Source organism: Panulirus ornatus, chromosome 73 (assembly GCF_036320965.1).
Source record: "Panulirus ornatus isolate Po-2019 chromosome 73, ASM3632096v1, whole genome shotgun sequence".
NCBI classification, from domain to species: domain Eukaryota; kingdom Metazoa; phylum Arthropoda; class Malacostraca; order Decapoda; family Palinuridae; genus Panulirus; species Panulirus ornatus.
In genome coordinates, this window is record NC_092296.1 from 3617671 (window position 1) to 3678618 (window position 60948).

The 60948-nt window shown below is 42.8% G+C and overlaps 2 protein-coding genes across 9 annotated transcripts; one reads left to right on the forward strand and one right to left on the reverse strand.

Moving 5' to 3' along the window:
* The first annotated feature begins 4087 nt into the window (after positions 1 to 4087).
* On the forward strand, positions 4088 to 55318 carry Pex19 (peroxin 19). Of its 8 annotated transcripts, none has more exons than XM_071661378.1 (9): positions 4104 to 4211; positions 23898 to 24033; positions 44742 to 44895; positions 45353 to 45565; positions 46505 to 46707; positions 47737 to 47904; positions 50333 to 50419; positions 50893 to 50982; positions 51376 to 55318. In XM_071661378.1, the coding sequence occupies exons 3-9, from the start codon at positions 44820 to 44822 to the stop codon at positions 51619 to 51621; spliced, it is 1083 nt and encodes a 360-aa protein (XP_071517479.1). In that variant the 5' UTR covers positions 4104 to 4211; positions 23898 to 24033; positions 44742 to 44819; the 3' UTR covers positions 51622 to 55318. The 8 variants fall into 8 exon arrangements, with proteins under 8 accessions (XP_071517482.1, XP_071517479.1, XP_071517481.1 ...); XM_071661383.1 differs by lacking the exons at positions 4104 to 4211; positions 23898 to 24033 and adding exons at positions 40555 to 40683; positions 40922 to 41103; XM_071661381.1 differs by lacking the exon at positions 23898 to 24033 and having other exon boundaries at positions 4088 to 4211.
* A 55-nt stretch (positions 55319 to 55373) lies between these two features.
* ND-MWFE (NADH dehydrogenase (ubiquinone) MWFE subunit) lies at positions 55374 to 57804 on the reverse strand. Its single transcript, XM_071661392.1, has 3 exons — positions 57623 to 57804; positions 56795 to 56881; positions 55374 to 55501 (listed from the first exon to the last, which is right to left on the reverse strand). The coding sequence occupies exons 1-3, from the start codon at positions 57719 to 57721 to the stop codon at positions 55463 to 55465; spliced, it is 225 nt and encodes a 74-aa protein (XP_071517493.1). The 5' UTR covers positions 57722 to 57804; the 3' UTR covers positions 55374 to 55462.
* Between the last annotated feature and the right edge of the window lie 3144 nt (positions 57805 to 60948).

Consider the following 60948-nt stretch of genomic DNA (forward strand, 5'->3'; position numbering starts at 1 on the left):
TGAAGGATTCGGGGAAGAGAGGCATTGATCCCATGTGTCGCGTGGGAATCCAAGTGAGGTTTTAACCATTATACAGCTTCATAACTTGGCGACAAATGATTGACTTAAGAACGAGATGTTGCCCGCAAGATAAGTCGTTTAGATGCCAAAAGCCTTCTGTAGTTTCAGTATTTTGCTTTACAATACTTCGTGCGAAGTAGCCGAGGTTGCATAATTTTGTAAAGTACAAGCTGTACAAGTTGAATTTTTACGAATTTGGGGGTCTGTCTGGTCAGCGCTGCCATAAACTAGACAAGATTGCAATTTTCGTCATTGTAACGTTATGTATAGAAATGTTTATGTAGTGGTTATTCTTGACTTTCGTAAAGTTGTTGAAGTGTGAAATGAATGCACTGGAACCTTGCAAAAACAGCTTGTAAAGCAAAAGGTTAGAATCGGAAAACAATGTTCTTTTTGTGAAACTTTAGGCAGAATTGACAGACAGTTTCACCCAACATTGTGGCACATGATGGTTATATGGAGATACATCACAAGTTTTTGATCTCCATATGTGTGTGTGTGTGTGTGTGTGTGTTCTAGACAGTTTGTCAAATGTTACGCGCATGGAAACCGTGCTTAACGAAAGGGTGTCAAGCGGCCAGCTTGATCCGGCTGGGTGTGTTTACGATATGAGGGATGGTCGATACGTATGTCTGTCCTTGCTAAGGTAGGTAGTCGAGAACTTTGCCTGTGTTAACGACAGTAAAATCTGGGATGCTTCAGTCCTTATGTAACTCGTCATCTAGTTCAGTGAGTGTGGCCCACACACAGTTCCTGTGGACCTTTCGTGCACTTTGTATCCACTCTTGCACGACCGTTCGCAGGATGGGTAAGAATGCGCAGTAAACTAGTCACTTTTTGCGGCAATATTTAAATTGGCCATGTCCCACAGTACAAGAGGAAGCTAGTGGGGAGCGCCGAGTCTCCGTTTTCTTCAGAGCGGGCTAGGCTCCTGGGAGAGTACAACAGGTTAATGCATCATCTGGAAGAGGTTCTTGTATTTTTTTTTTTCCTTAAGTAATACACTGTAGTAACGAATATTTTCACATATATTGATAAGGCTGAAGATTACCAGACAGGTTCTGTGAACCTTGTTAAGTACAAATAACTTTGTGTCTTCATTTCCAGGGGCGTTTTAGTAATTTATTTACAGGATCATTGGTTTATTCAGTGGCTCTCAGGTAGGTACCATAACGTGTAATGGACGTCATAGAACAGATGATCCGCACGAATATATAAGGTCATGATGATAGAGAAAGTAAAATAAAGATATTAAACCACTACCCACCTCTACAAGACCGGCTTTCCCCGAAGCCAACCTAGTCTCCGTACCTCGAAGTGGAGGAGGAGGAGAAGGGGTGTAGGGGGGGCACCACCACCAATTGCGGTACACGCGTGAGGAGTTGAAAGTACGTGGTGTGATCATTCAACTACCAAGCTACCAGCGCTTGCCTGGTAAACCATGGTTGGGTAAGGCATCTCTTTTGAGGCGTGGGACCACACCAAAACATATAGCGAATTAGTTGTATTATGTGCTAAGCAGTAGTACTGATAGGAATTTTTGCAAGCAAACGGGTAATTTCTACTTCAAACGTACCTTAATGATATATAAGGTTAGAGTGCTTGAGTGGGCAAGCTAGTGGCAAAACGAAAGCAAAAAAAGCACTGCTTGTTAAACATCTCAGCCCAGTCCTGTAGTGCAAATAGCACTACAGGACTGGATATGATACCATGATAAAGTGCACTGCATAGAAGAATTTGAATACATGTTTGGTTGCTTTTTTTTTTTTTCTCCCACTTGGTTATACTTGAATGCTGAACTCTGCGATAACCATCGCCATTTTCTGACTTTACCAAACGTCGTTAAATGTGATTTTGGCCAGCTTTCTCTTGGACTGAACAAACTAGACGTGAACTTAAGCGAACTAAGGCACTGGGGGCTGTTCTCTAATGATTGTTACGTTCATTTTAAGTGTACAAAGACAAATATCAGGACGGGTGCCTTAGTGATTTTATTTGGGTAAACGGTGTGAAAGGCTGAACCGAAATAACATCACCACCTTTGTTGTGCTTAACGCTAGATAATATCGCCGTTTCACTATTTTCAGAAGCTAGTGTTAGCGCCACTGGTTTGCTAGTTTACAGAATTATTATTTCGAGCCCGGTATGTTATATTCCGGAAGGTATGAAAGACATAGAATTTAAGCCTGTCTTTTATTTTGGAAGTTCTTGGGCACAACGATAGGTGTGTGTGTTGCAGGTGGCAGTGGCGAGCTTGGACAACCGGATCTTATATTCTTAGTTGGCCAAACAAGTTTCATGCAATTGAGTTGCTGGTTCGCAGATGGACAATTCCACTGATTTTCAGTGGCGTGTTGTTCAAGTATACGTGGATGATATTTTTGGATCCTTTCCATCATTCCCCCATCCTTAATAAAAGACCTAGAACTCGGGTGATTACATTTCAAGCTGGATTTTTTCCAAATTCGGACCCTAGCTTAGGCTAGGCTTTACATTCGCTTGCATTATGCGATACCTTTCGAGGGTTCTTCTTCTGCCTTTAAGTGTCGTCTCTGTGTATAAATACATGTGACTCCAAAATAGATTCGTAAGTAATTTTCAAACCGACACTTATGGACTGGCAGTTGTGTGCTCTGCATTGTAAGAAAAGCTTTGCATAATGGTAAGCAGGCATGGCGACCTAAACGTGCCAAGTGTTGCTATATGCTGTTGTTGCCTCTGATCATAGTGGTATAATTACCTTCCCGAACTTACTACCACAGTGAACACAGTTACCATGCAATCACTGGTTAATAAGACTCTCGAAGCTGGTACCACTGAAATGGTAGATTGGACTCTTTAAACGCGTTAGGTACAGTATTCTTTTTAGATTTTTTTTATTAGTACTCTAGTTTTATTTGTATATATAGTAGGTTTTTTGATGTACTAATATCGTAGTTAGATTTTTAAGATGTAGTATCAGATTTTTTAAGATATAGTAGTATCGTAGTTAGATTTTTGATATAGTAGTATCGTAGTTAGATTTTTAAGATATAGTAGTATCGTAGTTAGATTTTTAAGATATAGTGGTATCGTAGATTTTAATGATGTGGTGGTACCGTAGTTAGATTTTTAAGATATAGTATCTTAAGAGTGCAAAGTATCTTAGTACTTTAAAGTATCCTTGTGCGTTGAACCTAGGCTCTCAACCCCTTTCAGCAGTTTTGATTTTTATCTGCAGGAGTGCGCACTTAATCCCAACCTTTGCCCCAGTGATGTTGATGGCATTGTGAAGATTCGTTTGATGTAGGTCAGTTCACTTCGGTTTGATCGAGGGTGAAGTGAGTCCAGATGTATCGAGAATTTTGAGAACATGCGTTTGTCGACAGCGGTGTTAGGATGCGTTTGTGGAAGACATGAACACTCGATTGCGAATAATAGCGTTTCCATTTTATATAGTCGAGAACAAGATATAAACGAGAGCTTTTGTTAACCTCAAATAGCTTCCATATATTGCCATGGCGATCGCTAGCGCCATTTTCGCCATGTATACAAGAACAGGGGACACGAGCTACGTTGTTCGTTGCCTTCACTTCGGTGGAACCCTCACCAAAATCTTGTTTGACCTTGCCAAAACACGCATTTGGCTTGTGCTGTTTTTATGACTGCAAAAACCCTTTGGCAGCAGAGATCCTGCGTAGTTGTTGGTCTGCATAGTGACCACGGATGAGCGGGTACAAAAGGACTTTCGAGAGTCATTAGAAATTACTGGCGAAACGGATTGCATTCGCACATGAAATTGCGTTAAGTTTCCCCAGCTCGCTACATCACTGCAGAAACGTTTTTTTTTTATTTTTTAGTATGTGGTTGACAATTGTTACATATGTTGTATAATGTCAGTCTTACTGGTTTGGATAAGTTTAATGCAATCACTTTACGAAATTCTGGTCCTGGTTGGTCCAAAATATATCGATGGTGCTTCCCTCTTGTCTTTCTTTTCTTCTAGGATTGTAATTTGACTTTTCCTGTTTCGAGCGAAGGATATTTGTTCTCATAAATTCATTATTTATATTTCTTGCTGGTCCATAATGGACAGACATTGAAGTTAATGATTCGAGAGACATCGAATGTGGAGGGAGGAGCTCCGCCTCTGTATGATCTCAAAGCTCCAAGTAAGTGTCAGATTTTCCTTGCTGTTCTAAATAAGCATCCCCCCCCCCCCACCTCCCTCAAGCTAAGCTGCTGCTAACGAGTCAGAGCACAGAGATTGACCAGGGTTTTAAGCAGGTAAGTAAAGGAGAGGGTGGGGCTGGGGGGAAGGAGGTTGTAGCGATCGGAGCAAGCCATATCTTCCTCCGATAATTGTGCTGGTTTCCACCGTAAACGCGACCGTCTTTCTCCACCCTAGGCAGGTTTTTTTTTTTTTTTTTTCCCCTTTTAGAAGTTTGTTGGATCTCTCTCTCTCTCTCTCTCTCTCTCTCTCTCTCTCTCTCTCTCTCTCTCTCTCTCTCTCTCTCTCTCTCTCTCTCGTCCAGGGAAAACTTAATTGGATTTTCGTTATGATACTTGGACGTTTTCCCTCCATGAATAATAATCTATTTTTTTTTTGTATGAATTCATCCAGAACTTTATTGCATTCTAGGAGAACTGCAGCATTCCTTGTGCCACTTTTGTTGTCTCAACTAAGTTAACTTTGATATATATATATATATATATATATATATATATATATATATATATATATATATATATATATATTATTGCCTGTTTGTATACAATATTAGGAGGAAATGTACAATCTTGTGGCCCCACTCTCGTTACAGGTTTTCGTATTCAGTTAGGTTTCATAGTTTCATCACAAAGGTAATTTGTTCAATCACAACTTGTAGACACTTCCTTACGTCTTATTTGTAACAAGGTTTGTTTTGATTTCCCGTTATGGCTTCGGGTTTTTCTGCCTTTGTAAAATCTGAAGGACGTTTTACTGTCAGCGTGGCTTAGGAGTTTGAAGGTGATGTTCAAACATCCCTTTCTGCTTAAACGTCTGATTGTAACTGCTCATAATTTTGATACCATCTCTGATGTCCTCCTCTTGACTTATATCAGTCCTTTGTGCTTCTCTGATTAAGTGCAGTGGCCAAACTTCATGATAAGCTTAGCTTCTGCATTATGTAGGATGATGAGCAGTTTGCTGAATATTTCAGTATCCATACATGCATTACGACCAGTGACAACTAGGCAGCAAATATGGAAATACCAGCAAGAGAGAAAACGTATCTTTCAAGTACCACTTACCCACTTAGGAATAAAAGTAACTCCAAATATTAATCCCATTCAGGACGCTATAACAGTGTTGCCTTATAGGGTGGCTGCGATATTATTACGGCGTCACGTATCAATATTATGTCACGTAATAGAAACTCTGTTTTAACTTGTTCTCGCACAGACCGTATCAAATATCCGTTACTACGACCTTGATGGTGGCGGTAGGATGAGTTTTCGTGGCTGCGAGTCGCTGCTTTGATTCTAATTGGTGGTTGTAATTGCTAAAACGGTTGTAGTTCAGTCCTTCATTTGCCAGCAGTCGTTACACAAAGGTTACAACTCAGGCTTGTTTGAGTTGGCTAATAAGGTCAGTCTATACAAGAGGTGATTGGTTTGTTTCGGTTTTTATTTTGGCTGATGGCGTATTTTTGGGCCGATCGTGTTCGCCGGGAAACTGTTATGGAGCGGATGAACAGCTCACGCAGCTTGTGATGTCACAAGCAAGGACGCTATAGGTTTGTTAGTGTGGATGACTACGCAGTGCACAATATATATTAGAATATGTATTGGCTTGATTTACCCATTCAGCCAAATGCGGACGTGTTAAGGAAAACGCCGCATGTAGTCTCTGTCTTAACACGTTAACAACGGATGTGGCATACAAATGTGAAGTGTTAGTTGATTGGGGATGCAAGTTGTTTTCGTATCCGGGAAGTTTATTTGTTGTTGATATATGCTACTCATGGATGGTAGTACCATTTTGTAGGCACAATGGAAAGTATGTTATACCATTTCGTAGGCACAATGGAAAGTATCTGTTATACCATTTCGTAGGCACAATGGAAAGTGTCTGTTGTACCATTTCGTAAGAACAATGGAAAGAATCTGTTATACCATTTCGTAGGCACAATGGAAAGTATCTGTTATACCATTTCGTAGGCACAATGGAAAGTGTCTGTTAAGTTTTAAAAAGCTGATACGGTCATTATATGTCTAATGTGCTCCCTGTACACAGACGCTTTCTTAATGCTTCCCATTACCACCTGACAGCAGCCTCCGTTTCGCCTTGTGTGTACGTAACCCAGGGTAGATAATGCCTTTTCCAGAATATAAATGTAAGTGTGGCAGCTGCTGCCTTCTGGCAGGTGATCAGTATGGGAGGGAGTTGAGGGGAAGAGTTCGTTTTGCGTTATAACCGCAGAATTTCATTGCCAGTTTACCTGGATCGAGCGGAGAATTTTTCGTGGTCATTTCGGAGTTAAGTCCATAACATTTTCTTCGCGGACATTATTAACCCACATTTTGCATTAGCAGCATATTTAGGGATACGTAATCACACCTAATTGTAAATATAATTTATATACATAAAAATCCCTTTTGGGCCGAGAACAAGTGAGTCTTGTGGAGGAGAGAGTGTGAATGCAAAGTCCTTTTGATACAATGAGTCGACTGTTACGGGAACTGCTGCACTGCCGACTTAAGTAACTTAATTCTTTGCCTCGGTAGCCTTAAGAACACTTAAGACACTTAGCCTCAGTAAGCAGTTAGACTGGAGCGTAAATAAGCACATCAGAGAGCCGGGGGATGTGGGGGTATAGATGGATATAACCCTTCTGCTTATCGCCTGAGTCGATCTTTTTTTCTTATCACTCGACAAACAGATAAGTTGTGTTTAACCCCCTCCCCCCGCGAGCGACGTTGGTGCCGGGTCGCTTGTAGAGGTTATCGTCACGCACGACCTGGCGGCTGCCCCTCTTCATCACCCCACCACGATAATACTGAGACGTGTGTATATATATATATATATATATATATATATATATATATATATATATATATATATATATATATAACACATAATGCCCTTCAACAGCAAGGTTTCGATCCTCGTACCATTTCGAATCCATGCTGTTTGAAAGGGCATTGAGTTTTATGAAAGTTAGCGTTCATCTGCATTGTTATTTGTGAATCCATATACATTATGTGATGTGTGATATCTAACATGATGTTTGTATGTAGATCAGATGGTTGGATTTTTAACTGATGTTCATCACGAAACTGTTATACATCTGACCAGTCCAGTCAAAGTTTAAATGTCAGTGTGTGTACCAACAAGATATTCCAGCATTGGCGAGATTCGACACTGACACATTCCCTCTCTACTTCATACGTTAATTATCAACACCATTATTACTTTTAATCTTCTCAGCTACATTTCCACGAATTTTCTAGACCGCCATTTCTTTCATCTGTTTTACCTCAGTCTGTATCCTCCCTAGAGTGGTCGGCCTATCAGTCGTTTTGAAATTTGAAGGATATAATCGTACTTTAACCCCGCCAGCCTGCGGACCATGCAGAGCATGATGAGTGTGTCATGCAAGCTAACGGATGTCTTTGCTCCTAGTTATTATTGAAGCTCGGGGACACACACACACACACCAAGGTCGGGCTTGGCTTTGCTTTTTTCCCCAAGCTTACAAACGTCCCATATTTTTTTTTTTTTACCCTCATGGCAACATGTTTCCCCGTCCTCATGGTTAATACACAGTTCTCAGTCTCCTCTCGGCTACCCATCACTTTGCGCACGGTTCACCCCACATATTATATACATAGGAAGAACTGTTAAACGCGTGAAATTGAGGATCTTGTACAGAAGCGCCCAGTTGCTATGGAGGCCTCATATATCTGTTGTGTATTTTAATTATCAATTTTCCTTGTGGTATCTCATTAACTCCATATATTCATTTTCATGAGGGGGTTTTAACCCCGGCTTTTGTGAATCTGCCAACATACCTATAACAAAATTAGAGTTAAGTAAGCGTGATGAAAATATGAATAAACGTAATATATAGATGAATAAAATAAGGTCGTTTACCTTGAGTTTCATGTTGTGGAAATCGTTCGTCATCGTTCTGCGTTAACCTTTAAAGCCAAAATATCAACTTAGAGGTGTAGGAACTAAGTGAATAGTGACGTGGCTTGAAGGAGTAGATGAACTGACTTCATTGTGCTTTCTGGGTTCATGATAGAGGATTTATGGGAGTCCGTTGATTATATATATATATATATATATATATATATATATATATATATATATATATATATATATATATGAGTTAAATTTGTAAGCATGCTATGTTACTTGGGTATGATTCAACTTGCTTTCTTGGTTAAATCTGTGAGTTAAGAAGCTCCTAAATCAGGTTAAATGCACTTGACGTGTTTCGTTGAACTAGGTTAGATTTAACATGCTTTGTTAACTAGATTGAATATATCTTCCGTGAACATGCTGTATTGTATTGGCTTAAGGAACACGGTTCAAAGCCCGATGCATGGAGTACGTTTTTACTCTTTAGGTCAATGGTCAGATACGTTAGAAAGTGCCCAAGACCTATTAAACTAAATTTATACGATGTCAAACGACCACTTGAGATGCTGATGTCTCTCTTACGTATATACATACGCACGCACACGCACAGCCGTACGAAAAATAGATTTTCTCCGTTTTTAGCATTTAAGCTCGTTTAAAAAGAATATATATATAGTAATTTAGCATTATTACGCAATCGTCCGAACACAATTTATGAAAAACAACGTGGACAACACTTACATAGGCACACACGTAAGCGCTTAAACGTACATACAACTACATAGAGTTCAGTGGATGGATTCCACGAGTGTAGAAATTCTCTCCCTGCACTACAAAGAGGTTGTGGTCAGCTCGTCTAGCCCACGTCTGGGATATATGATGTAGGACTTCGCTACAATAGGGGGATGGTCTGGGCGGCCGCAAAGTGGACGTCGTAGTTTGGGAATCAATAAGGGCAATATCCCGCGCCCGCTATTTAAATGTCACCCGCGAGATCCTCCAGCCAGCTCCAGCTCCCAACCCTCACACTCCCCGTTGGCCTGGTCTGTCGCGCGGGATAAGCCTCTTCGAGTACATTACGACACTTAGGGGTTGGGGGAGGGGGTCATGGTAGTTAAGTTGCGACACTTGGGGGTCGTCGTGGTCGTTACGTTACGACACTTGGGGGTCGTCGTGGTAGTTACGTTACGACACTTGGGGGTCGTCGTGGTAGTTACGTTACGACACTTGGAGGTCGTCGTGGTAGTTACGACACTTGGAGGTCGTCGTGGTAGTTACTTTACGACACGTGGAGGTCGTCGTGGTAGTTGTTACGACACTTGGGGGTCGTTATGGTAGTTACGTTATGACTCTTGGTTTGGCCTAAGCCCTGGCCCATCCCTACTCCATACATTGACTCTACTCCTACGCCAGGCGAAAGCCACACACTGATAACTTATGCACTATGTCAGGGGTTCCCAACCTTGGATACAATGTACACCCAGGAGTACATTCGCGTTTCTCAAGGGGTACATAAGGGGTCTGAGAGTATAACCTTGGTGTACACCGCTGTACAGTGTTCACCATGAGGATTGTAGAACATAAGCAGTATAGAACACCCTCGTTAAAAATCAGTTGATAAAGTTTAGAATCCTTATATAGTCTCTTATAGAGTTCATGATAAAATATAAATGAAATTTTATCCATTTTTTATTATTAATGTGTAGGGGTACATGGGAACCTGTCAGAAGGCCGAAGGGGTACAGAGGAACAAAAAGAGTTGGACACGCGATTGGCTAATCATCCTCGCTAAGGCAACCATTGTTTGGCCCTTAACGACTCGTTTTACGTGCGAACGAGAAAACAAGCCTAGGCCAGCTCAGCGGGTAGGGTACCAGGTTAGTCCGACTCCATGTGTGTGTGTGTGTGTGTGTGAATTTTCAAATTAAGAACTGTGGATCGAGTAATTGGATACATAAAACCTTTTTCACAATTCGCAAGGAGTACATCTTCGGTTTAAGAAAGTATAGCCTTCGGGACTTGGTAGAAGGGTTGACATGGAACGGTTCACAAGGGGCTAAAGGTAAATTTCAGTGTAATCACACACTCAAGGACGCCTTGACCTCTGTATTACGTAAACGTGAAGCGTAGTTATCGCTAGAAACGTAAAGAGGTCTAGATGCTATGTAAGCATGCTTATGAAACGCCCAGGATCGTGTACCAGATGGTAATCACCCCAGTGGAACTCAGGAGGGGATGTATACAACAATACGCCACCACTCGCCTTCTTCAAGGAACCTGTGTGTGCCCAGGTTATATGGAGGAGAACAGTTTGTTCCGTTTTAAGGGGAAGCGATAGAGAAAGCGCGCTAAACCATAAGGCCCTGTTACCGTAAAGTATATGTAAAAAAAATTACAGGAAAAGTTATTCATCGAGCGTTTGTAATAGACTCGTGGAAGTTAGATATATCGTCGGGCGATGAAGGAAAATTAGAAATATCGTTGGGTGATGAGGAAAGTTAGAAATATCGTGAGGTGTTGAGGGAAGTTAGAAATATCGTGGGGTGTTGAGGGAGTTAGAAATATCGTGGGGTTGTTGAAGGAAAGTTAGAAATATCGTGGGTTGTTGAGGGAAAGTTAGAAATATCGTGAGGTGTTGAGGGAAAGTTAGAAATAACGTTGGGTGTTGAGGGAAGAGATGTATTATTACAGATGTGGTTGTTAGGTTGAACTCTAGCCCAGAAAAGAAAATGCTATGGTTGTGTGTGTGTGTGTGGGGCTTCTTGACTTCCACAATGTATTTGATAACATCAGCAAAAGGCAGTTTAAAGATATCCGACTACCAGGCAAAAGTAAGAAAAGCTCCTTCGATGCGTCAATGGTCACTGAAGTTCGACCCAACGCTAAGGCGAAGCGATGACGGGACACACTGGCCTCAGCCGTTGGTGATAGCTAAGCTAATCTTTCTCTTAATTTATCGGTTAGCTTCGCCGTGGTTGATGATAGCTAGGCTAATCTTCCTCTTAATTTATTGGTTAACCTAGTCGTGGTTGATGGCTAGGCTAATCTTTCTCATTTTATCGATTAGCGTAGCCATGATTGGCTAGGCTAATCCTCATCGTAATTTATCGGTTAGCATATGGTTGATGGCTAGGCTAAACTTCCTTAGTTTATTGGTTAGCGTAACACTCCATTTTGGTATTCGAATAACCATTAGAATATTGGTTGATTTAACTCTTCCCTTGGGTGTTGGTTATCCTAGTCCTCCCTTAGGTTTTTGGTTGACAAGGAAGTCATTTTAGGTTGTCTCTCAGCCTAGCCCCTTCCCAGTGGTTGACAGCCAACTTCCAAGTCATTATCATTTGTAGTCGTCATTACCCAGTCTTCCCCTCCCCTCCTTTTTAGTTGGTGGTTAACCTGACCAGTAACCCTTAGCTATTCGTACAAAACCCTAGGGTAAGAGCGAATGCATAATAGCCGTGGGCACTGGCAGGAAAAAGGCGTTTTTGTACGTGCTGTGCTCAGGTAACCAGAAATGAAAGCCGAATCTTTTCCCTGAATGAACCAGTTTTATTAAAGATTGTTGGAAGCCAAGATGGCGACGGACGCTACAAAAATAATGAGAGTGGCTTCCTCTCCAAAAGGTTAAGCCACACCAGCCGGTGCATCTGAAGAGACGAGACTTGACCGCACAGGTACGAGAGAGACGCCAGATCATCAGTATAAAAAGTTGCTTCGGGTGGCAGGCGGGAGAACAGCTGCCGCCGGGTGAAGCCGCTGTTGATCGTTTCTTTGTTCGGCGCGAGCAACAGCAGGAGCAGCATAGGATGTTGCCACACGGGTCTTGAGCGGGAGACCTCGTCATATCCTCTGCCTCACACAGACACCTGGCCTCGTCACATCCTCTTTACCTCACACGAACTAAATGACACCCCAGGTTTACAGAATGGAAGGTAGCGCATGCATTAAACCTCACCCGTGATGGTGAACTTTGGTTTAAAGGTTAGTTTGCACTAGGATGTGACTTTTTGACGGATGGTGGAATGAGTCGTATCGATTACAGACTCCAGCTTATCAGCTCGTGCGGGAGGTCTTTATAACATCTTTCAGTTCCTCAGGGCGTTTGAAGAGTACTCCGTCAGGTGGCTTGTGTACGTATCAAGAGAGGTGACTGGATGCGCTCTTTGGGTGGCAGTGCCTGACCTACTGGAAGCATCATGCTTGGTGACGCAAACACCCCGCTCTCCCTTTGCGTCTGCTTGCCTTATCACCAGGAACGTCGCCTATACAACTAATACTACAACACCTGCGCTACAGCAACACAAGATACTCACTACGCCTGTGACATTATACCCAAGAGCAACGCTAGGGGATCGCAGACCCGCACTTCCACCGTCGTCACCAGAAAGGTCATCCAGTCAGCTTCCCCATGCACCGCCCGCCTGCATCATGCTCAGGGGAACACGCCAGGAGCCCACCACACATTCTCTCCATTACCAAGCAACTTACACCTACACACCTCACCTAAACGGAAGACACGACACGACGCGGCCGCCCACCTCTCTAAAACGCAAGGATGGGTGCAAGGTACATTCGCTGCCGGACGTACGGTGCGGTACGACATGAACGCCAGATCAATCTTGTCTCTTTGCCATGAGCCCATGGCAGCAGCAGCAGCAGGTCATGAGAGATGGTATTAAATCGTGTTTCACTGTGAAACTCGTGAAAGCTTCTTTTTTTTTCGCAGTCTTACTTATCAAACCGGGCAAAAAATAAACAGGTATTGCTATATTCAGGATCCCTTGTTGCCAAACATGAGAAGATGATTTGAACAGGAATTTCGTAGGTATGAGAATATTAGTTTACACTGCCTGCCATCAGTGTAAAGAGGCTAATTGTGAGTTGTCATGGTTACTGTCGATGACTGGAGCAGCTGTCTGTCTTTCCAACTTTACGTCTTATCTTTAATTGTATCTTAAAGTTACTTTTCCCACTGACATATTACTAGTTCAAGACAGCTTAAACGATGTCATTTTTTCTCTCCTTTTGTCGATACTGTACTTAAAAGAGGACTAATATGACCTGATCATCGCTCGATTCCCTTGTTAAGAAGTAATATAGTGCACAAGAGTCTAGAAAATTGTGTCGTACGCGAGTATTAACCTTTTTACTTAATAGTTTTGTAGCTATATTTTCATATTGATTTGTACAGTCAGGGGATGGAGCTCTACACCCTCGGGCCACATCTCTAGAATAGAATTTAAAGTTTATGAAGAGAAATATCGATTCAGGATCATGAAGTATTCGGATCTTGTATATTTGATGTATTGGAATGCGCTTCGAGTGGAATATATTTAAACCGTTGATTATAATGATTCTTTTTAATCATTAAGGAGCATGTTGTTAAAGTGTCGTTATTAACGGTGGGACTACTGTGTTCAGCGGTGTCCATTGTTGGCAGAAAGTGATTAAAGATGACGGGTTGAGTGTTTATGATTGCTGGGAACTTTTATATATCATTGTCGCTGAGAGTTGGCATGTGATGTGTGTGTGTGTGTGTGTCGGAGATAATGGAAGGGTGTGTGCCGGCGGGGCTGATAGTGGAAGACTGTGGGGAGGGTGGTTGAAGATGCATGAGACAGGAGGTGGAGGGATGTATGGAACAGATGGTGGGATGGGAAACTAAAAAGTTGATATCCGAATAACCGCCTAGATATAGCAGATTTTGCTTTACCTGGCGCCTATGCCATGATGATTCTCAGCCTAGCGAAGCGGTTAACTCGTCCATACACTTGGCTGCCTCAGAATCTCCCTGGGGGCCCGCGGGAGTAGATATCTTGTTATGATATAATACCCCACTACCTGCTTACGATAAACTAAGAGAGATATCGCGTAGGAGGTAAGCTATCAGTGCCCAGGGGTTCAGATCATGGATAAATAAAGAATGACAGCGGTCACTGATAAGATATTCAACATACACTTGGCCTTCTCTGTCCAATGGACGCGCTTCGAAGAATTACGTAGTTTGAGGTTTCCAAGGCTTTTGAATGCTGTACTTATTTTCTCTTCCATCCATTTTTTTTATTGTGTAACTGCCAGGCCAGAGGATCAGGAAATAATTCAATATTCTTTTATGATATTTGATTTTGAGTGGAGTTTTGTTAATGCGTCGTGCAAGGTTTGTTTCTTGACTCATATTTATTCCGGGATAATTGCACCCGTAGGCCAACAGGCGAGTTAGGAGGTCTTAAATGGTCATACAAATACCATCCCAAATGTAGTACACAGAGTGACTCTCTCTCGTTTATATTTGTTGGTAGTCGGTGGAGCTCACTATTAAGTTTATGAGCAACTGAGTGTTGTGGGTACAATATATTCAGTAACCTTCACGTGAGATTATCTGATTTTAGATTGTGCGTTTTGTCGTGGTTGTGAATTTCTTTTTAGTCTAGTGCACGATTCATTGCATAGTTAAATGATGGTGTATAGGCTAGTAAGCTGACGGTCATATGGGGAGGAACACCATATAACTCCTAAGTTTGCCTAACTCCTCCTTCAGTACTGGCGTTACGACCACTGGGTATATTAACCCTTAAGGGTCAAGTGAAGGGCCAGGCCAGTATGCTCCCAAGGTCGCACCCTCATACTAGTCGAGTCTCAAGTATTGGACACTAATGTAGGTTTGTGTCAGGAACGAGGCAGTTCAAACTAGTGGAGTTTTTTCTTTTTGTGTGTGTGTCAGAATTAGGACCACAGGGTTATCGATCGCTAGGGAGGTGGTAGCTGGACTGTGATTGGCTCGCTCTCCCTCTGACCTTTGCAAGCAGCGCCACGCAAGGAACTTCGGGCACTTGACTTGAAGACTGGTTTGCAAGCCAGGTTTACAACTTCGAGTTCCCTCTCCTTTACGAGTAATGGATACGTGTTTTGAAGTGAGATCCTGTTGTGTGTAGAATTGTTAACGTTGGCGTATGTAAGTCATTACAAGACTGGAACTCTTGTGTTCGTTGAAGTAAATTAATCTGCTAGGGACACATACCACGTACGCTGGGTGAACAGCAGCAGGCGGGCCGCAGCCTAGCGAGCCGTTGCAACCTGCTAAGCTTTACCTCATGGAGAGCAGCATAAGCTGCGCGACATTCACAGTTTACATGCGCAATACAGAGAACATTTTTTTTTCTCTCTCTGTATCTCTCCATCTTGGGACGGTTTTGGTGAAGGGTTTTAACAATTCAACACCACACAGTTGCCTGTGCTTTAAGTCTGTCTGTGGAGAATCGTTATTATTTTTACACGTTGCGTATATTTAGGTTTAGCTAGGCTGTTCGGGCTTAGCTAGAGGCATATATGTTAGATTGCTTTGTTTACGTTGGGAAAGGCCAGAGTCTGAAATATAGGATTGAGTGGATTAAACGTGACACAGTGATGATATCCACAAAACACGGTATTGAATGATAGAATTCACCACAATGCCCTGGATGATTTCTCCTGGATGATTTAGAATTAATATAAATTTGTTGTTTAACCCATATAAATTCATGTACAGCCTCATAAAGTCTTCGCTTATCGTGACTTTGAAAATATTACATCCAGATCAAAGAGAAGCTGTTCGTTAAGGAAAAAAAAAATCTATCTCTTTGCCTAAAGTATCTTGTGTGAGAGCATTAAGACTTTTTAACATCGAGGACTGACCGATTGATAAACAAATTAAATCAATTTACAGATTCTGTACTGCAGAATGTACTACCCTAATGCCATGGATAAATTACTTGCGTCCGTTTTACCTCTCACGACGGGACGAAATGACGACGTCTTCGTGAAATTATTTGAAACCATGCAAGCTAAGGAAAGAGGAAGGGTTAGGGAGATGTAACCAAAGATGGAAGACTTGTAGTATAGGTGCTGCGTGGGAAGGATTGGATAGGACGAGAAATCTCAATAGACCTGTGAGATTGACGTGTTGGAATGGCTGTCTGCATTAATGACAGTAGAATATGCTTCTCAGTTTGTTGCTTCTGTTATAGAAGTACATGAAAACTCGCAAGGAAGTTCCAGAAGAAGGCAACAAAGGTACAACCAAAATTAAAGAATAATCAACCCCAGTGAGAGGTTGTACAATGGCTGCATAAAGTGGAAGAAAGCGAACTGCGGTGACGCTGGACCACAACCTTCGAGTTTCCATTTAAGTTTGTTGTACTCGGCTAATAATAGGTGGCAAATGAATTGCAATATCGGTAATTGCAGGATTTTACATAAAGGTTGTAAAAAATAGAAAAAAAGGGGCAAGCTATAATATGAATTCTGTTAAATTGCGAAAAGGTTAGTGAGGGAGAAGGATTTGGGTGTGTTAACGATCTCTACTTGAAAGCAGACAAGGAATGCACCAGAAGTATTAAAGATGGCGAACAGAATTCTTGGATTCATAGGAAGGACCTTCGAAATTAACTCTTGGGAGATTAACCTCTCTCTTCACGACTCGCTCATGCGTTCCCACATCTTCAGGAACAACACGGACAGAATAATTGAGAAGAGAGTACAGAGGCGAGCTAACAATATCTACGATTCCTGGCCTGAAAAACAAAATCCTACGAGAGTCGACTGAACAGAGGAATGAAATTTATTTACCGTAGCAGAGAGAAGGTTGAGAAGTGGTCTCATGCACAGGTATTCAAAATCATCAAAGGCTTCGGTAATTTCGACCAAACGAGCTGCTTAAGAATGCGTAAACTATTAAGTTTTACCTCGAATGAAGCAAAGTACTTGATTATCTTCAGCAGGATTGTTCACATTGGATGATATACCAATCAGAGGAGTTGAATGAGAGCAGAACCATAGATACGTTTGAGCATATACACTTCATAAATATTTCGCAGCATCAAATCCACGACTGACCACGTACATCTCCTTGGCTACACGATAAGTTCACTTAGGTCTTCCACCTTTAGGGAAAAAAAAACTTTTTCTCCTCCAACCACAGTAATTCAGAAGTTCCACTTCTCTTCCACTATCACAAACAGGTTCATTGAGACCCTTTCGTTTCTTGCTGTTCGAATTCATTTTGTTATGTCCACAGTCAACTGTCCCAGACGTCACAACAGGACACTCAACCAGAATTTTTTTTGGAATAGATTCGAAACATATGTTTTCAAAGTACCAGCGTTGTGGGTGTATGTGATAAATTCTTGATAGTGTCGTGAACTTTCCCCTCCCATGATTATTATATTATATATATATATATATATATATATATATATATATATATATATATATATATAATCATAGGAAATAAACACTTCCGTTCTTGTTTGGTGATGCGTCAGTGTGTATATAAACATTATTTTTGTTATTTGATGTACATAAATATGTAAAAGGACTTTTGCAGATGTAGCTGCAATGTCGGGGGCTTTTTTTTTAGAAATGGCATTATTATCGCAGTGTCGAATTTGAATAACCGTAGAACCTCATGGTGATGATGCTTGGAAAAGGGCTGTTAAATAGTAGTAGGTGTCTGTAGAAGGCGGCTAAAAGGGAAAGGAAGGGGGAGGCTAGAAATCCTCCCCAGTCGTTTCTGATTTTCCAAAAGAAGGAACAGAAAAGGGGGGGCCAAGTGAGGGTATTCCCTCAAAGGCTCAGTGCTGTTCTTAACGCTACCTCGCTAACGCGGCAAATGGCGAATAACATGGGGAAAAAAAAGATATATATATATATATATATATATATATATATATATATATATATATATATAGTGATAGTCACCACGTTGTTAGCCCATAGGTTAGTTGTTGCTAGCCGACGGTTAGATGAGGATCTTGCTCCCCCACCCCCCAAACACACACACCCCCCACACTCACCTAACACCCCCCCTCCTCCCTGCCTGCCTGTAGGGGGGGGGGGGTAGTGGCCGGACAGTATACCCAGAGCCCGGGCGGGTCAGTCATTGCCTGTTGCTGGGCTAGCCAAGCCAAGCCAGCCCGCCAGCCACCCACCCACCCACCGCTCGACTGAAGTGCATCGTCGTCAAATGTCATCTTTCTCCACTCTGCCACTTACAGTTTCCTCCTCCTCCTCTTCTTCTTCTTCCTCTTCCTCTTTCTTCCTCCTGTTCTTCTTCCTCCTCTTCCTCTTCTTCTTCCTCCGTCGATTGGTTCTTCAGTTCTCATAGTCGCTGTTGAAATACTAAGATGGTTTTGGCCATTTTTTTTTTTGCATGATATGGATATTGTTTGTCTCTTTATCCCCCCACCCCCTTCACCCAGTTCGCGAAGGTGCGGCCTTTTGAAGAGCATCTGATGGGTTTAGCCTTTTTGACCAGACATGACCCTGAAGGATCAGGGTTAAGAAAAAAAGAAACAAAAGACCTGATCCCTCGAACGTATCCCATATGAGTGTGTGTCACCATCGTGTTCATGGATTCCTTCTTCCATATGAGTGTGTCACCATCGTGTTCATGGATCCCTTCTTCCTTATGAAAAGAAACAAAAGACCTGATCCCTCGAACGGATCCCATATGAGTGTGTGTCACCATCGTGTTCATGGATTCCTTCTTCCATATGAGTGTGTCACCATCGTGTTCATGGATTCCTTCTTCCTTATGAAAAGAAACAAAAGACCTGATCCCTCGAACGGATCCCATATGAGTGTGTGTCACCGTCGTGTTCATGGATCCCTTCTTCCATATGAGTGTGTGTCACCATCGCGTTCATGGATTCCTTCTTATGACAGAATTGTTGTTCAGAACTCGGGTGTTAAAAGACCAGCAGTGCATGTGAACTTGGAGTAGATTATCAGCTAATTATAACTGTGGATCTTATCAACGTTATGTATCTCTCTCTCTCTCTCTCTCTCTCTCTCTCTCTCTCTCTCTCTGATACGATGCTGAATAATCGTTTTGAAGTCGCTGTGAAGAAAGCTTGAAGTTTGAAAGTGTCTGGAGAGATATGGAAAAGTCAGATACACGAACAGAATCGTATAATGTATGTAGTTGTGTAAGTGTAGCTTCGTGGAGGAATTTATGAACAGAATCAGTCGTGTATTTAGGTGAATAACTGGCGCTTCATGGAAGAATGTATGAACAGAATCAGTCATGTATTTAGGTGTATAACTGGCGCTTCATGGAAGAATTTATGAACAGAATCAGTCGTGTATTTAGGTGTATAACTGGCGCTTCATGGAAGAATGTATGAACAGAATCAGTCATGTATTTAGGTGTATAACTGGCGCTTCATGGAAGAATGTATGAAGAGTATATAATTTTTTTACATCTACCTGGGCCGGCCATGAATGCGTCGTGGTCAGCAACGCTAACCGCCACATCATCATGTTAGCGGCGGCGTCTCCTTCTTCATTAGGACCCAAGTCTTCGTCTGTGGGTCCCCCCCCCCCATCCTTCATTTTTGGAGGGGGGGTCCTGAGGTTGTGGCTTTTGCTAACTACGTGTTGTAACCACGTCTTTAGAATTGGCCTCTACAGTGTTCAGGATAATAGTGGGGACGAAGAAGGCCAAGGATTGAGAGAGAGAGAGAGAGAGAGAGAGAGAGAGAGAGAGAGAGAGAGAGAGAGAGAGGTGGGCCATGTGAAGGCATTAGAATCCATCAGGTTTACGTATGTTCGTGGATCCTTGTGTCATGTGCTGGAGAGAGGGGAACCGACCGACTACCCACCCACCCCTCCCCCCGGCGCCCTATTTGTGAGGGAGGGCTGAGGCAGACGGAGGTGGGCGGGTGGAAAGTTTTCTCCACGGGGGTGTGCTGGCAAGGCCTATACCTACACCCAGGTCACACATGATCAGAGAGAGAGAGAGAGAGAGAGAGAGAGAGAGAGAGAGAGAGAGAGAGGAGACTTTGACCCCGAGATGTCCCTCCCCTCCATTCATGCCTTCCTGTCAGCTGACTTGTGGAATAGAGTGGCGATGGGTGTTGAAGGTTCCCAGTGTTTGTGTGCCCGCCCCCCTCCAGGGTTGTGTGACACACCCAGTGTTGCCCCCAGGGTTGTGTGACACAGCCAGTGTGGCCCCCAGGGTTGTGTGACACAGCCAGTGTGGCTCCCCAGGGTTGTGTGACACAGCCAGTGTGGCCCCCAGGGTTGTGTGACACAGCCAGTGTGGCCCCCCAGGGTTGTGTGACACAGCCAGTGTGGCCCTCCAGGGTTGTGCGTGTGTGGCACAGTCGTGTGGTTACTTTCCATCAGGCTTATGGGTGTCTGGAGCGACCATTTAACAGCCCAGTACACCTGAGATAACACACACACACACACACACACACACACACGGGGGGGGATGACATCTCCCTGTTACCCCCCACTATACTGTGGCTCTCTATCTCCCGTCTTACATCATGTGGATACGTAATGTTGGTCTCTGTATCGACCCGTGTGGTCTTGTTGGTCTCTGTATCGACCCGTGTGGTCTTGTTGGTCTCTGTATCCACCCGTGTGGTCTTGTTGGTCTCTGTATCCACCCGTGTGGTTCTGCTGGTCAGTGTAATCCACCCTTGTGCTCCTAGTGGTCTCTGCATCCACTCGTATGGTTTCTTGTGGTTTCTGTGTATCCGCTCGAGTAGTTTCTGCTCCTCTTTGCAGACCACTTGTAAGGTTTCTGCTCCCCTCTGGCCTGAGTCATCTAAGTGACCAGATTGGTCAAAGGGGAAACTTTATCTTCTTCGTCTTCTTTTTTCCTCTCCCCCTTCGTGGGTCACGACTTTGAACGAAACGACCCGATTCTTGGGCGTTTCAGAAGAGACCCTTTCAGAGACGAGTCAGTTTTCCCTTTTACCAGTGGCAACCTCGAAGTCGTATGGCACTGGTCCAACACGACGGTACGATGGTTGGGCTGTCTCACCCAAGGGTCGTACCTCCTACGTGCTCAAGGGTCGTACTGCGTGGTCAGAGGTAGTAACCTTCGTGTTCAGAGGTAGTAACCTTCGTGTTCAGAAGCCGTGTCTACGTGTTCAGGGGGGTCGTACCGTCGTACCTACATGCTCAGGGGGTCGTACCGTCGTACCTGCGTGCTCAGGGGGTCGTACCATCGTACCTACGTGCTCAGGGGGTCGTACCGTCGTACCTGCTTGTTCACGGGGCCGTACCGTCGTACTCAGTGTTCAAAGGGTCGTTCCTACGTAGTCATTGGTTGTAATTAGGTGCTTATTGGTAGTACCTGCGTGCTCAGGGTGTCGTACTCACGTGTTCAAAGGGTCGTTCCCACGTGTTCAAAGGGTCGTTCTCACGTGTTCAAGGTTGAAGTAAAGGGAGGAGTAAGTGAGGTCGGCCCACGGAAATTCACGAAACGTTAAGGCTAGCTAGCCCAAGGAAAGTCCCATAGGATCTAGGAAAGTCCCATAGAATCAGAGAGAGAGAGTCCCATGGGATCAAGGAAAGTTCAATGGTATTAAGGAAAGCCCTACTGGGTCAAGGAAAGTCCCATGGGACCAAGGAGAGTCCCAGTCCCGCGGGAAGAGTCTGAGAGAGAGAGAGAGAGAGAGAGAGAGAGAGAGAGAGAGAGAGAGAGAGAGAGAGAGAGAGAGAGCATCTAGCCACCTCCTCCTCAGCTCGAGTCTGAGCTGTAACTCGAGATGGGGAGGGAGTAAGTAGCTAGCTAGGTAGGTCAAGGGTCAGCAGCACCCCCTTCCGTACTCTGCAGGCTTAGCTCTCTCTCTCTCTCTCTCTCTCTCTCTCTCTCTCTCTCTCTCTCTCTCTCTCTCTCCATGTTGGAGGGTCGCCACAGGTCCTCCTCCAAGTACACAATAATCCTCCAAAAATGTTGCTGACGGGTGTGGGGTCCAGTCACGTGGGTGGGTGGGGGATCGCCGCCGCCAGCTTATCACTGGTCTTGTGGGGGGTGTGGGGTGTGGGGGGGGCTGCTGCTGCTGAGGGTGGCGTTTGTCGGGTGGATGGGGGGGGGTCTGGTCTGGGGGCGGAGGGGGGGAGGGGGTGTCTGTAGAGGCGATGAGACGGGGGTTTGGGGTGAGGAGCGAGGAGGGGGGGTGGTCGTTATCATCACCGTGTGGTCGTAGAGGGAGACGAGCGAGCTTACTGGTACTCCCATGCTGGGCTCAGGAAGGGGGGGGGGGGTTGAGCCTAGGCCCCACAGAACCGAAGCTAGGAGTTATCCTAGACCGACCCCCACAGAACCTTGCCTAGGTGCTAGCCTAGCGCTATAGAACCAGGAATCACCCTACCTTGCATTTGTGTCCTATTATTTCCTTCTCTTAGTTTTCTGCCACCTGCTTACAGTGTTGTTTGCAGAGTGGCGTTTTCCCGCGTCTTTCCTCACTCTTGCCTTGTCTTCCTTTTTCTATTGGCCTTCAACGTAGGAAAGGTGTCCCCCTATTGGCCTTCAACGTAGGAAAGGTGTCCCCCTATTGGCCCTCAACGTAGGAAAGGTGTTCCCCTATTGGCCTTCAACGTTGGAAAGGTGTCCCCCTATTGGCCCTCAACGTAGGAAAGGTGTTCCCCTATTGGCCTTCAACGTTGGAAAGGTGTTCCCCTATTGGCCGTCAACGAAGGAAAGGTGTCCCCCTATTGGCCCTCAGCGTAGGAAAGGTATTCTCCTATTGGCCCTCAGCGTAGGAAAGGTGTTCCCCTATTGGCCTTCAACGTTGGAAAGGTGTCCCCCTATTGGCCCTCAGCGTAGGAAAGGTGTCCCCCTATTGGCCCTCAGCGTAGGAAAGGTATCCTATTGGCCCTCAGCGTAGGAAAGGTGTTCCCCTATTGGGAGACTTGGTGTTACGTTCGCGCCGTGGTCGAGGCGCGCCCTTAAGAGTTGTTCCAGAGGTGGTGTGATCGCCTCTCCTTGCTAATCCTCCTACGTCTGGCGTCTGCGCAGTTCAAGGGCTTCTTTCCCCTTGCGCTACAGTTGTCGTAGTTACACTCTCTACGGCAGGTGTGTGTGTGTGTGTGTGTGTGTGTGTGTGTGTGTGTTGATGGACGTGTGGGAAGATAGAATGCTGATATGGTCAACTTTAGATTGAACACACGTCACAGATATCTTTGTCAGTATGTCATTCGTCCAGGTTCACTATATCCTTTCTGTGTCATTGTAGATTAAGTAGGTAGGGTACCTGGTACTGTCCTCCAGCAGATAACCTGGTCATAGACCATCAGGTCTTGTGTTATCTGTCCTTCCCCATGTACTGTCCTTCAGCAGATAACCTCGTCAGAGGCCATCAGGTCTTGTGTCACTAAGGTTCCAAGATCTCGTAAGCTCGTAAATCACACACCTCCAACATCTTTTGAGTTCTAAAAGCTTTAGATAATTATCAAAGAGCTTTTTTTATATATATTTCTAGTCACGTAACTGAAAGGCGTTTGAGTTCTCACTTCACAGAACTCGAAGACATACGAGATCTTTTTATTGGTAACTTTAGAATCCTTCCCCCTTCCTGATTGGCCAGAGTAAGATGCAGTACAGTGTTATTTTCAGATGAGCAGAACGAGGCTGTTGGGGGACTTCAGACCGTCTTTATAATCAAGGTTTCTCTGACCTCAGTCATATTGTAGCCCAGCCAGTTGCTTGTCTTGCACCTTTGCCTCCGCTTTGGCAGAGGCAGACGTTTGCAATAAGCTGTAACGCAAATGCTGCGGGTTACGACTGTACACGCCAGTGGTTTGTCGCACAAGGCGAGGGATGTTAGAACCACAGGTTCCTCTGCATTGTACAGGTCAGGGTGGCCCGGGACGTGAGGGACAGAAGACCCACCTCGTCAATTATATGTTTGGCATCATTTCCTTTTTTTTCATCTTTTTTTTTCAGTCTCCTGTGTAGCCAGTGTGGCGACCTGAGCCAAACTTTGGCGAGGATGTTACCCCAAGGTGATCCCTTCTCAGAGTGCCGTGTGCTTGACCCCTGACCTCCGTCCAGGATGACCTCTGCTACGGGGCAGAGCCAGGTAAGCAATACAGGCACTTGTGGACCTTTGGTTGACTCTGTGTGTGTGTGTTGTGTGTGTTTGACAATAAGGGTTAACGTGAGTTCGATGAGGGGGAGCCTCTATCCACCGACACCTGACTCCGACGGGAGGCATGATCGAAGGAGGAGGAGGAGGAGGAGGAGGGTTCCAGTTGGTCGTTTTAAGATTAGGCAGAGCGTTTGGGGGTGTAGTGAGGGGAGGGTGGAGGAAGGGAAGATGTATACGTTCGTTTGAAAGACTGTATTGGGAGAGGGTATTTGAGGAGAGAGAGAGAGAGAGAGAGAGAGAGAGAGAGAGAGAGAGAGAGAGAGAGAGACCCCTTTCAGTGAGGGAAGACTTTGGCTGTGAGCTCCCAGTGGTGGAGAGGGCGTTCGCCACGACGGGGGTTTCCAGGAGCGTAGCGGTGCTGCTGGAAACGGGAACTGGAGCGACGCGTCCAGTCCTCCTTTTGAAGACAAGGCAGCAGCGGCCCCCCCCCCCCCTCACCTGGTGAAACTTTCAAACCTGGGCGAGTTTCACCGGGGGGGAGGAAGGGGGCGTGTGGATGGGGCCGAGTGTCGAGGTGGATGCGTTGTCGTGGATGGGGTGGTTGGGGGGGAGGTGAGGTGTGAGGAGGAAGAGGCGCAGGGGAAACTGCGACGCACCGCGAGAGACAGACGACTGAGCCTGAGAGAGAGAGAGAGAGAGAGAGAGAGAGAGAGAGAGAGAGAGAGAGACAGAGAGAGAGAGAGAGAGAGAGAGAGAGAGGGGGGGGCATGGTTCCGTCTTTGTGTACGTCTCTTTAAGACGGTGATAATAAAGGAGGGGGGACGACGATTCGCAGACCTCCCCGGTTGGCTTTCACACCTCCATACATACGATATATGTAGCCCGAGGTGTTACCGGGCTCTTCCTGCTTGGGGTTACACCGCGGGAGAGGACAGAGTCTCCTCGAAGGAAAAATCACCCTAAGGGAGTCCGTCATTTCCCTGCTACTGAAAACAACGCAGCTTTGGAATTACTGGTGCTCCTGGAGGGAGAAGAAAAAGGGGGTTGGCCTGGAATCACCAGTTCCAGGTCCCTGTTGAGAAAAGGTGTGTGGAGGGGGTGTGGTGTCGCCTGGGGGCGTGTCCCCTGGGGTTAATTATCACTCAACTGGTATGTACCGCCTTGGAATGTCCCCTTCCCCCATCTTCCCCACCACCCACAGGTTCCCTCCCCCCCCTTTGTGATATATAAGCTCTGGGTTCACTTGGCGTTTATCTCTTACCGCTTATCACTGCCTCTATCGCTGGAGACAGGAAGAGAAAACACACGCTCGAAGGACATTAAAAGACGTGGCGTGTCTTGGACGCGAAGTTCCCCCTGTTGTGGGAGTCCTGGCTGTTGTGGGAGTCCTGGCTGTTGTGGGAGTCCTGGCTGGAGGGCATAGGGAGGAGGAGGAGTAACTGTGTGTGTGTGTAGACACGACGTGACCAGACATCTTGTAGGATTGGCAGTTGAGCCGTCATGGGGTAGGAGGTGGTACTTGGGCCAGAGCTCCTGCAGGAGGATCGAGTACTTGCAGCCACGATGTGGGACGGGGTCGGGCGGGGTGTGGGAGGTCATGGCGTCCTCCACGGTCCCCGCAGGATGACTGAAAACAGCGAGTTCGTCAGGAGGACGTGTAGGAATACAGTGGAAGACCTCCCGTCTTGCGAGCTGGGAGGTGTTTAAAGTCACGCCTCTCTCTCTCTCTCTCTCTCTCTCTCTCTCTCTCTCTCTCTCTCTCTCTCTCTCTCTCTCTCTCTGTACGACGTCAAGATGGACGGACGGACGCCTACGTCCTGGGATGTCCCAAGACGATTTCTCCTTCGTGTTGCGGGATCCGCCATGCTGGACGAGACGTCCTGCGACTTCCCGCTCCATATTGGCGCCTCCCAGGACCGCCCGTGGCACTTCCTGGCCCCCAGCGACAGTGACGGGGTGGTGCCTAGTCCAGCGACAGTGATGGGGCGCCGAGCGTGGTGATGGGAATGGGGTGGGAAGGGGTGTCGGTGTCGCAAGCGGCACCGGTCAGTGGCCTGCGTGTCAAGCGACACTGGCGGGTCGGGCAGTGGTAGGGAAGTGCCGGAGAGCCAGTGGCCACCTGGACAGGGGAGGTAGGGGGGGGCCTGGTCTGGTCTGCCTTCGGCGGACGCGGCAGCAGTCTTCTCCCCTCCCCACCTCACATCCCAGTTATACCCCCCCAACCCCTCCTGACGCCAGAACAACCCCCCCCTAACCCCACACCTTAGGCCCACAGCCACACGCACACACACACACACACACACACACACACACACACACACACGTCGACAACTTTCCAAACGAACCCTTGATTTCTACATTTTTTTTTTTTTTTATGACTTCGCGATTGGGAGATGAGGTCAGGTGTTCCATTTCGGCTTCTAAGCAACGCATGGTGCCAGAGTAGTCCCCGATCACGATGGTACGACTGTTAAACGCGACGGTACGACCCTTGAACGCGACGGTACGACCGTTGAACACGACGACACGTCCATTGGACACGGAATTTCGACCCTTGGGGCGTGCCGTCAAAGGGGCGGCCAGTCATACTCATTAAGATCGCGCCGTCGTGCTCGAGGACCGTCCCGTCGTGTCCCAGGGTCGTGTACCGTCGTGTCCCAGGGTCGTGTACCGTCGTGTCCCAGGGTCGTGTACCGTCGCCTCCCGGGGTCGTGTACCGTCGTGTCCCAGGGTCGTGTACCGTCGTGTCCCAGGGTCGCGTACCGTCGTGTCCCAGGATCGTGTACCGTCGTGTCCCGGGGTCGCGTACCGTCGTGTCCCGGGGTCGTGTCCCTTCGTGTCCCAGGGTCATGTCCCTTCGTGTCCCGGGGTCGTGTACCGTCGTGTCCCGGGGTCGTGTACCGTCGTGTCCCGGGGTCGCGTACCGTCGCGCGGCACCACATGACCTCAATGTCTTCTGGAGGTACCTGCAGGAGGGAGTGGGGTGAGGTGTGGCTCTACATTGGCGTGGTCCTCCCGCCAGGCAGGCAGACGACGTCGCCTGGTCAAGTGCACGTGACTTTGTTTACATGTGTGGCTGGAGGGGAGAGGGGAGGTGGGGGTGGCACACGCGCGCGCGCGCGGGGCGCCGACCAGATATAACCAGATATATCCAGTGAGGACCAGACCCCACTGCGGTGCCACTTCGATCACCTCCCCCCCCCTCCACACACACACACACACACACACACACACACAGCTCCCTGGGTACAACGATCCTGAGGCAAATCTTGCCAGTACCTACTCTCTCTCTCTCTCTCTCTCTCTCTCTCTCCTACTCCCTCCCTCTCTCTCTCACTCTATCTCACTACCTCCCTCTCTCTCTCTCACTCTATCCCACTCCCTCCCTCTCTCTCTCTCTCTCTCCCTCTCTCCCTCCCTCCCACGCACTCCTTCCCTCCCACTGTCTCTCCCTCCCTCTATCCCACTCACTCTCCCTCTCCCTCCCACTCCCTCCCTCTCTCTCCATTTTCTAGCCTGACTTTCTGCTCGTGTGTGTGTGTGTGTGTGTGTGTGTGTGTGTGTGTGTGTGTGTGTGTTCGCATCTCTCGTTCTCTGGTAGGTGGAGGTGGTGATGGAGGGATGGGAGGAGGAGGAGGTGGTGGTGGTGAGAGGTTACCTCGTCGTGGTTCTGGGTTGTTAAGGGGGTGAGGGGGGGATGGTGGGGGGAGGTGTCGTGTTGTTAGTCATTCCGTCTGGCGGCGCTAGTTGTTGGCGCCTCCCCCCCCCCCCGACCCCGTCATCACGAGCCTCATATTTTTTTTTTTCCAGCATTATCGAGAGATGTTGTGGCCATTAACCCCCCCCCCACACACACACACACTTACCTCCACCCCCTCACCCAACTTCTTCCTCCCCCTCCCCACACCCCCCCCCCAATTCCCCGGCCAATCCTCCCCCCCCCCACATGGATGACACCCCCCCTCCCTCCATCTCCCTCCCTCAACCACCCCCCCCAAAAAAAAAACACGAGCATCAGACTCTGCGTACACACCTGTGGGTGGGAGGTGGCCCTGGGGGGAGGGGGGTTCATGTGGCTCACCTCCCTCCCTCCCCCATGTGTGTGTGTGTGTGTGTGTCTGTGTGTGTGTGTGGCTCCTCCTCCCTCCCTCCCCCATGTGTGTGTCTGTGTGTGTGTGTGTGTGTGTGTGTGTGTGTGTTCTGCACACAGAGTTATGTCGTAAGACAGAAACTGTTCACGTGTTCTTACATACTGTTCTTCTAAAGATAAAGGTTGTATTTTGTGGAGGGGTTGTTCTTGTATTCGTGTCGTTGGAAAATACAGCAGCATACACACTCGTGCAGTCGTGTAGGTTGAGATAAATCAAGGAAATTTGGTTTTGTTTTATGTAAAGGATTTTTTTTTTTCTATTAATCGTAAGAAAATGTACAGCACAAATTGAGGTTGTGGTGAGGGAGATAGGCAAAAAGCTGGGCCAGAGGGGTAGGGAAGGGAACTTAACAGCCACTGGCTTGCTGGCTGGCTGGTCGTGGCCTCAGTACTAACCCTGCAGATACCGAAGGATGAGGAAAGATAGAAAATGGGAGTAGAAAGGTTAGCTGCTGACCTCACGACACAGGTTCCCCATTTTCAGTTGAGCAAAAGATCCACTAGTGTTTACGTTGGTTTAATTGGTCATTTGGGCATTCAACCTGTCGTTAAACCCTAACGTTTGCTTTTGATTGTAATGTAAACTTCCTTCATGTGTTTAAGACAGTACAGAGAACACACACACACATACACACACCGTTACAACATCTGTATGACCCTTGTCTTGTTTGGCTCTGACTGGTTGGGTCATTAAAGCCAACATCGACTTCAGACGGACAGGTGTACAGGTGTTCAAGACAGGTGTGAAGTCTTCTGCGACCTCCAGTACATATAAGCACTCTTTTATGTGAAGAAAATTAAGTGTTTTACATAGCTAAAGATGAAGCAAAATGTTTTGCACAGTCTATTCCATTTTCCTTCTAAAAGGTATTACGTATGACTTAAGTTTCTGGAAGAAATCGTGATGTATTGTTAGTGGCATCAACTCCATTCACTTCTCGTTGAGACCTTCGTCAGGAGGTTAAGCAGAACAATACTCGTTGAGACCTTCGTCAGGAGATGAAGCAGAACAATACTCTCGTTGAGACCTTCGTCAGGAGATGATGCAGAACAATACTCTCGTTGAGACCTTCGTCAGGAGATGATGCAGAACAATAGTCGTTGAGACCTTCGTCAGGAGATGAAGCAGAACAATAGTCGTTGAGACCTTCGTCAGGAGATGATGCAGAACAATAGTCGTTGAGACCTTCGTCAGGAGATGATGCAGAACAATAGTCGTTGAGACCTTCGTCAGGAGATGATGCAGAACAGTAGTCGTTGAGACCTTCGTCAGGAGATGAAGCAGAACAATAGTCGTTGAGACCTTCGTCAGGAGATGAAGCAGAACAATAGTCGTTGAGACCTTCGTCAGGAGATGAAGCAGAGCAATATGACGCAGTAACTTCTTACCCCCATCCTGCGTTGCTCCACCCACTCGACCATGAGATGTTGATGTTTGATATCGGGGTGATTTCCATCGCTATCTGAAGTGGGAGAGTTGAGGAGAGATAGCCACTGGACATGAACTAATCAAAGTTGCTGATTTTGATATTCCACGAGTTAACAACAGCTTCTGGTTAAATCACTCTGCTTGCACTAGTCTAGTGTTTCCCTAGGTGGGGTCCTTGGATCCTTGTTAAGGGTACGTGAAGCCACACATCATGGGGGTACGTTGTACGTGAGAAAATATACGTTTAGAGAAGCGAAAGTCCCATTTGCCAATGGTCTGCTTTCCTTGTAAGCGAAATACACCACTTTGTCACACAAGGCTTGATCAAAGCAGCGTTCCTTCGCCCATATTTATTAACACAAAGGGAAAAATGATTCCATTCTCATAAGAAAACGAGAGATGGGTTGCGTTACGCCTTCCTGACGAGGCCATGGGGTACATCATCATCAACTGGAGAATGGAAAAGGAGAGTTGTATACAGCCACTGCTAAGGGTCTCTCGTGTGGTGGCAGTTTAAGGCCAGGCAACAGGAGATCGAGAAGGTCGTATATGGTGTATCATCGTCATTGTGCTGTGGTTGGATATAATTGTATTACTCCGTTCTTATCAGTCTGATATCGGTATTTATCGTACCTCGTCTCATCGTAGATAAGAATAGGTGAAACTGGCGAGTTGAAACATGCTTTTGTGCACTGTCTCTCTCTCTCTCTCTCTCTCTCTCTCTCTCTCTCTCTCTCTCTCTCTCTCTCTCTCTCTCTCTCTCTCTCTTTCTCCCGTGTCTCCTCGTAGAATATCACAGAGGTAAACCTAAGAATAGCAGAACACCGGAGTCCTGACCTGAGAACAGCAGAACACGAGTGGACCTAAGAAGAACAGAACAGCATGACCTAAGAACAGCAGAACAACTGGACCTTAGAACAGCAGAACAAGAGTCTTTACCTAAGAACAGCAGAACAAGAGTCTTAACCTAAGAACAACTGAACACAAGAGTCTTGATTTAGGGTCGAAAATCACTGTGTAAACATTGGCTCCCCGAACACCCAGCTTATGTCTCCAATGTGCCCTAAGCTGTGGAAGCTTTATCGTCGGTCAAAAGCTGAGCGTCGCGCCACTATACTACTGACCATCACACGGGTACTTCCATACGTTACCGAACACACGATATCCGGGGGAATACGGCACGGGAAATACGACGCACCACGCCCGTGTCTTTCTGTGGATCAAGACTCGAAGGAAGATGGAGACTTTAACGTTGGATTTGATCAAGGAAACTTGTCACATAAAGTCGTGGAGGAGTTCCATCAGAGTTGAAGATGAACTGGCTATAGTGATGAAAACAAAAGACTTGAGGAAAAAGAAATTGTATGCTACCAGGGAATGTTCAGAAGGCCCCCCCTCGAGTGTATAACAATAGCCTTACTGTACAAATAGTTAAAGATACTCGACTTTTATTATTTTTTCTTGTTATTGTTGACGCAGACACACACACACACACACACACACCAGAACTCGCCTTGATAAACAGCCATGAGAAATGTCAATATTTTTTCCCGAGAATGATTCGATAAGAGGAGATATCGTGGTATTTGGTGAGGGAAAACAGTGATTAAAAACCCACCTCAGTCGCACTGGGTTATCACGGACGTCCACGTCAGTGCTCAAACAGATGGACAAACACGTGTTATCTTTACGATAACGTAAGTAACTCTGAACTGCATATGGTTGAACACAGCACCGAGGATCCAGGAGCAGGCAGGCCCCTGTTTGAATTGGCTTCACCTCGTAGGCTTCTGGAAGTATACATATGCTGTAGGTCGTGGCTGTACGCTTCTGGAAGCACAGCAGTTTAAACTAATGACCCATTTCATCGGCCAATCCCTTGGGGGGAGGATGAACACATGGGTTGGGTGTGGGCCGACTGTCGCGTCTAGGATTCGAACCCATGTACGCCTATTTCCCCCCCCCCCACACACACACACTCTCCCGGTGTGTGCGTGTCAAGGGGGTAGCGATGTGTGTAATTACGTATTTGTGACGAACGGAGGAGGACATTTTGCACTCGTAAAGGGTTCCATCCATCTCTTGAACCTTCTCTTTCGTTCACTTACCTTCTCATCTTTTGTAAAAAGTGCTTCTTGATGTCTTTTTAGAACAACTTTGTTAATATGTTATGTCATCTGGTTCTTCTGTTCTTAATTATCTCTCTTTTTAAGAACTTCAAGGTTGTGTGATCAGGTCAACCCTTACTCTTTTCTCTTTTTCAAGGTGGGTAGATTTATAGCTACTGATTTCTCTTGCTTATGTTAACGTCTTAAATTGGTGCCCTCCTCTGGACCTTCTCCATCAGCTCAGTGTGCTAATACAGGAGCGATGACCAAACCTGAGAAAACGCATTCGAGTTTTGGGCTTCACTTAGGATACGACGAACAGTCGCAACAACAACAGCAGGAATAACAACAACAACAATAACAACAACAGGAACAGCAACCACAACAGCAGTAGGAGGAACAACCACAACAGCAGTAGGAGGAACAACCACAACAGCAGTAGGAGGAACAACCACAACAGCAGTAGGAGGAACAACCACAACAGCAGCAACAGCAACCACAACAACAGCAGGAGGAACAACCACAACAGCAGCAGGAGGAACAACCACCAACCAAACAGCAGTAGGAGGAACAACCACAACAGCAGTAGGAGGAACAACCACAACAGCAGTAGGAGGAACAACCACAACAGCAGTAGGAGGAACAACCACAACAGCAGCAACAGCAACAACAACCATAACAACAGCAGGAGGAACAACCACAACAGCAGCAGGAGGAACTACCACAACAACAGCAGGAGAAGGAGGAAGAACGTGATGCTGAAATAATGCCTCGTTATCCTTGTACTTGAAGGTGGTTGTTTGTTTGCGTGTTATCAGGGGTTGTAGATGGCCACGTCACGTCACCAAGTGTTGGATGCCTCATCTTGGCCGATCATACCGGTATTTACTGGTCCATTCCGATCGTGGCTACGGGTGCGATTGTCGACGTCAAACCTTCCCCATACGCGCGTGTGTGTGTGTGTGTGTGTGTGTGTTGGGGGGTGGGGGGGATGAGTCATGGACTATACCAGTGCGTCTAAACCGCCTGGATGTGTGCGTCTGTACGCACTTCCCAAAGACGCGGGACATCATACGCAGAGACGAAGAGAGACAGCGGGTCGACCCTGTACTACCCTCCCACCCACCCAAACACACACACACACACACATTATACCTCGGGAAGTATCATTAGACTCCGCATTCATGTCTGTGCGTAGTGGATAACATCACTGTGGGATGGAAGTGTGCCATAGCGAGGCTGTTTGCTTGCAATCCTCCCAGGCAAAGGACAGCTGGGACGGGCAGAATAGTGATGGAAGAGGAGGCGGGAGAGAGAGAACACTCCCCTCCCCCAGGGAAATGGTTAAATCCTGTCAGAGTGGGATTTTAATGGGGAGAGGGGGATGGGTGGGGCTCATGTACAGGGAGACAAACTTGGGGGGGAATGGGGGAATGTTGGACCCTCATGGAAGCAAAGAGTCGTAGAGAGCCAAGTTCCTTGAGAGTAGACGGGAGCATTACATGAATCACTACATGAATCACTTCTTCATCAAGCATATAAGACTACTTGAACCTTGACTCTGTCAATAACATTTCGGAAATAGGACGTGCCAGATACGATAGACGACTTTGAGAACAGTGGTCATGTGTTGGGGTATATGATTTCCTCCATAATCAGATGAAAAAAGAACTCATGATGGGGTTGGGCGGGTGGTGAGTGAGTGAGTCAGAGCGAGGAGGAACTGCACCCCACGAGAGAAATTATCATACTCCCGGCGATGAACACAGCAGAGATGATCCAGTTCCTTTCGAGAGGATCAAGTGGGGGATAAATTCTCACAACTGGAGTGTTACACCAGTGGTACAGAAGGTTCCCAGAAGCGAGGGAGCTGAAGAAATGTCGAGGCGACATTGTACAGGCCAGCCAGATCACGAAAGATTTGAGGACGAGATGATGAACATTCGGTTAAGAGAATATGATCAGTTAAGCAAAAGACGATTGCACATGTCTCTCCATACGATATCCATCGAGAGGTAATGTGTGGGTATCTCCTCCCTCACTCACTCCTGTGCCAAGTATATATTATTGCAGTTTGGGAGGGAAGACAAGCCGCGGAAATGATGTAGGGTTGCTACCAGTGACGTGGACGAACACGAATACAGACATCACTGCCAAAAACTCAGACTAGGTACAGCAGTGTAGACGTTCGGGGGTACAGACGAGGTACAGCCGTGGGGAGATGCATGGGTCGTAACAAGACCAGGTACAACATTGTAGATGGTCCCGGGGGGTACAACAGACCAGTTACAGCAGGGCCTTCGGGCCAAGGCAACACTCTCGCACCCTGCGCGTCCAGAGGCGCTACACAATAGAATCCATATTGATGAGCGACCAAGACGTTCCCTGGTGCATGAAGGAGGAGGGGGGGGTCAAGTTGGCCATCAACACGCTGTCGCTTTAACACGCAGTTTGGCGAGTGTGCAATGTGGTCAAGTGTTCGATTAATGCTTTCATTTCTATTATGATTAATTATTATTATTATTATTTATTATCATTGTCTTTGTTGTTATATCTGCAGGGAAGTTAGCCTGGAAGAGACACGTGTCTTTATGTTCAGTCATCATGGCGGGCTGCCTCTCTAACTGGTTTTTGTGTTTGTCGGATCTTATTTTGTTGTTGTTGTTGTTGTTGTTGTTGTTGTAAGGTTCGTCCTGGTTATCTCCTCCCCCACCCCACCCCTACCCCTTCCAACAGTGGAAGAGTAGAAATTACGAGGTCTCTTGGGCCCGGTAAACATGCGCATGTTTACCAAATGGCGTCTTAGCTTCATCTCTTCGTTGTATATCAACTGACTGTTATATTTCTCTCTTGTGTCTCCCCTGATGATGTGATTATTACACGAAAGTGCACTTGGGAACTTACCATGTTTCATTTTCCCCGTGGACTCTTAGGAATATACTTGATCACGCGCAAAATTGTGATCCTTTCCAATATATATATATATATATATATATATATATATATATATATATATATATATATATATATATATATACATATATATATACATACATATATAGAGTTAAGGTTAAGAGACGGGACAACACGAGTGAAAAAGTGTAGACATATGGTAATAAACAGCAACTTTGGATACCAGGAGTATGGTACACACACACACACACATAATCACACAGACGAACACACGACATCTGTCATCTCTGAGGTCTTAGGAGGATGACAGTAATTCTGCTTTGAACTGATAAAAGATAAGATTACGTCTGAGTCGGTGGTGCGTTTTCTTCCAGCGCCCTCTCCTCCTTTCTCGCTCTCACCCATCCGTCCACCTATAAACTCTCTCTCTCTCTCTCTCTCTCTCTCTCTCTCTCTCTCTCTCTCTCTCTCTCTCTCTCTCTCTCTCTCTCTCTCTCTCTCTCTGTCGTCGTTGTTCGCCAGAAAGAGATGCGACCGCATCGTTGGACGCCAGGGTGTTGCTGACCGTCGCACACCCGTCAGGTCGAGCAAACACCCAGGTCCTCTATCCCAACATGGTTCTATATGGCTTGTACAACTGTGGCTATCAGCATGACGCCAAACGTTCGTGTTTACCATCGTTTTCAGTCTCCCCAGTGACCCTGCACTGCCAGCGAGGTGTAGTGACCCTGCACTGCCAGCGAGGTGTAATAACTGTATAATTACTGTTCCTCGAGTCTCTGTACAGACTAACCTTGGCTTCAAAAGTCGTATATTCTGGCGGTGTCTGATCCACGCTGATGGCTGCTACTTCCCCAGATCAATGTTCACTGGTCAAAGTTCACTGGTAATTAGTACCTCCCGAGCTAAGTTACTTAAGTTCACTGGTAATTAGTACCTCCCGAGCTAAGTTACTTATTAATATAATCAGGTCAAAGTTCACCGTTACTCGTGACCTTTGTGACCCAGGCTGGTATGGCTGCTCCAGCAGGTCAGGGATGGCGAAAGCTTGTGACCTTCAGGTAAGGTCAGGTCAAAGGGCGTCCGGACTTAATAAGGATGTGGTCAGACGTTCGTGTCCCGCACGCTCACAAAGGTACATTAGTCACAGTTGGAAGTATTTAAACGGGAGATTACTCATGTTATTATTTCCTTGATATATTGAACTTTCTGGCAACTGTGGAGACCACTGCTGGCATACATCACGTTTTCCATTGAAGGCACAACCACGTAATGTTTATATGGTATTCATTTAACAATCAATAATTGAAAACTGCTGATGATTATCTCATTCTGGGAAAAAGAAAGAAAAAAAGGAATTAGGTGATAGATGCATCGCAGGCAAGAAGGGTCTATAGGTAATTAGAACAATGCGAAATCACAAGACGAAATATATATATATATATATATATATATATATATATATATATATATATATATATATATATGTATATATATATATATATATATATATATATATATATATATATATATATATATATATATATATAAACTTACGCCATACCCACCATCTATACTGGTTGCAATTAAATACCCACAAGGAATACTGGAGGAGCTCGTCTCCTTATCGTGTGCCTCCCTTGAGTAAACATGTTGTGATAAGGCAAGAATCTATGATTCATTGTTATGTACTTAGCAAAATCTATCATGTTAACGTTGGATGTTTGGGTAAGGAGCCAGCCAGGCATGGTACCCATCACCCTATGTTAGAATGGGATACAATATATATATATATATATATATATATATATATATAACGAAGAAATACCATATTACTGTGTAATATTACAAGACCGGCCAGCTGGGTGGAGACGGCTGCAGGTGTGACACACAGCTATTGAGCAAAATCTCCTTCCGCCAGTGGTAAATGCGTCTCTCTCGTAAACGTAACACCGCAGCTACCATCAGACACCACGTAGCACATCCCGATTGTAACGAGCAGTAATGGGTTGAGGCAGGAGGTAAGATTTTGACGGGTTTCGAGTCTCTGATTGAGTGGAAACTTTGCCGCTGTCAACCCAAAGGTCTCTGGTGATCATGAGTGCTGCTGACGGAGCTAAACTTATTATTCTTTATTATTTTAGTCTTGCTCGGCTTGATTATCTCTCATTGACGTGATCCTGCTGAGAGCTCATGTGCGCAGCGGGGAAGTATGAAATGTCAGTATCTCGGTATTTAACCATTTTAATTTTTTCATGGCAATTTGTTATGATTTGCAACCGTGTCAAAACGGTATATATTGATGAAGCACAGCGAGAGCGAACTTGGGAGAAGAAAACGGAACCGTGCACGTCACTGAAGGTTATGTGCAGACACCGTGATAAAAATAAGTAACCTAGATGTGCTACATTGGAACAATACGAAGTCAGACGTAGAAAATTTTCTCAGCTTCCTCGTAAACATGCTGGTGGATGCGTACGATGAGCACATATTTTTCTCACGATGCGCATCAATTGCCTTCTTACAGTATCAACGACATTATCGGGCCTAATATATATATATATATATATATATATATATATATATATATATATATATATATATATATATATATACTCAGCTGTAGAGATCTCTGCAGAACAACACAGTATTTTTAAGTAATCGTCAAATGCGCCGCTAAGATTTTCTTCAGGGTGGGCAGTTGCCAGAGAGCGCCATCAGTAGCCCGAGCCGCCGCCGTCAAGTCAGGGGCGCAGAGACAAGAATATGCTGATGATGCATGTTACACTGGTGGTCCACACGGTGGTGGGCATGAGAGGGAAATACGGGTGTAACAGACACTGTGTCGTAACGAGCGGAAAATTTCAAACTCCGTCCCTCCGTCGATCAAAAAAGAATTCGAGAGAAAAAAAAAAGATGAGAGAATCGTAGGCTACACATAAGCGCAGGTAATTATTATGGCTAGGATTTGTCTTGAATGTATTATCTCTGACGACCTTGAATGCTCGAGGAACCTTGCTCAAAGAAAAAAAAGAAAGAAGCTGGAGGAACCTCGCTCAAAGAAAAAAGAGAAGGAAAATCAAGTTTCAGGTCAAAGGAACTGTCTGGTGTGGGTCATGGTGAGTTTGCAAGTCGATGGAAGTGGGTACGAATTCATCATAGGTCATGAGTGTTATCAGTTATTGTTAGATAATGATTGATGGGTCGTGTGTTATCAGTTATAAGATAATTTAGCATGAGTCGTGGATAATATCAGTTATTATTAGGTAATTCATCATGAGTCGTGGATATTATGAGCTATCATTGGACAATGATTCATCATGGGTCGTTGGGATTATCTTTAATTATAATTCATCATGGATCGTAGGGATTATCAGTTATTAGATGATTCATCATGGGTCGTGGGGATTAGTATTTACCAGTAGATATTCTGCATATCGCCTTTATCAAAGTAACAGTCAACATTATCCAAGTAACCATATATAAATCTACAGAAGAGATTATTTACCACTATTACATAAGAGTGTAAAGGCATAAATATGATAGACATTATTTCGAGAGATTTTTTCTTTAATTCGTTAAATCTGTCTGTGGTAAAATTCAGTGGCTCTGACGTTTGGCAGGTGACGCATTTTTAACATGTTACCTTACGATTTAGTACCATCCATTTTTTGTTTTTCGTTCCCCCCAAAAGCAATGCAATTACCAGGTGTTAAAGTCACAGTCACGTTTGCCTATACGTTATTCAGAAGAGGCCGGTAGCGCCATGAGTGATCAGCCCAAGAACTAGAATGGATGCTTGTGTCGGGTTGGTATAAACCTGCTGCTGGTCTTTCGCATTTATTATTGCTTTTGAAGACAGTAACTCTACATCTTGTAGGCGGTGGTGATTTTTTTTTTTTTTTTCAAAGGAGAGGCGTCTTGTAGATGGTCATTTTCATGAGTGTGAACAGCAGAGAATGTTTGTGATTTGAGATGAAGACACTCGTAAAAACAAGCACTCGTGCACAACGCGAACATATACACAACGTACAGACATCCTCACCAGACGACGTGCGTGCGCACTAAGGCGGCAGCGACAGACGAAGTATTAGCAGTCCCGCTTGTGACTGCTTCTCGGAAAAGACTAAATAATTTCGTTACTAAATGAGAAAACTACCAACACAGTTCAACCCTTTAAAAACCTACGTTCGTGTGTGAGGCCTAAACACGGATGTTACTAGATGACTTAACCGTGTTTGCAGAAAATTAAACCATGAGAGTACATCAGATACCAAGGCCATGCGGTGTAAATTGACGGGGTTTGATTCCTTTTTAAGGACAAGCGGGCAAGCGGCTTGCCCCGAACCCTTCGGCGGATGCTAAACCTGCCTGGTTTGCCACGCGCTGCCACATCCTCTTAGCTTGCTTAAGTTTTTACATATGTTATTTTTCTTTCTTAGCTTATTCTTTTAAACCCATCCGTTAGGCTTTGTACATTTTTCACTGTGTGTATATAAACCTTGTCGTACTCATGCATATACATTAAAGCTAGGGGATATTGGATTTAAAGCTGCCATTCGGTAGCAAGAGTTCAGTGATTGCTCTCCTCTTGCGATGTGTTACTGTACCATGGGTTGACTGATGTCGGCGGTCCATTGCCATATGTCAGCAGTGTTCACGACCTCCCTCCCGCCACATTTCTCTCTCTCTCTCTCTCTCTCTCTCTCTCTCTCTCTCTCTCTCTCTCTCTCTCTCTCTCTCTCTCTCTCTCTCTCTCTCCGCCGTACACTCAGTACTCTCTCCCCTCCACTTATACCTAGATACGATAAATATTTTACACTATGTAAATAATGTCGGACTGGATTATACATTTTCTTTTCCAACTGCTGTAACGATAGTGAGTTATTGGAGTGGGTACACTGCTTAATACTAGAGGGGGTACTATTGTCGCTTCTCTGTTGGGTGTTTGCACATGATAACCATCTCGCTCATGGGCGTCCTCCGCCCATGAAAATAGTGGTGGGCGTCGTCATGAGATGTTCTTTTACGTTAGCGACAGGAACAAAAGCCAGCGTAACTTTACCTCTCTACGTTTGTCATCAAACTCCACCATGCGTGTGTGTCGTATTTATAGATCTTCACACTGGGTGGATACCTTGGCTGCGTTTGTATGCCCTACACATTCTACTGATTTGTCGAAACTTGCAGAGCTTTTACAGTGGATACTTTATCCAGCAGTTCGTGTGTGTGTGTGTGTGTGTATCTTAACGAGATAAATAAATGAGATAAATTGCAGGGATGGGAAGTATATTGCGTGTAGTTGATGAGGCAATATCGATGGGAGGCTCCACGTCTTGCAAACGTTACTTGTCTCTGTGAATATATATATATATATATATATATATATATATATATATATATATATATATATATATATATATATATATATATATAAAGTCTTTAAAGGTTGTTGTGGTAAGCGAATTCCACACAGTCCACCTCTCTTGAACCTTAGTAAAAATGTGCTGTTTCTTCCATCCTGCTCCCCACAGCTTGATTCTCTTTTGAACAGCGTGTTTCCAACCTAGTCCAATATTTCAGACGCTCCATCCTCTCGCGTGAAGGCAAGATCGCAGCAGAAATATCAAAACGATTATACCCAAACTTGCACACGATAACCTGTAGAACCATTGTACACTGTATTCTCATGGCTTACGTCATACCTACACCTGACTCGCTCTCGTGAGATGAACCTCTTAAAGAACAACGCCACACATGAACGCCAAGGGACAGAGTCCTCTCCGGTACATGGTGAAGAGCCTAGGGCAAGGTGTAAGCAAAAAAAACCACAACATTCTTTAGGTCAAGAATCTTGGCATGTGCCCTAGGCGTGTTGACGCGTTGGCGATCGTCCCCCAGCAGCACAGACTCCCTGACGACCTTCTCACCAGGGGTCGTGTGGCACGTCGTTGGGTATCCCCTGCCCTCCACACTGACACGGACGGTCGTCCCCTGCACGCTTATTTGTGGTTCAGATTTATATTAATCTCCTCTTAAAGGTGAGAACGTCGCCAGTGTCCCAATGATATATACCTGTCGCTTAAAAACGCTTACAACTTTGATGTACTTCGGGCTCACGTACAGTGAGAGAGGTTTAGGTTATCAGTGGTGTTTTATATAATTAGAACGAGCGTGTTCCTAGTAATGAGAAGAAAAACAAACTGTCCATCACGGCTTTTAAGACATTGGACATTAATGATTGGTTTAATGTGCGTACTGCACACTTTGATGGTACAGACGGTGCGAATGTCTCATTCTTCATTGTTCGCGTGAGAGTCGTGAGCTGAAAACTACCGCAACGCACCCCATCTAAACCAGCGTCACGAGGGTCGATACCTCGTTACGACATCGTGTACGTAACAGCTGTAACATCGCGACAATGCCCGAACGGATGGGGCGCAGGTGCTGAGAGTGGTAAGGTAAGCTGGGTTAGTTACATCATGTCGCACGCCAACACCATTCCTCACGTTGGGCTCCTCTCCAAAGTGCACATCTACCCCCCACCACCACCACCAACTGCTATGTTTTGCATCATCCTTTCTCTCTCTCTCGGACTTACCCAGAGTGGTTGATTTTAATGGGTAGAATATCCCGGCAATGCTTTCACGATACCCTGACGTCATTCTCGAATAATGGCCTCGGATGATTCATCGCGTCCGTTTGTATGGAATATCGTTAAAACTATGTAACTTGTTCTTGAGAGACAAGAACATATACTTCAGCTCTCTTTTCCTTCTTAAATAAGGTCGAAGTGAAAGAACGTTGCAAGGTCCACGCACCAGACTTTCTGAATATATTTCGGCCTTGCCATAACCTAACGTCCATTATTGTTTACATTTATGATGTTGCCTCAGGTGCGATAACTCGTGTTTCGGCGGACCCCCCGAGCTCCCCACCACAACTGCGTCATGCCGCGCAACACTAGCAATGCTGGCTGTGTCCTCTCGCACATAAACATGATATTTTAACCCAGTTTTACAAGATCGGTTGTCAATTTCACTTGATGCTTGCTGCTTGTAAAGCTACGACATTGTTCGAAGATTCCAGACTGGCAGTGAGCCACGGGTTTGAACAACGCTTGAAAATATCTGAAATGCTCAGATTTGATGTTAATGCGTGCCATGAGTTTAAATGCCCAATGAAGAAAGTGGTTCAAGGGTGGCTGCCATTGAAGAGGTTGTTGTTTATACCTGTGATGTGGGAGGGAGAGGGGGATAATGCAGCCTACTAACAGAGATGTCAGCCTGGGGTACACCAAGACTCGGATTCCAATGACGTGATGACCACTAAACGCGGATGACTTGGGCGTTAAAGATCGCAAAGTTTGAAAGTGAAAAAAGGGGGATTAACTGTCACACAGTTGTATGATTTTGTTGTACATTGTGAGGCTGCGGATTTTCGCAGAACTTCTTTTTCCAACCGTGCTACGCATCATTTTTACTGACCTACGCACATACGGCGAACACAACAACTCGACAACCTGTATATCTTCTACTTTTTGTGAGGACATTCCTCAGGCGTGGTACCTCCGCTTTGTGTACCCCAAACTCATCTCTTCTGACTTGAATCTCCTCGCGACTATGTACACCAGAACAGAATATTAGGCGGGTACAGCAGATATGTAGGTCGTACCCACCCCTTGGTCGATCTTGCTTAGACGTGTAACGTGCGATTTGTACAGCGATCCATAAGAGAAATTGTTTCTGAAAATTCCATGAGAGAGAATTACGTATATGTGATGTTAGATGCTTATTTTTCATTCTTCTCACATTTTCACTGCAAAGTTTAATTCCTATGCACTTTGTTCGTGTGTGTATATATATATATATATATATATATATATATATATATATATATATATATATATATATAGTCCACGGGGAAAATGAAACAAGTTCCCAAGTGCACTTTCGTGTAATAATCACATCATCAGGGGAGACACAAGAGAAAAATGTCAGTTGATATACATCGAAGAGACGAAGCTAGGACGCCATTTGTGTGTGTGTGTGTGTGTGTGTTAACACTGGTTGTGGCAATATTGTACGACGTAAGCCATGGCACTGTTGTTGATGTCACTAAATATTCTCAGGAAAGTCTCTATATTAACTTAGAAGTATAGCCTGTTGCCGTGGGTAGACCAGCTTATTAGATTTACTGTGTGAGGTTTGACATCTGGATTATGGCAACGTTATTTTTTTTTTTTTTTTTGCTGGTGTGTTGGCAAATAGTATTACTGAGTCATTGACACGGGATGTCTCTCCCTCTCATGTATATGTCAAGTGTAAATATTTCTTCAGTAAGTATTGCAATGTAGAAGATTTGAGTGGAAATCCTTTTTATCCGCCTGTAACTTGACATTTGAAGCTGATAGATCTCTCCACCTGGTCAAGGTGAAGAGAAATAAACACAGCCTGAGAGAGTGTCATTGGGAAACCACAGTGAAGAACAGTTAATGCAGCCTGGCACAATTTGTAATGTTAAAATTGGTGAATTTCATGTTTTTTTATTTAGACAAGGAAGGTTCAATGCGTAGCGCTCAAAGTATACCTTGCTTGATGAATTATGCTGTTTTTCTCAGTTGCCACGCGGAGACAGACAAGATTTCACCTTATATCTTTCAGATGGGAAATGTTACCCTAATATTTGGGAAGTTTATCCTCCTCATCCGTTTTCTGTGGTTTGGAACCGAGACGATGGTAATGCTAGTTCAAGCGATCTCAGGAAGTAAACAAACGGTGATCACTTCGTAGATTTCCTGACGCAATTCGCCGGCAATTACTGCTTCAAGACCATAGTTTGTGCATGTGTATCGTGTTGTTACATAACCGTCTCGTGGCCTCTCGTTTAACTACGAGTATCCCATGTTTCATCAGGTCTTCCATTCGTTGACACTCGTCTGATTTTCTATAGAGAACGGATAGCTTTTTTTTTTTTCTCCCCTTCTCTCTCTACTTTACGTGACTAGCATAATCCATCAGTTGATTATTTGGTTCATTTACAGCAAAGAATGTAATTTGATGAGTGTAAATTCACCATCATTAGTTCATTAGGTTCTGTGATCATAATGACTTAATGACAGAGGAAATTATCTAACATAATTGATATAGGGAATATATTGTAACTAGGCTATATACGGTACACTACACTGCAACAGTTGGTCTCCCTGGTGGTTAGTGTGACATGGCCCATACTCGTAACTGAGGCAGACCTAATCGGAGGTTGTCAGTAAAGAACATAGTGTTACATCACTGAAGATTAAGTATCCAAGACATTTGTTATTTAGACAAATGACATTACATTTCAAAACGTTTTATGTGTTCTGGATTTGTTTTTTTTTTTCTCTTGTGGAGAACATCACATTAGAAAAAGAAAACTACAAAGAAATAAGTTAATAGGCTTCAGTTTACATACAGAGGCAAGAACATATTTTATGACAGTACTGATCAGTAAATGTTCTACACATAGAATAGAATTTACAACTTAGTTATATACAGATGGCAACGCAATCGCTTTATTATAGTGTCTTAGCAAAAGATCCATTTACATTTGTATAATATTTACTGTTATTTGCTTAAAAATCTTGCAAGGTGAGAGGTATTGCAGCTATTCTCAAGCTTTCTCAGTTTTCATTTGTAGTTACCAATACACTGTGATATCCTCCTTACGCAAACCCAGAATTATTCTGTAGGGATACCTAATGAATCTTGTGCTGTCACCATACATCAGCTTAAATACATTTCCTGTTGTGAAACCACTGGTCATTGATTCAGACTAAACAGTGAAACTGTGAATGTCAGCAGTACACAAATGCTGCAAAGGCTACTTAATGGTGAAGAAAGTTCAAGAGATTTAGTCCAGCAAGTGTTGAACTCTTCATCCTTGTTGTACAAACTGTACAATAGTAGATTTAATTCCTAATCCTCTCTTTGATATAAGCTTACATGTAACTGTACACACATATATGATTTTGGGCTGTGTCAAGATTGGAGTTTGCCATCTTTGTGCTGTCATTGGTATTTATTTTGTTAAGTTTAGCTAATAGATATTGTGATTCCAGGCAGCTTCATCTGGAACACATTGGAAGTCAGGAACAAACTTTAGAGAGCTTTTTTGGACTTAAAATCAAAACATCAAAATGTCCGAAGAAGAGAAACAGACTAAGAAGGTGAATGATGAAGCACTTGATCCTGACCTTGATGCATTATTGGATGGTTAGTATGCCATACATGTAGTCTTGAATAGTTACTATGAAAGTTTCCACAGGTTCTGAACAGAGTGCAGTACTTTGATTCATTATGTTTTTCTAATTAATAGTGCTCTGTTTTTCTCGGTATTTTCCTCCTTCCTTAAACGTAATCCATGACAATCCAGTTCAAACACAAAAGTTTATTTTTATTTCAGGAGTTTCTTTACCTCCTCTTACTGTCTCACATTTTGAAATTGTTTATGGATTTTTTTCCCCTCCTTGTATTTGATTCTTTTTCATGGAACTTTACTTTGTGTTTCATTCCAGGCTAGACTAAAAGGTTTTTAAACAAAGAATGCGTTGTCATCCCCTCCCATTGCATATGATGTCTTCATATCCCATTGGTTTCCACAAACATTTCCCAATTTTGCAAGTACTGTACGTTATGCTAAATCATGTTAAGTAAGTCTCTCATTTTACAGATGCATTACAAGACTTCAGTAAACCTCAAGTCCCAAAATCAGAACCAGGCCCTGATGTGGACTTGGCATCAAAATTAGCAGCTATGGGAATTGGAGCAGCTGTATCTGACTCAGGGGGTGCACCTGCCCCTATCTGGACTGAGGAGTTCATTCAACAGGCCACAGCAAATTTTGAACAAACAATGCGTGCACTGATGGAACAGCAGCAAGGAAGTGAGTCATTCATTTGTGTATTGAACAGTAATTATGTCCAATGTGGACTCTCTGAAATCCAGTTAATTCCACTACTTTAAGTCTTTGAAGACCTGTTGGATGTTCAGGCAAGATAGAGAGAATGAGAAGAAAAAGTACTTTGCCTCATTCACAGTAAAAAAGTGTCGTACGTTTGTATCTAATGCTGTGAGTGAGATCAGACTGATCAAGCCTTGGATAGCTGGTGAGATCAAGATTGTTGAAGGGTATGATAATTTTAAATACCTGTGTCAAATCATCTACTAAACTTTGGAAAGTAGTTCAGGCCATTGCTCGTATTTAAGATGATTTGTAAACCCCAAGCAAAACATGATCAAGTCTATTTGTTACAGCCTTGTAAGTTCGTGTACCATTATGGTAGGCTGATTAGCAACTCAGTCAGATGAACTCGTGTGGACTGTAATTATTTTGGCATCAAGTAGAACTCCCTAGAATGGTGAAGTGGTGTCTTATTAACTTTAGCAGTATCACAATGCAGAAAGAAGTTTGTTGCCAAAACTATTTTCTTTTATATTCAAGGAGCTTATGAGCCCCTGAGCATGGTATTCATTCCACTATCCTAACCTTGTATGCTGCCCACTGTCACATCAAGGCTCTGGCCTGGGCCAAGTGTTCTTGCTTGGAGGATTACCTCCACTTAAAAGTGGAAAGAAGCATAAAGGCAAAGCAGTCTTGAAGATTAAACTTTGATTTTTCTACATCTTCCCAGTCACTTTCCATTTACTGACATATAAGTTCAGATCTCTTTGTGCTTACTGTATCAAGCTTTTGCACTGCCTGTAAGATTCCTGTCAACACCATCAGCTACAGTTTCTTCCTACATCAGTAGTGAATTATCTTGTGATTCACAATAATGATTATTTTACATTGCAGTGTAAATTAATAGTAATATTCTTGCAGGTGCAGAGGCACAAAATGACAAAGATCGAGCTTCTACAGCAGACTCAGCTGCAGAAAACCCACAGCTGGATATGTCTTCCTTATCTTCTCAGTTTGCCAAGTTTGCTTCTGCATCAGCAACTGAAGCCCAGTCTGACACCGACTTCACTAAGTGCCTTGCCGATACAATGAAACACCTTAGTGAAAACAATGCACAGCTTAAGGTATTTAGTTTTCATGACAATATAAATTATTCTCTGGTTAGGGTTTCTGCTGTTTTACCAGTTCAGGTTCTGAAATTTGACACTGATCCAAAGTGTTGCATGTTGTGGTGTTTTTAGAATTCATCCCTACCTTGGTGTTACTTGACCCTTCCTGTTTGGGGTTACACTGCAAGCAAAAAGTCACCTTTGGTAAATCAGTTGATAAAAGAGGGTACAGTCTCATCAAAGAACTTTTACTTCAAAGGAGTTCATGCAACTGCAGAATTCTGTATGAAAAAGTATTGGAACAAAAAATATCAAAGGTAAAATATAAAGATGGATCATGGAATTTCTAATAAAATGGAAAATTCTAAGCTGTAGCAAATGGACCCATGTCTGATGAAGATGACATCTTACTTTTTGTACTTACAGGGAACGGGAATATCCTTATTACTTTTTATTATCGTGATATCAGATATATACAGTGAAGTAAAAGAAAGTATAATTGGATACTTTGCAGTGACGCCAGGTTCATTAAAATGATAGGGTCAGTGAATGAGAGAGAGGGCATGTTAAATGATATAGATATGATGAAAATGGGCTGGCCAGAATCTAATGGAATTAAAGGCTCATTTATCTGTTCATAATGCTACTTGGCTATATAGTGGGGACTCTTAAGAGCAGGTTCAGCATAAAAGTTATGGAAACTAAAATTATATCTAATGCCATACAAAGGACAAACAGGGAAAGATATAGAAAGTGAGGAAAATATCAAAGATCTGAGGAATCATCATAAACAAAAAGACCTGAATTCAGATAACACATTGATGATGACATTACTGACAAGCCAAATATTGATGGGGATGATAATAAAAACTTTCTTTACAATATTTTTAAAATTGATGAAAATGGTCAGTAGATATTGCTTTCACCACTTAAATGGCAGAGAGTGAAAGTAATGGAAAGATCTTACATAATTCATGAGTGTCCTATTTTGAATAATTATTCTTTATTTGTACATTATTTTTGAGTGATGTATAAATTTTTCAGAATCCACCAACAGCAGATGACCTCAATAAAATGTTTGAAAATCTAGGTCTACTTGGATCAGAAGAAGAGGGAGCAATGGGGGGGCTTTTCCCTCTGATGCAAGTTATGCTGGAAAACATCCTTTCAAAAGAAGTGCTATATCCCCCAATGAAAGAGATTACAGAGAAGGTTAGAGTTTATATGTTTTTGTTTTACTAAGTACATGCCTCCATATGTTTATCAGTTTGCATGTAAGGATGTAAGGCATGTGTACGTGTAGGAAGAGAGGAAAGTGAGTGGTTCTCAGTGAATGTAGGTTTGCGGCAGGGGTGTGTGATGTCTCCATGGTTGTTTAATTTGTTTATGGATGGGGTTGTTAGGGAGGTAAATGCAAGAGTTTTGGAAAGAGGGGCAAGTATGAAGTCTGTTGGGGATGAGAGAGCTTGGGAAGTGAGTCAGTTGTTGTTCGCTGATGATACAGCGCTGGTAGCTGATTCATGTGAGAAACTGCAGAAGCTGGTGACTGAGTTTGGTAAAGTGTGTGAAAGAAGAAAGTTAAGAGTAAATGTGAATAAGAGCAAGGTAATTAGGTACAGTAGGGTTGAGGGTCAAGTCAATTGGGAGGTAAGTTTGAATGGAGAAAAACTGGAGGAAGTAAAGTGTTTTAGATATCTGGGAGTGGATCTGGCAGTGGATGGAACCATGGAAGCGGAAGTAGATCATAGGGTGGGGGAGGGGGCGAAAATCCTGGGAGCCTTGAAGAATGTGTGGAAGTCGAGAACATTATCTCGGAAAGCAAAAATGGGTATGTTTGAAGGAATAGTGGTTCCAACAATGTTTTATGGTTGCGAAGCGTGGGCTATGGATAGAGTTGTGTGCAGGAGGATGGATGTGCTGGAAATGAGATGTTTGAGGACAATGTGTGGTGTGAGGTGGTTTGATCGAGTAAGTAACGTAAGGGTAAGAGAGATGTGTGGAAATAAAAAGAGCGTGGTTGAGAGAGCAGAAGAGGGTGTTTTGAAATGGTTTGGGCACATGGAGAGAATGAGTGAGGAAAGATTGACCAAGAGGATATATGTGTCAGAGGTGGAGGGAACAAGAGAAGTGGGAGACCAAATTGGAGGTGGAAAGATGGAGTGAAAAACATTTTGTGTGATCGGGGCCTGAACATGCAGGAGGGTGAAAGGAGGGCAAGGAATAGAGTGAATTGGATCGATGTGGTATACCGGGGTTGACGTGCTGTCAGTGGATTGAATCAGGGCATGTGAAGCGTCTGGGGTGAAGCATGGAAAGCTGTGTAGGTATGTATATTTGCGTGTGTGGACGTGTGTGTGTATACATTGTGTATGGGGGGTGGGTTGGGCCATTTCTTTCGTCTGTTTCCTTGCGCTACCTCGCAAACGCGGGAGACAGCGACAAAAAAAAAAAAAAAAAAAGGTCTTGAGTGTAGCAATGGCTGCATGTATTTCTATCATATCTGTAAAAAATATAAGGTACCATAGAGGTTTGATGCACATTGAAAGATTTTGTATGACTATTACTTTTTTTTTTGCTTTTTGTTTTGAATAGAATTTTTTTTTTAGCTATAAAAATAATCCTGATTACTACTTTTTTCTTTCCTATTTAGTCACTGGTTACCATGTTAGCGAGGTAGTGCCAGGAACGGACAGAGAATGGCCTCATTTGTTCACACCTACTCACTGTCACGAATAATGCCTCAGACAGATTCCATAACCTATGCCCACAGATCTTTCCATGATATGTTACAAGACTTTATAGTTTTATAGAGATAGGTGATGCCCAAAGCACAGATGAGAAAGGCTCAACCAAACCTTCCTAGGTAGTGTAGCTCCAGGTGGATGTATGTCTGGTTGGCTAGAAATTTAAAACTGTGTTAGGGATATGCTTGAGCAAAGAGAGATTCTGTATGCACATAATCCACCTCTAGTGAAAAGTTGTTGATATTAAAATAATAGATTGTTTCCATATCTGCCACTTCTCATGTTAGCAAGGAAGTATCATTTGTAGACATCCACTCATTAGCTGCTGTGTATAATGCTCCAAAACCAGAGTCCTCTATTCACAACCAAGCCCCACAGACCTCTCTGTGGTTTTCCTTGCCCACTTCACATGACCTAATTCACACCATGTGTATCCCACGGCTCCATTTCTCTTTATCCTATGCAGACCTCTTACCCATTGATAGATAGATTTCTTTCCCCATCAGGTTTTTTATAATTTTGTCTTAAATCTAAACAGCTGACATATATCATTGTTCTCGATTCTCTTTAAGACTAAACACCCAAGTGACATTGTTTGTTGCTTCCTATAATTTTTTCCTTATTTTCATTATGTGATCCAAGCTGTGTTTACATGCATTGGCATAATATTCATTGTGCAGATAAACTATCAAAAAAATTTGTTAATGCACAAAGCCTTGTTATGTATTTTAAGGTAGGGTGATAAGGATGTCTTTAAGTATGCCCCCAAAATCATCATCACTAAGAACTACTAGTTTCATGAATTGACTAATTATTTAAATATGCATTAAAGCTTTCTTTCAGATGATGTAAATACAGTAAAATTTCAATATTAGAATCTTTAACTTTGTCCTCAGTATCCGGATTGGCTTGCTGACCATCGTAGCACTCTGTCTGAAGAGGACTTTACACGATATAACAAGCAGTATGATATAATGAAGCAGGTTAGTAGAACAAATAATTTCTTTAGTTGTGGAACAATTTTCACCATAATAATATTGGAGAAATGGAAATACTGCCATATAAGTAGATGAAGGGAATGCCATTTCTCTTATTGTTAATTCCTCCCATACGAGTATCAGTAGTTTGTTAAAACATTTTCACGGATCTTAAAATGTTTCTGAAAAATCATCCTTGTATTTAATTTTTAATCAACATGACTGAAGTCAGATAATATTTAAGTCATATGTTTGTCTGGAACACCATTATTAGGTTCATATTTCCCATTTTTTTTAATGTATCTTCACAAGTTTCTTTTGTGTTATCTACCTTTTTTGTATCTGTATGACTACCATTGATGCAGCATCTGTATCTTATGCAAATATTAATTACTTTTCATGTATTTGTTTCAAAATAAACATGTGTTCGTGAAATTTCTTGGGAGATACTGGACACATTCACTGTTTTCCTTTTTCAGGTTGTGGAGCTGTATGAAGAAGAACAAGAGAGTGACTCAGAGGAAGTTAAAGGACAGCGATTTGAAAAGATAGTGATATTCATGCAAAAAGTATGTACTGAATGGAATGTTATTTAATGCAGGTGTGAAACTGTAATAAAGTATGTCGTAGTTAAGAAGTCTGCTCATTGTCTAGCTGTTTTAGGGTTAGTACAATTTATATTGAAGTTTTATTTTCACTTGGCAGCTGGAGAGTGGATGTATGCAAAGCCACTTGTTTGTTTGTGCCTGATGCCTTCTCTCTATGGTATTAAGAATAGCCCTGTAGGCACAGGATCCACTCCATGGTAATGGAATGGAATTAATGACAGATAAACGAATAGAAAAGACATAGCATAAAAACAGACCACATCTTGTATTAAAGTGTTATCCAATACCATATAGATCTGTATTATCATTTTTAATATTATCTATCTGAAGTGCTCAATACCATTCTTTTCACAGCTGCAGGAAATGGGCCAGCCTCCAAAAGATTTGGTTGGTGACATGGGCCCAATGATAAATTTTGATGGAGCTGGGAATCCAGTGTTACCTGATGTATCCTCATTTCTTGGGGCTGCAGGCTTTCCTGGAGGTGGCACATCATCCACAAGTGCCCCCGGAGATGGTACAACATCCACTAGTTCTCATGGTGAACCAGGAGCCACAGATCAACCACCATCAGAAGGAGAGCAGTGTGTTCTAATGTGATGTATATTAACGAGATGTGTAAAATGAGTAAATTTTCTCTATTATAGAAGTGTCACAGCTTCTCGGAACTTGGGGAAGCATTGAATAGTTAGCTCCAAGCTTCTGAAATTGTATTGAGAGGTTACTTTTGTAACCTCAAGGCCACTTTATATAGGCTTTTCAGAATTATAGTTTATACAATATTCATGTAAAAAAAAAAAAAAAAAAAAAAAAAAAAAACTGATGTTGAAGGCTTCTGAGATTGCATCAAGTTAGTAGTTGCAAATTCTTTTGCCATGAAGCATGTATGTACAGTTCACAATTAGTATATTAGTTTACTAAAAATTAGTAGAAAAACTTATTTGATTCTTATAGAGGTTTTCATGTAAAGTATAGAATACTATAGTCAATTTGTGTATTGTGTTGTATACCACTTATTAATTATATTGTAATATTTTTATTAGAGGACTTAAAACTCAAGACATATTATCTTCTCTTCATATAATTCGTGTATTTGTTGGCCTCGTTCACTTAAAATTAGAAGCATGTCAAAGTCCAACCCTTCCTGGGCCTGTAGGGTCAAAATTTACCTCAGCAGTTTAGGTTTTTCTTTAATACTTGTTTGCTGTTTCCCGTGTTACTGAAATGTATTGATAACTTTACAGACTTTATTACTTTTCATTTTAATACTTTACTTTTAATTCTCCTTCTTTCTTGTTCTCTGTTTCTTATGTTAGTGAGGTTGCATTAGGAACAAATGAAAGAAAGGCCTCATTCACTCACATCAGATGAGTTTTTCTTCATCTGTTCAAGGCACTACATGATTTCATGAAATATTACTTATGAATGGTTTAAATTGAAATTAGTTTGAGGTTGAATATCTTTGCAATGAACAGATGTTTATAGTTAATGTTCCACTGCATCAGTGCTGGAGAACTGGAGGTCACTAGTTATGGAGACAATCTTGCCATGGCCACCCCCTTGAGGAAGTTCCCATAGGAAATGGGCATCAGAGATATTAGTAGATTGACACTCCTTTCCACAGTACAGTAGTTTGCTTGCACACATTAATAAAATGTCATGTTCTAGAGAGTATGATAAGCAAGTAAATGGTATTCTTTCTGGTAAAAATAACTATCAGTCTCTGATGTATGTTCCCTTAGTGAATTTCCTCAAGGGGGTGGACACAACAAAAGAGTTTTCATGAATGTTGAAACTCCAGTGGCACTTCTTATCCTTTAGTGCCTCACCCTAAAGAGGCCACTGTTAGAGGGCAACTCTAGTGCACTGTTTTCAGAAGCTCCTGTCAACTATTTCTTCGTGATGTGTCTATGTAATGTTCCAAGCTACTGCTTTTACCTCATGCTTCTATTCTCCTATATAATGTTTCAACCTGATGCTCCTATTTATTGTTCATACCTACTACTACCATCTACTGCTCCTACCATTTTGCTAAAAGATAGGGTTAGCACATAATTCTCAGTGCAGGAAAATCTAGGGTTTTAAGGAATGAGTTGTGTGAGACAAGTGTTATGTGTGACAAGGAGAGATTGTATGTTTGTCAACAGAATGCTAACAGTCCATATGTGGGTGAAGCAGAAAGAGAAGACAGATAGACAGCTACCTGGGTTAGAGGAGTGCATCTTGACAGGTACTGAAGTGCTGTCTCCCTATACATCTGTCACTAACCCTCCCAATACCTAGGTGGGTAGTACCAGTAATACACCTCCCAGGTCATATAAATATGTATTGCAGTAGGTCACATTGATGCACGTGATCTAGTATTTACTGATAAACACGAGGAAAAATGAAACATGATATATCCAAATGAACTTTCGTGTATGATTACATTGTCGGGAGAATGCAAATATATTGAAATGTATTAATAACTTTTACAGACTTTATTACTTTAGTTTAGTATTTCACCTTTCTTACTTGCTCTCTGTTTCTCATGGTAGTGAGGTAGCAACAGGAACAAATAGAGAATGAATAAGTGAGGAAAAGTTGAGATGTGTGTCAGAGGTTGAAGGAGCAAGGAGAATGGGGAGATGGAAGGATAGTGAAAAAGATTTTGAGCAAGCAGGGCTTTAACATCCATGAGGGCAAATGGCATGCATGGGATTGACTGAATGGGAATAGTGTGATATACTGGGGTTAATGTACTGTCAGTGGACTGAACCAGGATATGTACAGCATCTGGGGTAAATCATGGGAAGGTCTGTGGGGCCTGGATGTGGACAGGGAGCTGTGGTTTTGGTGCAGTACACATGACTGCTAGAGAATGGATGTTAGCAGATGTGACCTTTCTTTGTCTGTTCCTGATGCTTACCCCGCTTATGAGGGGAAACGGCAGTCAAGTATGATGTATATGAAAGAGACGGCAGCCTTTGCATTTCTGACCCAAAAAAATGTGGGTGAGTTTAGATACAGTATATAATACTGTTGATACATGTAATAATTAAATATATCAATTTTTTTTTAAAGATAAACATGTAATTTTTTAGATATTTCTGAATCGGTATTCTTTTACTCCAAATACACTCCTGAATTTTCCATCAGAGTAACTAATCCTAATTTTTCACATTTATAAATCATGTACTTCTTGAAGACATTTTATTTTGTATAAGGCTTTTTTACTTTAAAAGGAGCAATATATGTCATTTCCAATTACTTATATGTACTTTCTATAACGAAGTTTTGAAAGTGAGATGAACAAGAGTCAGTCACCACCGTAAGCTTTGATAAATGAAAATGCGTTTATGTCCAATGATACACCTATTTGCAGAGTCTGTAAAGCTTCAGAGATTTCCTTGTATTTGCTTGAACAGGCTTAAGTTATTTTCTTCTTCCATAATTATACCATCAAACTTTGCAGAGATATGCCTGTTTAATTTAAGGGAAGCATGACCACTGGAAGTTATGTTTATTCCCCAAAGAAGTGAGCCAGCTTGAAGAATTTAGGCTAGAGACCTACTTTGTCAGACTTAATTCCCATAAAAGGTGCATGTAATCCACCTCCTGTGAATGGGGATTCAGTTAATGATGAGTTTAATAGTATCTTTGCAAACATATTTATGATTATCCATCTGCAGAGCAAAATCTTTCAGATGGAAACCTTTAAGAGAAGCTTACATAATACTACCACAATATATATAATTAAAACTAGTTGTGGCCTTTGTATTCAGAAGACTGAAAATTTGCATGTAAAGTTGGCTGTCAAGAAATTCTTGTTTACACCCAGTCAACATCCTTAACAGGTAAAAAGCAAGAATATATAACTAATCATGTCTGTATAATTTACCAGAAATTTGCTATGGTTGTTAAGCAAATAGTACATAATGATTAAGTCACGATGTAGAAAAAAATCTGAGAAATACATATAAGCAAGTAATTTCAATTAATGTATTACTCTTTCAAGAAAAGACTAAGATATGTTTTTGTATATGATAGCTGTATTCTTCTTTAGCTATCCTGTTTGTTGATGGTGACAACTCATTTTAATTCCAGCCCTACTCTACAACCAGACAAATTTTCATTTATAAGATTAGCTGATGCTTAATCTCATATGGCGTGTTACTTCTCAAACGATGTAGCTTTTCTATACACTTTCCTTCTTGCCTACACTATATTTCAACCTATTATAATTTTTCTTACAGCATTTCCTGCCCTGGTTCAACTTGGATTTTGTATATAGTGTAAAATAAATTTTTTACACGAGTATATTTGGTTATTATCCCATTGATTAAAAACCTACAGTACATATCAAAACAAAATTTAAATATATATTATTTATTGATGATAATTTCTAAATACTGTCATAATTTGAATATATACACACAGACCATGATCAATCTGGGGTAAGTCATTCAGATTGTTCCTCATCTGGAATGTTCTCCAATCCCTGCAAAAAAATTATACATACTTGTACTTCTAATTGTAATTCTTATACTAAGTTTAGTCCTACATTTTACTTCTTGAGTGAGATAACTATGTATGTTTGCTATTACCTAACAACACACAAACTCCAAAAGAAACATCCAACAACAGACTAGCATGAGTTATGCTTTTTTGTGAGGTCTGAACACCAATGTCTCTAACATTACACATTGGATGATTCAATTTACCAAAAGGACCCCTCAGGCCCAGAATGCAGCTATTACATGGACTCACACTCCTCTGTCAAGCATTCATCACATGACACAATTTGAATCTGAAAATGTATCCAAAAATGTGAAGTTGGATGGGTTGGACTGAGAGTCAATTGACTGTCTACTTAACCCAAGAATAATCAAATTCAGTAGATTTTGCCAAATCATTAATTTTGAAGAATTTACATTACCCTAGGATTTTACTATGAAACACTAGCTAGGGCTTGAGCATCAAATTTTCCTTAACACTCCCTCATTGTAGAAACAGCAAGCAAACTCTGGCTGCCTTGAACCCAGAAGCAGTCTTTTCTTCCTTGCTAAGGAATGTCCTGCATGGCATTTATTTCCAAAATAAGTCTGTCTCATGCCAGATGGACAGATAGGTAGATAGTAGGTTGGAACATTAGGTAGTCGTAGTCAAAAGGAATAATAGGAAGGAGCCTCTGAAAACACTGCTACAGTTGCTCTCTGCCAGTGGCCTGTTACAGGTAAGGCACTAAAGGACTAAGAAGTGGCACTAGAGTTCACTAGTTATGGAGACTTTTGCCATAGCCACCCCCATGGGAGAGTTAACATAGAGAATGCACATCAGAGATACAGACAGATAGATAGATTCCATTTTAATCTCATTCAAGGCCTGTCCATGGGAGGTATGTATGATGGCATTTGCATTTCGTATTATTACAAATCTGAACAATGAATGGAGGGAATTCTTAATTCAGTAGACCCCAACACTTAATATCCCTTTTCTATTATACAACTAATTTTTTTTTATTGTCTTCACTTTGTGTGAAGAATTATTTATTTCTGGATAAAGGATAGCTGTCATGCACTTATCAGGGCCCTAACTCTCCTCTCATACTTTTACCATACTGACTTTTGAATTTCCTGATAAAAAGAAGGATATATACGGTTTTTAGTAAAAAATTTGAGTGTGAAGACCCTTCCTTCCAGTCCGAACTGCCATTAATCATCAAGCTACATTACATATTTCTACAGTTAAAATGTATAGATACTCTTAACTACAACAAAACAACTACACTTACAAGTGTTTTAAAAGCACTGCCACTAAGGCGCTCATCCCGCATAACCATGTGACGATCTAATCCACAGTTAAGGTCTCGCTGGTACAGCTGAAAAGTAAAAAAGAACATTAGAGCTGCTCCAGCAGACTGAAGATACCATTCTTTATAAAGTTTATCATCAGGTAATAATATTCTAGGAAAAACAGTATCTCACTCTACAAACATTAATGTCAATAATTCTTTCTAAACAACAGAATAAAATCTAACAAACATAGAAATCTAAAGAATTTTTTTTTCTTGTACTAGATTGCAGTTATCGGAAGTGGTTAATACGCCATAAATGTCACGAGCCTAAACTTCATTGACTAGTCAAGTCAACTACAAGATGAGACGTATTTCTACGACTCTTCCACAATCCCTTGAACTTCAGAGGTAATCACTGTTAGGGGAAGTACCACACCTGCCTGGGGGGTTGAATAGGGCTTTCAGAAGTTGTTAATTTCATGACATTCACCACTTCTAACAAGGGTTAACGCCATGTATTCTATATTACTAACCCTCAATACCCCCAGATATATGTAGTTCAGGAGAAACAAAATGAAATACTCTGAAATACAAATCCGCTGTTCATAAACACACTGGCATTCACTTGGGGCTGAAAGGCACCGCAGAGCTAAATCACTCAATACACAAAACTTGTTTCAATGACAATGGAACTTTATCAAATATCAAGATATTCCTTTCTCTGGGCAAAAAGAACATCAAAGTGAATGCAATAAAGGAACAAGTATGGAACTTTGATGAGAGTCGTATAGTCATTCGGCCAAAACTTCACATGATTATACTTACGTTACCATATGCTAATTTATTAATACCAGCAATAAATATGGCAGGTATTCCCATAAACGCCGTCACCGCTGCGAAGCTCGGGATAATATTATACCACATTTTATCACAAAAATCTAAGAATTTAACGTTTACACTTCCAGTGAGCAGCCGACAACCCTTGTGTTCGGATCGCAAGGATTCGTCAAAGATATATTATTTCTATTTCATCTTCATAAGAATGGTTTTCTCCACATGAAAATGATACTCACACTGTAAATTGAACTTCTTCACCTAATATCTATATATTTTCTTTTAACAGATGCAAGAAACTTCGTTTACTTTAAATGGTATCACAGAAATCGGACAATGTATGTTATTGGTCGACGTTAAGAGCAAATAAAAAGACATCCACAATTACATTGACTCATTTATTTCCCCTAATCAGAACTATGGCATGGCAATATTCTGTAATTATCTAACGACTTTTGAAGATATCTATAAATAAGCCACTTGTTTAAGTCCAGTCATATAATCTAATGATAATTTGGTGACCTTAATTTTGGCCAAATTCTCTCTCTCTCACACACACACACACACACACACACACATATATATATATATATATATATATATATATATATATATATATATATATATATATATATATATATATATATATATATATATATATAAGGACCCTTGAGTGTTATGACATGACCTCTGACATTCTAAAGGCCAGGTCAAAGGTCAGGCTTGCACAGTCCTGCCATCAGGCCAAACTGAAGCCCTAAGTTTTATTGAGGTCAGAGTTCTCATGAAAAATTTAATTGATATCCTATAGCTGCCCTGGTATACATACAGTCTCCTGACTTGGTGCGTTTTTAGGGCACAGTCCTGGAGAACCCCTGGCCATTACTCGTAGCCTGGCCATTCCTTCATGTCTTCTATACACGAAAATAACAATCGGTATATCTTCATGCTCAGCTTTACTTACGAGTTGAATCTGTTAGTTTCTTGACCCCTGGGTCCTAAAATATATATCCTTCCGGATGTCTGTCACAACATCCTGTCCTACATTTTGACGCTCCTGTCTTATCCACCTTGTCTACCTTCCATCACAAGCAAACGAACTGATCAAACACAAAAGCAGACAGACGGGTACAGGTCTGTTACGAGATGGAGACTGAAGTCAGTTATTCCTACCATTAACAGGGGTAACGCTTATTCACACTGGGAAAGCACTCAAATAGCAAGCATAAATTCATTTCTCCAACTAATTAGGTTATCACTTTGATTATAACAAATATCAAATATATGATTGCAGATCATTCTTCGACATGATATTAACAAACCAAAGATTTTAAAGAACTCGCCAGGAATGTTTTTGTATACTAAACGAGTGGAATATAAAGCATCTACTTTGTTACTCTTCATATTTATATATGTTAAGAAAATACAGGGGATATCCTTGTCGGAAGTGGAGGAAACAAGGAAAAGGGGGCAATCAAGGAGGAATTGGGAGGATGGAGTGAAAGACGCTTACAGTGTTCAGGTTCTGAACATGCAGGAGGGTGTGATGCGTGCAAGGGACAGAGCAAATTGGAGGGATGCAGTATACAGGAGGCTGCCGTCTCTGCTAATATAAAATGATACAAATATTTAGGTTATGTATGTAGAAACCATTTATCCCATAATCGAAAATCAATTCCATTCAAACATCAAAATAACTTCGTAGTTTGGTAGCAATGGATTTTTTTTTCTTTACATTAGTCACATATCGAGATTCGTATCTTATTAATCCTTAATACATAACTTAATGCGTCTGCTATTGACCAAGACGTGAACTTTTTTGGTACTTTCCGTGACTTATCCTCTAAACACGATAAAAGTAAACGTATTACAGGAGATAACATTCAAATGCCATAACCATTGTGGACAAATTTTAGGTAACCTGAAAGGTTCCTTCTAGTTACTAATTTGATGATGATCCTTCCAAACCTCCATCTCAGGCCATTTCCCTAAAGGCAGACACTTGTAACAAGTCAGGTTCTAAGTGGACCCCGCCACTTCTAATGCACACACAGACGCTTATGACGCCTCGTCTGAGCTAGGAATGAAGGTTCATGGGCTGGTGCTATCTAGCATAATGGGGTGAGTGTTTGGGCAGCCTCTGAGGCAGTTTCAACAGACCATCACAGAGGGTAAATGTGCTCCTCCCACGTTAACATATCTTAAAAACGTTTTTATTTGCCAATGGCTATGTTTATGACCAAGCAATGACGACTTCTTCTCCCCCCCCCCCAACACCAATTTCAGAACGGCCGTGCACAACTCTCGCATGATACATGAATTTCTGATTAAAAGAAAGAAAATCAGTCTGACGCTGATAAACTTTGGTAGGGATGGCGTCAGGTAGGAGGGTCGGCCACTCCCGTCTCCCCACCCTAACCTAATCTGATGACCCATCTTGAATCGTGTGTTTGTTGACGCTTGCATCAGTGTGTGTGTGTGCGTGTGTGTGTGTGTGTGCATTGTGTATGTGTATGTATTTCTAAATGCGTGTGCTTGTTAACTGTGTGTGTGTGTGTATATATATATATATATATATATATATATATATATATATATATATATATATATATATATATAATTTCCATAATCTTACCCCAAATCTTACATTTTTTTGTAGAATATATATATATATATATATATATATATATATATATATATATATATATATATATATATATATATATATAGAGAGAGAGAGAGAGAGAGAGAGAGAGAGAGAGAGATTGTGATGTCTATAAAACAATCTAGCGGGTGATAATTACCTTCCCACACGATACTGGGTAAGTTAGGTATCTCTATAAACGATCTAAGACACGCACCAAAAAATAGACCATAAGGATATTCGCCGATCTGAAACCTGTTAGTATATTAACACCATATATATATATATATATATATATATATATATATATATATATATATATATATATATATATAAACTTGCACTTTCCAAATTCCTGGGGAGAATCACAGAGTATTAATGGAATCCTGGATGTAAGCAATATCAGTATAAACATAACTACTTTGCGAATGTCTAAATTAATTCAAGAGAATCGATATACTTGAGTTTATAAGTACGAACTCCAACTTTCAGGTTTCCAATGCTCATGACACACAAGCCCATGAATGCACACACACACACTTAGCTGATGTGTGTGTGTGTGTGTGTATTTGAGTAAAAATGATATACAAGGTTAAGCGAGACGCGGCAACAGTGTTAACCTTTCTCCCCGAGACAGAAAAAAAAAATTAATTACACAGACTTGTTCAGTTTG

What these genes read in the sequence shown, in the direction of transcription:
- Pex19 (XM_071661381.1), top strand. Translation starts at nt 44,820, where the DNA reads ATGTCCGAAGAAGAGAAACAGACTAAGAAGGTGAATGATGAAGCACTT. An exon ending in GATGGAACAGCAGCAAGGAA is followed by an intron (nt 45,566 to 46,504) that starts GTGAGTCATTCA and finishes ATATTCTTGCAG; the next exon opens with GTGCAGAGGCACAAAATGAC. An exon ending in AAAACAATGCACAGCTTAAG is followed by an intron (nt 46,708 to 47,736) that starts GTATTTAGTTTT and finishes TAAATTTTTCAG; the next exon opens with AATCCACCAACAGCAGATGA.
- ND-MWFE (XM_071661392.1), bottom strand. Translation starts at nt 57,721, where the DNA reads ATGTGGTATAATATTATCCCGAGCTTCGCAGCGGTGACGGCGTTTATG. An exon ending in ATAAATTAGCATATGGTAAC is followed by an intron (nt 56,882 to 57,622) that starts GTAAGTATAATC and finishes TTTACTTTTCAG; the next exon opens with CTGTACCAGCGAGACCTTAA. An exon ending in GCAGTGCTTTTAAAACACTT is followed by an intron (nt 55,502 to 56,794) that starts GTAAGTGTAGTT and finishes ATTTTTTTGCAG; the next exon opens with GGATTGGAGAACATTCCAGA.